Genomic DNA, 71,698 nt, shown 5'->3' on the forward strand with positions numbered 1-71,698 from the left:
CAGTTCCACCCGCATAAGTCACTCCATCAGGCCGGTACAAAAGACACGCAAGAATTCATTCCAGGGGCGCGTGTCAGCGTGACTCCCGCGTCTCCAGATCCGGAGCTCGCCTAGGAACGCCCCCTCCCCTCCCCTTCGCTTGTTGTGTTGTCATCACGTGGCCCGAGCGGACCCTGACGTCAGCGCTGGGGAGGGACTGCGCAGGCGCAGAAAAGGGGGCGGGGGACTCGGCTTGTTGTGTTGCTGCCCAAGAATCAGAGACGGTCCTGCTGCGGCCGCAGGTCTTCCAGACGCCCGACAATGTCGTCTCATTTAGTAGAGCAGCCGCCGCCCCCTCACAACAACAACAACAACTGCGAGGAGGGTGAACAGCCTTTGGCCCCGACAGCCGGCCTCAACAGTGAGTGCCGGGCCGGCGGGCTCGGTGAAGAGGATGGGGGAGGAGGAGCTGCTCTGGCCGCCGCCGCCAGCTCCGCGCGGGGGGCGGGAGGAGAAGGCGGCCCATTGGGCCCGGCTGAGGATGTGCGGGTGACTGACAGCTCCCGTCACCTGTCAGGACGAGCTGCTCCTGTCTTCCTCCTGTCCTGTCTTCCCTCCTGCCTGGGGTCTTGGGTGGGGAGCTGCTTGGGTTCGCAGTTGGGAAGGGCCGATGGGTGGGAGGAGAAGGGGGGCGAGCCGATCCCACCTGTGGTGGGCCCCCGAACGGAGCCAATCGGGGCGCGGGGGGCGGGCATTGGGGAGCGGTATGGGAGGGGATGGGCGGAGCGGGCGGCGGAGGGGACGTGGGCAGGGATGGGGACGTGCAGCGGGGACGCCGGGGGATGGACGCGGGCCGAGGGGAGGGGGCGGCCGGGGGGGACGCGTGGGAGATCAGGTGTGTGGCGGGGCCCAGGCCTGGCCCCGCGGACCTCACCCCTCTGGGTCGGCCTTCCCCTTGGATTTGGAATGTGACCCCCGTCGTTCCCTTCCTTTGTTACCACGAGCTGGTCAGGAAAATCATTTGGTAATTTAGTGGTTACTTGTATCGCGTGTTGGGAGGGGGAGGGTGTGAGGAGAATATGCTACCTTTTTTTTTTTGGTTTGAGATTTTTTTTGTTTTGTTTTTTAGAGTTGGCCCAAGTTTTTTGCTTTGTTTTTGAAACGATGGAGTTGTGTGCCCTGTAAACCTTTTGTGATCAGCCTCTTAAACCACCCAAGGTTGCATAAAATCATGGAGTCTGGGGCAATCAGTGTTCAGAAACGGTCTTAAAACCACACTGATACAGTTGGGCGCTTGCAGGTCCGTGTGCAATATTGAGTTCTGACCAACTACAGTTGCTTATCAAAACATTCTGGTGCTCAGACATCTTGTCCTAAGATTATTCCTAGCTGTCTTCAAAGCTCAGAGTCTTGGAAAGGTTTTTTCCTAGCCTTTCCGCAATTGATCTCATGAAAGAGGTAATTGGGACAGTTAGCATATGGCCTGATGAAATTATTTAAAAATCATTTGGATGCTTAAATGACACTTCAAGGCATTGCAATCTCTTTCATAAGAGGGAGGTATTCCAACATGGCCTAAAAATTACTTTAGGGAAAAGAATTCCTGTCCCCACAAGAATGGGACAGAATTTTCTTATTTTAAGATGTTTTTCATTGCTTATTGCTGCAGTTCCATCTTTTGATGGATGAATTTCTAAAAGGTGGACTTTTTAAAACTTTTAAAAGTGTCTTCTGGACTGTAAGATTTATATATTATTTCCCCCGTAAGGATTAATTTATGTGTCTTTAAATGTTACTTGCTTCATGTGTTGCTGTGCGTTTTAAACACTACTTGTTTTTAGAAGCATGGGATTTCAGAATGGGAAGACTTTAGAGGTAGCTGTCTACTGGTGAAGGAGCAGGGCGAGAGTAAAGTGTGTTGTCCAAGTTCACAGCAGGCCAGGACTTAGAGCTGAGATTCTGCTTTCAAGTGAACTAGGGCTCCTTTCAGGACACATCAGTAGCCCAGAATACCCTGGTTATGTGTGTTTACTATTCTTTCAGTGTGTTATTCTACCTTATGAGCAAAGGTGACCTGCCGAGCCAGCTCTTTTTGAGGCACTATTTCTTCATTGTACTCACTGTTTTCCTGCAGTACTTAACGAGTTAGCCAGTTGGTTAGTGTGCATACATGATTTCACAGAAAAAAAAAAATTTAGCTTTCCTTTGACCATCTAGCAAAAACAACAAAAGAGTTGAGCTGTATGTGATGGTTTAATCTCTGTCTGAAAGACCCTATGCGGATTTGATGTTTTTGGCCAGTCAGTTACTGTTGGGTTCATACATATTAGCTCATAACAGAAGTAGAACACTCAGTCTGTGTTTGGTATCCAAATGTTGCTTTGGGAAATCTGCTAGATAGAAAGTATTTTATTGGGGGGTAGGGTGAGCTTTGAAAAGTTACTGAAAAGCTTTTAGGTAGTGCCATATTCAATTACTCCCCTCTTTTATTCTGTTTTTTCAGTTCATTATACAGTAGTGGTTCAAACAAAACAAGACGACTTACTGATTCCTTCAAATGATTTTTGGGCACTGGGCAAAACAGCTTATTCAGACATCTGATACCACCCAAATTGCTGATAAGCTGAAGTTCTTTGTTGGGTAAAGTTGCCCCTCTATCAGACACAAATATGAACTCGTTGTACAGATTATCTGTGGTTTGTGATTTTGTCTTCAGTTCAGGGGTCAAAACAGAGTCTTAACAGCAAATTATTGAAATATTTGGAATAATGAAACCTTTCTCTGATTATTGTTTTGTTTTTGTTTACCGTTGTAGGGGGGCAGTTTGCTTTCCTTACAAATTAGTGAACAAATAAATGAACTACTAGCAAAGTTAAAATGATGTTTTTCCAGTTTCCAGTCTCAGTTTTATTCTTAAGAAAACTGCCAAGTTACTTAAGAATGCTCGTATAGGACATTTATGCTATATAATAATTTTTGTTATTATTTAATGTAGGAACTATAACCTTTTTTTTTTCCTCTTAAACATCTTCAACCATAATGTACTTGTTTCCCCAGTGTGGCAAGAAGGCTTTTGAGGCTGTGCCATGTGAAACTTCACTGCTTCTTGATACTGTTTTTGAATATATTAATAACTGGTGTGTACATACTCCCTCGTGCCAAATGATCAGCTCTTTTTAGAAGAATGTGAGTGACTGTTCATGGTGTGCATTCCAGCATCAGGTGCTTGAAACAAAATAAAGGCTTGATGGAAAGCACATAAGACGTAATGAAGTGTATCTCTGCTGGTTAGGATGAGAGTTACACATGGGACCTTGGAAAGTTGGGGAAAAAATGACAAATACTCTTCTTCCTTCTCTTCCTTCCTGTGCCCCTCAGCACTCCCACTCCCCTTCCTGCAAGAGGATTGCACTAGTAATTATAAAGCTAAAAAGAGTACATATAGCATACAGTCATGTAAATAATCACCTTTACCAAACCAATCTTCATGATATACTAGATTAGAAAACATAGAAGCATGAATCTCTTAGCAGTTCTCAAAGATTTGAGAAAATACCTCATATATGGTGTATATGGACAGTCTGGCATAAGATAACACTTTTCAGTTCGTAAGTAAACTCTTAATATAACTGAGAGCCTGCAAGTTTTTAATTTAAAAGCTTGATTATTAGGAAGAGAATTCACTCAAATTTTTTTCTACTTTGTGTTGCTTGGACAGCACAATCCTCATATCTTGTCTTGTTTCCTTTCCAAGTAGGGAGGGACTTTGTAAAGATTGATAGAGTTAGAACATCGAGAAATTCTGAGGCTATACATCAGGAGTGAACCAGGTCATGAAAAGCATGTATAGTCCATCTGTTGAGAAAGACAAATTTGCTTTTTCCCATTTCACTCAAAAAATAAAGCTGATATGTATCCTTTTAATGTCTGTGTGCATAACTGTTTCTACAGTACCATTTATATCCACAGATGATATATCTAGAGAATTGTTAAGTTAAAGGAAATCTACCTTTTTAGGTGTGTTAATGCAGATTGTCAGATTATCCTCTATTGAAGACCTGATTGTAATAACATCATATCAAAAACAGTTTTGGTAATTGTTAACCATTGACATTGGATCATGGTTAAAGTATGGTATATCTTTATGATGAGATGCAAAATAGTTGTTTAAAAGAATGAGGTAAGGTAATACGCATTGACGTTGAAAGACATGTACAAATGGTTAGGTAAGAAACACTTTTCACAGGGGCGCCTGGGTGGCTTAGTCGGTTGAGCGTCCGACTTTCGCTTAGGTCATGATCTCACGGTTCGTGGGTTCAAGCCCCGCGTCGGGCTCTGTGCTGACTGCCAGCTCAGAGCCTGGAGCCTATTTCAGAGTCTGTGTCTCCCTCTCTCTCTGACCCTCCCCTGCTCACGCTGTCTCTGTCTCTCTCTCTCTCTCTCTCTCTCTCCCTCCTAGAAATAAATAAAAATATTTTTAAAAAAAACACTTTTCACAGAAAAATATGTATAGTACGATTCAATTTTTGTAAAGACAAAAGCAAAAAAAAACTATCAAAAAAGCTCTGGAAGTTTACTTATGAAGTTTTTAAAAGTGGTTTTCTGGGATGCCTGGGTGGCTCCGTTGGTTAAGTGTCTGACTTTGGCTCAGGTCATGATCTCATGGTTCGTGGGTTCGAGCCCCATGTCGGGCTCTGTGTTGACAGCTAGCTCAGAACCTGGAGCCTGCTTCAGATTCTGTGTCTCCTTCTCTCTCTGACCCTCCCCTGCTCACGCTGTCTCTCTCTCTCTCAGAAATAAATAAAAAATAAAAATAAAAACGATTGTTTTCTTTGGGAGCAGGAATAGGAGATTGGGAAGAAGAGTATTTTTACTTCATGATGTTTATTTTCAAGAAACACATTTTTGCAGTAAGAAACGTTTCTTTAAAGATACAGAGTATAATTATAATAATAGCTAACACATAGTCCTTACCATGTGCTAGTGACCTTCCTTATTTTTCTCCATACTTTATTCATTTCAATCTTCTCTCTGTGAGGTAGATATAATTATTATCCCCATTTTACAGATGAGAAAACTGGTAAGGGATTAAGTAACCTGTTTAGGGTATAACAGCTGTTAAATGTTAGAATGGGAGCCTGGCTTCAGTCTGTGCTCTTAACCACGACACTAAGACATGCCAAAAAATGTTGTCTGCCTTAAGTGGAAATGCCTTCAGTTATGCTGGCTGTGAAGCCAGTTACAGAGATCACTTTTACCAAGCTTTTCCAAATATGTCTTCTCAAGTTCCTAGATTATGATTGCTTATATATTTTTAATGGAGAAAGTAGAATCTAGATATTGGTTTGGAAGACTTTCAAAAAAGTGAGGGGTGGAAAACCTGATATTGTTACAGCGGTTTTCCCTTTGATCAGCTACTTGAAGTGAACAGTAATTATATTTTAGGGAAGACTGGCTCCCACAGGGATCCATCAGGAGCTCCTGGTTCCTTAGTTCTTCTACCAGGGCACTCAGGTCTTTTATTTGAGTTGTTTATTTTACACATTGGACATTGGGCTTCTGTACAAGTAGAACTGATTCTCTTGGTTTAAAGTAAGTTTGAAAATCTAGAAAACAGTAGGAGTAGGAAAAAAATTCTTATCATATACCTCTTTCCTTTTCTGTCTCTCTTTCCAGTTAAAGTTCTTTGCAGAGCTCTAAATTTAGGGATCCTTTTGGCATATTTCTTCTACACTCCAGAGGCACTCCAAGAATTTAGTTAAATTACCGTTCAGTCTCTCTTAGCTTTGCTGGTTGAATGTGTTCATCCATTTTGAATTCTACCTAGGGTGTCCGTTTTTGTTTCTGTACAGAATGAGGTCGTGGAGATGTGCTACAACTGTGTTGTTTGGCAGTAGAGTCCCAAAGATTTGGTTGTGGTTATTGGGCTGTGACCCGCACTGGGACTGCTGTGGAGGGAAAGGGAGGATAATACTTCATTTTTATTCAGCAAACACTATTCTAAGTACTGGACAAACACAAACTCGTTTATCTAGCAGAGGGCTGAATATCTCCCACTTACTAGGCACTTTATCTGTGTTCCTCTACTGAATCCTCAGAGCAGCTCTGAGAGGTAGAGTCTGTGTGCTTCTTCGTCTGTTTCACAAATGAGGCTATAGTGAAGCCCAGAAATACAGGCAGAGAGTAGGCGGTGGAGTCTGATTTCCAGCCAGGTCGCCTTTGAGCTGTTCCTTCATAGAAGTATGATGTGTTCTCTTTGGATCTAGAATAGTCCTGACTTCATTAAGAGTTCATTTTAGGGTTTGAGCCTGTTTGGGTGATTAATTCTGATTTACTGATGGAAGACCGTTCAGCCACAGACCTCCACAGTTCTGCGGGGAGTTTGGAGAGATTGCCCTACTCACCTGCTTGGTTATGTTTTCTAAAACAAAATACGGAAAGTATGAAGAAAATACACCACTGTCTCTTTTTGTTGTGAAGTTGGTCTGTTGGCTACTGTTACCAATTCTTATTGAAATTAAAGCACCTTAATGTATCAGCAAACTCATTGAGCAAGTCAGTATTTTCAAGGGCTGTCCAAATTACCAGGGCCATGTCCCCCTTCCCGTGGCTCCACCCCTTTTGACTGTTTGCCTGAGAGAACCCCAGTGTCTCCTGTGCAGATGCGCAGTAGTTTCTCCCCTAAAACCAAGGCTTAATGAAACCCTAGAAAGTAGGAGCTCGTGGGAGAGAAGAAAGGACAAGTCCACAAGGTACGGTTAGTGCGTAGAGGAAGGAGAGAGTAGAAAGGGGTGAGGTACAGAGGAAAGGAAGAAACTAATCTGTGGCATGGAGACAAAGCCTTTTCAGAATTTTTAGTTTTACCACATGATTTAATTGAGAGCTGGATGCATTCATTTTATGCTATACATGTGGACACAGCTTAAAACTCACGATTGGATATAAGTCCTCTAGGAGCTTCTCAGTTGTTTATACTAATTAGGACAGTTGTTAACTTGTTTAGATGACTTTCATGAAGTTTCTAGGCCATGTGTTTATTTTATCTGTGGGGAAGGCACAACTAAATAGCTGAAGTAGACTATAGGGGAAAATATGTACTGTATTAAACGCATATATAACAAAAATATTGAAGATAAGTAGGCCGTCTCATAATAAAGTAGCCGTTTATTTTTGAAAAGCAATCTCAGTTTTCAGAGAAGTACTTATTGTAGATAAACTAAGCTTTAACTAGAGAGAAAATTGGCCGAAAAACACATTTTCTAAGATACTAGTGGTTAGAGTTCCAGCTTCTTCTAAATTGGTTGATTGCACGAGCTACTTCGGGAACAGGGACTATACACATTCTTAGACTTCTCTTGCTCCTTATTTATTTTCTTCAGAGTACTTCTGCGTTTGCTTGAGGCAAGACAGAATTCTTATCGGAATTCACCACATTCGCATCTGTGTGCATATGACGGAGCTTGGTTCTGCTGTGGTTAACTTGAGCTATCTGACTCGTCCAACAGGTTCCTGGGTGGAGCTCCCCATGAACAGCAGCAATGGCAATGATAATGGCAATGGGAAAAATGGGGGGCTAGAACACGTACCTTCCTCATCCTCTATCCACAATGGAGACATGGAAAAGATTCTTCTGGATGCACAACATGAATCAGGGCAGAGTAGTTCAAGAGCCAGCTCTCACTGTGACAGGTAAGTGAGATCCATGATTTGGTAGAATTCGGGAAAGAGACCGGTCACAAGGGTAATTCTCGTTAGAAGAGAGAAATTTGCTTTCATCTTCATTTAACAGAATATGACTCCTGATTTATTGGAGCATGTGTGTTTAAATCAGATAGCTAATGGACAAATAGTTGAGTCCCTAGTGTTTTTCCCTAGATTAAATCAGTTTCCTTAGAGTGTATCATTATTTTATATTTATCAGTTTAAAAGTCAGTGGCATCAATGTTTACTTGTAGGATGAACCAAACTTTTTCCCCATTTTCCTTTGTGTCCATGTTTCACAGATCACATTCTGCCAGTCATCTCTTACAGGTCTGTCCCCCCCCTGCTTCTAGATTGTGAGGCTCCAAAAAGCAAGGGTCATGTTTCATCTCCTTGGTACCCTGACAGTCATGATGCTGGCGTGCAGTAGACACTCAGCAAATGAGTCATGGGAACTGCAGGTTGATTGAAGTAATGGCGGTATTTGCATGGTGGAAACAAGGGCCATGGTCTGTAAAGATAGTTAATTAGGGAGGCCATGCTGTTGCTTCAGAGGAACTTTTATCGTAGACCTCGTATTTCTGTATTTAACTTGGGAAAAGTAATTCCACTGATTAAGGACTGCTTATGGTGAAAGAGTAAGAGCACAGCAATACGTATGAGTGGAATGAAACCAAGTTGTGTGTTTATTTTTCATTATTTTTCAGTGTAAGCTTCGTTGTTTTCCCGGGAACGAGGTGTTAAATGACAGTGATATGCCTGATGCCTCCTAGACTTGTCGTGGCCATACTGTTAGCATTACGGGATACTGGGTAATCTGGTTAACTAAGAGTTAACTGATATTGGCCGTGGAGAAAATGCAAACACACAAGGAAAAAACTAAGGAAACACTTAGAAATGGGTACTAAAAATAAAAGTGATTATCTCTAAGGGATGGAATTATGGATATTTTTCTTCTAAACATTTTTGTACTTTGTACAGAATTTGTATATAGCATATTTTATTTATCAGAAAAAGTTGAAAAGGAGAAAGACGCTCAGTCACATTTGAAGTTCCCTGCCTGTCTTAGAATCCACGGAAGTCACCAAGGTCGCAGAGGACTGGGTTGCTGGTTCTGGCACACTGTGCACCCCCGCCCTCTGTCTCATCTCTGCCTTTGTCCCTGTGCTTCCAGGAGCCTTGTTAGGAGCAAAGCAGATGGCTCTTTGCTGAGCAGCTTGCCCCTGATTCCTGTAGCAGCAGCGTTCATCTGCCTTTCAGAATGAAGTTTCTGTTACGTTGCATTTATTTACAGGACTCATTATGCATTTCTGAAGTTTTCTGCTTGTTCAAGGCCTGTCTCTAAGGCTTTTCTGCGTTCAAGTACATGACCCTTGATGATTGGTATCAGTGTGTCCCTTAACCTGTTCACTTGCTGTGGTCATTGAGCAGAGAAAAAGTCCCTTGCTTGCTTTTCCGGTCAACGTATTTCATTTGTGGTTTAGTTATACTTGTGATTGGATATGATTTTACCTTCCCGCGATCATGTTCAAATTAAACATGTGAAGGAAGGCGTGGCACATACTTCTGAGCACTTTCCTCTCCCTCAGTTTGTGTGCCTCTACGCTCTGGGCTCCTGGCCATCTTTCAGAGAAGGCCTACGACTCGAGCTCAGTAATATTCTCCCCTGCTATATAACACATTTTAACATTCAGAAATGTCTTCAACATGTGTGTCATTTGAATTGCCATGCATCTCTATATTTGAAGTCATTGAGAAGTGTTTCTTACAGGTGGAGAAATGTTAGGATTGTTGGATATTAGTCTCCAAGTTATATATACAGTGACCCTTCAACAATGTGGCTCTGAACCACACAGTCATGTGACTTGTTTTCGATGAATATAGTCCAGTACTGTAAATGTATTTTTCTTCCTTATGATTGCCTTTAACATGTTTTTCCTCTAGCTTACTTTACTGTAAAAGTATACTAGATAATACATACAACATACAGGGTATGTGTCAATTGACTGTGTTAACCATAAGACTTCTGGTCAAAAGTAGGTTATTAGCCATTAAGTTTTGGGGGAGTCAGAAGTTATATACAGAATTTTAACTGTGTGGGGTGGGCTCAGCACCCTGCATTGTTCAAGGGTCAGCCATACTTGGAATTTAAAAACTATCCCACAGACACATTTTTGTCACCATAGTGGTTGCTAGAAGGTAACCCCTGTGTGTTTGTAGTGCAAGAGCTCTCAGCCTACACACCAGACATGCCCAGGGAGCTTTAAAAATACCAGTGCACGGACCACATCCCTAGAGATTCTCATTCTGTTGTGAGGGGTGGGGCGGAGACACGAGGGTATTTTATTTTATTATTATTTTTTTTTAATGTTTATTTATTTCTAGGAGACAGAGAGAGAGACAGCATGAGCAGGGGAGGGTCAGAGAGAGAGGGAGTCACAGACTGAAACAGGCTCCAGGCTCTGAGCTGGCAGTCAGCACAGAGCCCGACGCAGGGCTCGAACCCACGAACCGTGAGATCATGACCCAAGCGAAAGTCGGACGCTTAACCAACTAAGCCACCCAGGCACCCCGACACAAGGGTATTTTAAAAGTTCCCCAGCTAGGGGCACCTGGGTGGCTTAGTCGGTTAAGCGTCCGACTTTCGCTTGGGTCATGATCTCGCGGTTCGTGGGTTCGAGCCCCGCGTCGGGCTCTGTGCTGACTGCCAGCTCAGAGCCTGGAGCCTGTTTCAGTCTGTGACTCCCTCTCTCTCTGACCCTCCTCTGCTCACGCTGTCTCTCTCTCTCTCCTAGAAATAAATAAAACTAAAAAAAAAAAAAAAAAAAAAAGTTCCCCAGCTAATTCTAATATGAGCCAGGACTGAAGCTCTACTGCGTTCCACGTTGTTAGGAAAAGCAAACCGTGGACCAGTGAAATGTTGAGTATTTTCCTAAGTGGGATTGGTGCCAGCGATAAAGAAGAGTGGAGGAGAGCAATGCTCCAGCAGGGTTCTGGACTCTGTCACTCTGCTGCATTGGCCTGCTTATGGCTGCGGAAGGCTGGCCCTTAACCGGATCCCTGGCTGTGAACCCATCAGTGTTGGAGTGTAAGGACAGTAAACTGAGGAGAGCAAGAGTGCCTCCTCCTACCTGGTTCCTGTGCTGTGGCCTGAGATTTCTCGGCCAAGAGAAGGATATTCAAAATACACTGCAATGTCCCTGTGGCGTAGAACCAACTTTTCTCATTTGCTTTCCCTGTTTAGGACTCTTTTGTGTCGGTGATAATAGTCTGAGACTCCTAGGCTGAATCAGTCTGACAGATTTCAGGTGAACTTACTTATTTTTGAGTTCATCTCCCTATCATCTCTATATGCTAACATTCTGCATGCATTCTTGGTAGCTTTAACAGGTACTTTGAACAAGTCAAGCCTGAGCATTTTCATCCATACTTCAGTTTAGATTTGGAGGTGGGGGCAGGCTGTATACCGGAAAATCTAGTGGCCTGCTGTGGTCCCACAAGGAATCGTTGATAAAACTAAGAATAGAACTTAACATGGTGTAGTAGTCATCCCTTGTATCAAGATAGTTTGCAATCACGTGTTTTGTCTGAAAGTATATCTGTAAATTTTTGTTTTGGGGAATATATCTTGCACTTTTCATTAAAGCTCTTTATTCATATATAAGCTTATATAATTCACTCTGAGATATCTCAAAGCAAATATTTCTGAAACAAGTAGAATAGTGGTTCCGAAACTTGTTGGTCTCAGTACTCCTTTACTCCCTAAAAATTACTAGGATTCCTAAAGGTCTTTTGATTATCTGGGTTATATATTTTGACATTTAACTATATTAGAAATTAAAACAGAAAGCTTCAAAATATGCACTCATTTAACAATAATAAACCCTTTGCATTTCAATATAAGTAGCTTTTTTTAAAAAATATTTTTTATTTATTTCTAGGAGAGAGAGACAGCGTGAGCAGGGGAGGGTCAGAGAGAGAGGGAGACACAGACTCTGAAATAGGCTGCAGGCTCTGAGCTGGCAGTCAGCGCAGAGCCCGACGTGGGGCTCAAACCCACGAACCGCGAGATCGTGACCTAAGCGAAAGTTGGACGCTTAACCGACTTAAGCCACCCAGGGGCCCCAATAAGTAGATTTTTTTTTTTTAAGAATAGAATTTCTTTATTTTTTCTTTTTATTATATTTTTTTAAAAATAGTTTATTGTCAAATTAGTTTCCACAATAAGTAGCTTTTTAAAATGAAAAACAACTTTTTCATAACTGGAAAAATTAGTAAGAACTGGTGGCATTGTTTTACGTTTTTGCAAATCTCGTTACTATCTGGCTTTAATAGAAAACAGCTGGATTCTCATCTGCTTTTGCACTGGGTCTGTTGTGATAAAACACCTCAGGTAGTCTTTGGAAAATGTCACTACACGGAGTAACAATGACAGACATGACAGAATATCAATGAAAAAGGCAAATCAGAATAGTATCATAAACACAATTTTAAACTTGAAGACCCTTTGAAAGAGTGTTGGAGGAGGTGCTTGAGAAGATGTGACCACGGATTGACCCTGAAGCTGCACTTGGGCCACTGGGGTCTCCCCATCCCCTCTCCTGACCCTGGAACGTGCTTGCCTTCCCAGCTCTCAGAAGCTGCCCAAGGAAAACAGCTTTGAGACAGAAAGGTGGTGCTGGGACTATTTGAATGGTGTCCGTGATGAGACCCAGTTAAGGCCTCTGTATAAACTTTTAAGATTTGGCAGGTGGGGGCAATCTGCTCGACTTCCTGCCACCCCAAGACAAGTCTCAGCTGTAAGTTCCCTCGGCTCTTCGAAGCGGTCACCTGCCTGCCGCTTTCCCTCTCCTGACCCTCACCTGGGGGCCATTTCAGGCTATCCCAGGAACCTCCTCAGGGGGCTGGGAACCAACTAGACTCTGAAAACTGCTTTCACACTTTGAGACTTGCTGGTGATGAAAGAGCTTTGAGAAAAAGAATCCCAAACTAGGTTTCTGAATTTGAGGAGCATCGTACCTTTCTTGGAAAAAGAGTAAAAGTAAGAAAAATTATCATTGCAAAGAAATTCATCACTACTACAAAATTCCAGAACCTTTTGGAAACAAGGGTGCTTGACTTCAGAAAAGATAATACTTTTTGATTTGCTGCTTTCTCAAAGCCATTCTACTGTAACTTTCAGTTTCCTAATTTCCAGCTGAGGTTAATTTACTTGGCAAAATGAGAATTAAAATTAATGGCTAAATTCTCTCTCTTCCAGCCCTTCCCCACAAGAAGACGGGCAGATTATGTTCGATGTGGAGATGCACACAAGCAGGGACCACAGCTCTCAGGTAGGGGTGGGTGGGGGTGTAGGGGTGCGTGTGTGCGCTCGCTGTTCCGACTTACAGTAAATCATGAGGAAAAATGCGAACCTCTAAGTAAGTATGTTTTGCTAAAATATATTGAAGAATAAGAACACTTTAAAAAGGAGTTTGAAGCCGTTTTAAGTCATTCAGTTTCTGATTTGGGAATTTACTTAGGCTGATACAGCCCTTATACTCCTCTACAGCTGAGAATGTGGGGTCCTGTCACCCTAAAAGAATTGGAAAATTCTTATCTATAATGTATCAATCCCATATTCCGGGCTAGTTTCTTGAGTTTATAAATGGAGAACTGAGACAGGAGTTTGATTTAAGGTTACAAAATGAATGAAAAGGAAAGCTGTAGAACAGGTGTGAAAACTTTTTCTGCATCTGAAATCAAAGCAGTGACTTTTGAGGTGAATTTCAACAGCTAGAGATAAAATTCATATAAATTTTGCAGGGTTCATTAAATTAAGGAAGATAAGGATAGTTCACTAGGAGTTGACGTTGTTAGTAAAATCAATGGACATAGTATTGAAAGCTTACAAAGGTTTATATTATAAAACTTATGATCAGTCAGTAATTGTTCATGATTTAGAATGTTTATGGCCAACCCTTAACTTTCACTGAAAATGGTCAGTGCAAGTTCATGAGGACGGGACCCATTGTCTTGTTCTCCTGTGTTAAGTGTTTGTGGAGGATTTGTTGGACAAATGTTTAAATGTATTCTGAGAGGGGCGCCTGGGTGGCTTAGTCAGTTAAGCGTCCGACTTTCGCTTAGCTCATGATCTCGCGGTTCGTGGGTTCGAGCCCCCTCTGTGCTGACAGCCAGCTCAGAGCCTGGAGCCTGTTTCAGTCTGTGACTCCCTCTCTCTCTGACCCTCCCCTGCTCATGCTGTCTCTCTCTCTCTCCTAGAAATAAATAAAACATTTTTAAAAAATAATAAACATATTCTGAGAGAAACTGTTTTGTGGGGTTCTCACTTTACAATGTCCTAAACCCCTTTGCACTAGAAATATTTCACGTGGTATGTTGGATCCACCCAGTGTTTTCTGTTTCCGAAGGCTGCACAGTTTCTCCCTGCTTTGCCTATATTCTGTTTGTTCTGTCCTCTGAAACCTAGCAGATCTGTGGGTTGAATACAAATGTATATTATGATGAACTTTATATTGCAGAGAAGGTTATAGTAGCAAGGCTCTCCCGTAGGAAGCTCTTCTGACTGTAGTTGTTGAATTGCTGGCTTACATAGGTCTAGTTGGCCAAGTGCATGAGCTATAACTAGTGAAGAAGAAAATATATAGTTTCCATGGCAAAGTAGACTAAGGAATCCCAAGATAGAGAAGTGAAGTTAATTCTTTGTTGTAGTCTTTCCCAGGAAGCTATCCTCAATCCATATTGTCTTGTACAGACAGATTGAAACTCTAGAGTAGCGTTTTCCAGAATGTGTTTTGAGAAACAGTGCTTGATGGAAAGATCATCCTAAAGTTAAATGGAAATAATATAACCACTGGGCCCCGGGCCCCCACCCCAGTATTCACAGCATATAGTAGAACATTAAAGGCTCTGACAATTCCTGCAGGAAAAGAATCTGTTTATTTAAACCAAGTGTTTCCCAAGCTTATGTGATCTTAGACTTCCCTCCCCCTTCACACATACTTTCCCCGCTAAATAATCTACCTAACCACCTAATGATAGGTGCTCTCCTGGTTCATGGAGTGGCGGTGTACAATTCACCTTAACTGATCATTGAATTTAAGTGGAATTCTAGTGCTGACTGCATCCATCCTAGAATTCCAAAGGAATTTGTGAAATTTAGGAGAGAAAATGAAAAACTTGGCTTCTGTGTCGGATCATGGTAGTATTGCTAGTGTGTTTCCTGTTCAGAAACAGGTACCTAAAGGAACACTGAAGTAAGACTGAATAACACTGAATAAGAAGTCAGTAGGTATGATTTATTTAAGCTTTCAAAAAGCCTTTTTCATTTTTTTTTTTAAATTGAAGAAACAATCATTTAAAAATAATTTTAGGGTTTGGGAGGATGCATTTCATATTCATGAATGAGAAGCAAGTTTAGGGGTAGCGAACAGAAGCAGTTACCATGGGACTGTATGGTACTTGATTTTACTGAACATTTTTATATACGTCTATATGGGAATATGTGACATTTTCAGCCTTTTCTAGGAGGAGGAAGGAAAGACACTGATAGATATATTCTGGGTACTAAGTTTATTCCTAAAAAAAGTTTCTTCCCACTTTCAATGTTCTCAGTCCAGTGAAGGAGGTGATAGTGGCCCCTGAGAACAAATGGGAGAGTGAGACTTTCTTTTCATTAAGTTCCTCATCTAAGATCACAAAGCCAGTACACGATCGAGCCAGGATTGAAATCAGGGCTATCTGAGCCTGCAGCCCCTGTTCCTTCTGCCGTAGTAAGTCCTCGCATGGGATTGATTTCACGAGAGCTCACAAGGTCACGAGAATGAACTAAAACATGCCTGGTGACTTTTGCTACGAGGAAGCTTAAGGTGTAATGCATTTAAGAAAAGGATCATTCAGACTATACTGCCACGCCCACAGTACTCAAGAATTTTAGTCTGTAGCAGAAAATAGACCACAGATGGTCTCCTGAAGGAATGATGCCAACTGAAAATGTCCTCCCCTCTCCCTCTTGTGAAACTGGGGTTTATCTGTCCATGGACCCCACTGTATGCAGTTTCATAGTCACACAGAGAACTTGAGTAGCCCAGAGAAGGAAATGTAAGTGATTTGGAGGTAAGGGACATTCACATGAGAACAGGCTATAATGATCACAGTTTTTTTAGATGTGGGTATAGAGCGAGGATAATTCACTTTAAAAGTATGAATCGTTATTTAATTAAATTAAGTGCATTTTTGCCATATTGTGGAATTCCAAGGATTAGAAGGTAATTTAAAACCTGAAACTGGCAAGTTTAAGATTTAAAAAGGGCCGCACACAGTGGTAGGAAACGAGGATAGCGTAGGATAGCAGTCTAAACTGATTTGAGGAATTTGTATTTTGTTGTTATTTATTTTTTCCTAGTAGTCTAAAGATAACCTTGCTTCACTCAACTGAGAGAAAATGACATCACTTTTAAAAAATATTAGAGCTTAAAATCTTACCACATTTTCATTCTCTTGGAAAGTAGGAAGTATTAATTTATTTACAAATTTAGATGTAAATCTTCGAGCGGTTTTAAGGAGAGACGTGTGAGACCAGAATCGGAAACTGTAAGCAGAATGATGTGCACTGTATTGAATATAGTTAGATATTGTGTGTACGCAAACTGGGCTATAAGGAAATGGTAACAATTTATTGTTTTTGATTTAGGATGTTTTCAGATTTATTCCACAAAGAGCCAACTCATGATTCTGAGTAATCTCAATACCCAGTGGAAAAAGCTTAATCCTAAAGGTTACATTGTGTCATTCCGCGGAATTTGCCAAGCCCAGCAGAACTAAATAAGAATAGTAGTACCAGAGTAGCAGAAATCCACAGGGATTTTACTTTCGGTTTGATAGTCTCTACATGCAGGTAGTCCATTTTACTTGAAACTACCTTCCTGGGGCACCGGTTTCATAAGGAACTAGTCCGTATGAGAGAATCATGTTGATCTGTTAAGCTCTCCACTTTATCACTGTCTACAAAAAGAGTGAAAGCTTGGTCAAAGAATGCTCGTATTCAAGCAAAGTAACAAATCAGAACAGTTCTTAGCTTTGAGATCCTTTGGTTTGAGGTCCTAGCATCACCTTCCTTAAAGCTGAGTGACTACTGCTATTCATTTTTAGGAATATCTCTTTCTTGTGGCTTCTTGAAAGAAAAGCCATTGGGAATTTTGCTTGTTCTTGGCCTGAAACTGTAGGTTATCAATAGCAAGAGCAGAGAGTTCTTTCTCATTTATCTGATGCAAAAACTGTGAAATTCTAAGTCCATAGTAACTAAATGAGGCCAAAAAAGTTTTGGTGTAAATAGTTTTGAATAAGCCTTGGGAAATGTTTTAGATAGTGATTTGTCTAAAAAATATGATCTTCCAGGAAATGAAACCTAATGCTTATGAGTGTAGGCTGTAGAAGACCATTTGCCCGGGTTGAAATATCGGCCCTGCCTCTTTCTACTTATGGCACCTTAGGCAGTTACTGAATTTATGTCTTCATTACCTCATCTGTAAAATGGAATGTCAGTAATTCCTGTTTTTGTAGAATTGTTGCAAGGTAAAGATTAATGCATGTGAAGTGCTTGAAATGATGCTTGCATTTTGATGAATGATTAATAAATATTATTATTTACTTCCTCATCACATCTCCCACTTACTTATTCCCTCATCACTTTAATTGGTTAGTATATACATTTGGATATGTTCTCTTTTATTTTTAATGAAAAATTTTAAACGCATACAAAAGTAGAGAGAATGTTGCAGTGGGCCTCTGAATAAGCATTGCCCAGATTCAGCAGTTATTAATGCTGTCATCACTTCAGCTACCGTGATAGCCCCAAGAGCTCTTTTTTGAGATTTACGTCCTGTGCTTCGATAAAACTGTAGTGAAGCCCACTTGGGCTCTTTTTAAGACAGTGAATGCTGTGACCTCAGATCATTTTGTCAGCCTGTTAAGAAAGCTGTCACATTTCTTCCATGAAAATTACTCAGGCACAACCTTAGGATGTTCATTTATTTGCTGTCTAGATTTGTCTTTGTGGCAGGAAGAATGGGTCTTCCTTTTTTTTCTTTCTTAAAGTTGTACTTCTTCTTTACAGTCAGAAGAAGAGGTTGCAGAAGGAGAGAAAGAAGTTGATGTTTTGAAGAAAAGTGTAGACTGGGTGTCCGACTGGTCCAGTAGACCCGAAAACATTCCACCTAAGTGAGTTCTTGCCCGTGTCTCCTCAGTGGGCATGGTGGAGGTAGTTCACACTCAGTGTGCGGTGGACCTGCTCACTTAGCAAGTGTATTTCTGACCCCTTCCTCTGCCTTTCTTCCCCCAGGGAGTTCCACTTCAGACACCCCAAACGCTCCGTTTCTTTAAGCATGAGGAAAAGTGGGGCCATGAAGAAAGGGGGTATTTTCTCCGCAGAATTTCTTAAAGTGTTCATTCCATCTCTCTTCCTCTCTCATGTTTTGGCTTTGGGGCTAGGGTAAGTACTGGTGAACTCCTAATGTGTTTTCAGATCATTTTATCTACCATTGTATGTCCAGATGTAAGAAATATGGTTGAAACAGTTTGTATTGTTTCCCTTTTAATGTTTGAGTGCAAATAGGGTGAGCTGAAAAGATCAGTTGAAGCTGATCCATTGTTGGTACACTGGTAAGCACTTTTAATAGTGGAGTTTTGTTTTTCTTATTTGAAAATAAGTTGTTCGTGTTAATCTTGTCAGTGATCATTTTTAAGTGGACTCTTCTGTGTTTGATTTTTCCTTTTGGGTTTTGTTGTTTATAAATTATTCAAGATTAGCTAAGCTTTAAAGTAAACTAACCTAGGGGCACCTGGGTGGCTTAGTCGGTTAAGCGTCCGACTTTCGCTTAGGTCATGATCTCGCGGTTCGTGGGTTCGAGCCCCACGTCGGGCTCTGTGCTGACTGCCAGCTCAGAGCCTGGAGCCTATTTCAGAGTCTGTGTCCCTCTCTCTCTGACCCTGCCCTGCTCACGCTGTCTCTCTCTCTCTCCTAGAAATAAATTAAAATGAAATAAAATAAAATAAAATAACCTTTAGTGTATAAATTTGGGGCTGATGTGAACATTTTTTTTTCCCAAATGGGAAAGTACACCGTTTTATTGAATAGTCCTTGAGTGAAACTGGTAGGTTGGTGAGGGGCCCTGTGTTTTTCTCTCTGTAGCATTTTCATTGACTCTTGTAAAGTTGACCCCACATTTACCTGTAACTGATTAATTTTTCAGTCTTTTAAATTCTTTTTTTTTTTTTTTTTGATTGAACAATTGAGAAATCTATTTTTAGGAGTTAAATACTAGCTGTTAATTTTTTTTTTCCTAAGATCTTTTATTCTCTTTAAGCATGTACCAAGGAGTCATTTTCTCTATATAATATGCAAAAGAGATATGATCCCTTAACTTCCCTTTAAGGAGCTCAGCATAAGGGAGAGATATTTACAGTCGTAAACATGGAAACATAGACACAACTTTCCCAGAGACTCCTTTTAGTCTTTCTGAGCATCTGATATGTTTTTGTGATGGCAAAGACCTTGATGGCAGACCGCAGAGTGGAAGGGGTTTGTGCGGAAGGGAGCGTGTGAGGGCAGACAGAGGTAGGACTTTAAACTCCCTTTCAGTGTTGACTGCACAGTAGTTCATTTGCTCAGGGAGCTGGGTTTTGTACCTTGTGTTGTCTCTTTTCTTTCATGAGTCTTCAGATTATCTCTCTTGATGGAAAAAGTGTAACTGTTGTTATGCATTAATGTAGAAAAAAGGATTTGAGAAAGTTTTGTTACACGGGGGTGGGGGGGAGGGGGGTGGGACTAACTTCCTGTTTTCCATAACTTCCCTTCTGCTTATGTTATTTAATGGTAAAATGCTTGCTTGGCATGGAAAAGCAGTATCAGGCCTGATCCTGAAGAGTTAAACAGTTAGTAAGAGCCCACTGTAAGGCACTGGCAGCTTCGTGATTTGGCTCATTGCTGTATGTTGTATCTCAAATGTCAGTAGAACTCCTGTCCACTATGAGGGAACATCTCAAAGGAAGTTAGTGCTTTGTTCTTTGGGGAATCTGTTCTCTCTGGATTTACTTTTGTCTGATCACTGCCCCTGTGCTGTCCAGTCCTGCCTAATGACTAAACATAATTATATAAAACCAGTTTGGCTGGCTGTTGACTAGTTTTAAGTAAGTCAGCAGGGATTTGAGGGTGTTAGGGAGCTGTGCCTTATACCTTTTCGCCTTCTGCAAGAACGGAAACATTGAGTTTTTAAGTGCAGCCTGCGGAATGCTGGTATACACCTGATATTTGATGCCCTCTGTTTCCTTTCAGCATCTATATTGGAAAGCGACTGAGCACACCTTCCGCCAGCACCTACTGAAAGAAAGAAAAGCCACTGGACAAGCGTGTGACCTGTGAAGTGGTGTATTGTCACAATAGTTTATTTGAACTTGAGACCATTGTAAGCATGACCCAACCTACCACCCTATTTTTACATATCCAAGTTCCAGTAACTCTCAAATCCAGTATTTTATTCAAACTCTATTGAGGCATTTTACTAACCTCATTCCCTTTTTGGCCTGTAAGACACTTTAGAATTTCCTAACAGAGTTTACTGTTATTTAGAAATTTGCAAGGGCTTCTTTTCCGCAAATGCCACCAGCAGATTATAATTTTGTCAACAATGCTATTGTCTCCTTTTAGTGCCATCAGACTTAGACCTGCATCATTTGTGGTATAAATTTTACTCTTGCAAGATAAAGATAACTACTATCTTTCTCTTCAAATGAGATCAGGTTAGCAAATGATATGACAGCTTTATTGTTTTGTTTTGTTTTCAAGACAAAGGCAAGCTTCCCTAAGCTTGAATTTAGTTATTAAAAAAGAAAACAAACAGACAAACAAAAAAATCCAAGACACAAGGAAAAAAATATCCTGGGCAATAAAAAATTATTTTAAACAAGCTTTGGAGCCACTTTTTGTCTAAACAGCCTCCTTAATGGCGTCTTAATTTGTAGGAGGCCGGCTGCATAAACGATGGGTGTGAAGTAGAATCAGAACTGAAGTGCATCAGCATATTTTAACACTAGGATGTTGTAATGCTGTCTTTTCTATGGTGTAGAACCTTTATTCCTCATAAGGAATGTCTCAGGCCTAGAAATATACAAAATTGCTTTGGGGTTTGTGTGTTTGGTATCTTTACGTTTATTAGCTTTAGCTGCATGTGAAGTTTTCATGACTCTTCAGTTTTGTTGTTGTTGTTGTTGTTTTCTCCTAAGAAGAGGCTTTGGAATGAGTTCCAATTTGTGGTATAAATACGGGCTTCTTGTTTTCGGAAGCACCACTTACACTCTGAAGCCTTTAAATGCTGAAGGTAATTGTTTCAGAGTGATTCCAAGCACTCGTGCAACTTTGAAAACCAGACGTGGGTTGTGGGAACAGTTGACAAAGTTCTGAAAAGATGGCACTTGTTTTCTTCGGGTCTTTCCCTTTCCCCTGCATAGCCTTCCCACGGTGATTCCTGCGATGAGGCGGGTACCGGGTGGTTTCTCTGTAGCGTCTTCAGTTGCGCTGAACTCCTGAAATTCCACAGCGCTCGGCAACAGTGATCAGCTTTGGTGTGTTTGTTTGGTTTTGTTTGTTTCCCAAATGTGAAGCTTTAGGACCAAATTGTTAGAGAGCATCAGGATTCCCAGTTGTTTCAGGTAGATGTCTTGGATTTGTGGAACACCTAGCGTGACGCTGAAGGATACTGTTATATGTTTTATACATAAATTGCTCTTTATGATGTAGACATTACTCTTGACTATTTAGAGAACCATTGGTAATTTAAAAACTGGCAATCTGTTCATTAAATGAAGTGCATCAGATTGCCTTGGATAAGAACACTGACAATAGATTTGCCAGTCTGCAGAAACAATCTAACTGTCTTCTCTCTCACATCAGATTTTGTAAAAATGGAAGTGTTCCATTTTTTTTACAGATTAAACAAAACAGTAATAATTTCTGTCATTTTTTCAAGAATATAGCAGGTTATCTTTAATGAAGATAATATATCCAAAATAGTTTTCTGCATTTTCTCTGAGGTATTCTGTTTTCTTTCTAGCAGTTGATGTCTAAATAATTTTGGATATCTTTTCATCATACTTTGTTTCTAGCTTATTCTTAAGCCTGGTAACACTTGATTTGCCTTCTGTAAACTATTTATTTCAAGTGTTCGTATTTGAATTTGTTGGGAAAGTGAATCTGATGGCCCGCTGATTTTGAAAAGCCTGCCTAGACTTGGAAAGGCTGATCAAGTTGCAAGAAATAAAGAGTTGGACTGCTGTAATACACAACTTGTACTACAATCAGTATCATGGGAGGGAAAAGTAAAAGTATACAAAAATAAGAGCAACTTTTTTATAGGCAACACATCGTCCCCATTTGAAACCCAGTAGCAATTCTATCAGTAGTGTGGTTGAACTTGGGTATGTTTATGATTTTTCTTCAACATTGGAAATACATTTAGTTCTGCCTTTTTTCTTAAGATATCTGTGAAATTTTGGACTATTACTTAAAACACGAATACATGATCACAGTAGAACTTATTGTAAGATGCAGTATTTATGGATAGCCCTAAGCTATGGAATACGTGTTGATGCTCCTACCCAGATTTGTGTCAAACAGAAGCAGATTGTGTGATTCAAAAGGAGACTTCAACAAGTAACAGTTGACATTTTAAGAATAATGTTTAAAAAGCTTTACACCTCTTTACAATTTGGGGACAAAAAGGCAGGCTTTATTTTTTTTGACTGATGAAAACTGGCTAAAACTATTTGTAGATGGAATCATGAGCAAAACTGCACAAACTTGCACATTAAAAAGTGCAACAGGTTACTTTGCAGCAAAAAGTATTTACTCTTCTAAAGAAAAAAAATGGAAGACTAAGCCAGTGGGATGAATTTTTAAGTGAACCGGTTGTTGAAATTATTGGAATTAACTGAGCCAAAGTGATTATGCATTCTTCATCTATTTAGTTAGCACTTTGTATCATTATATACAGTTTACAATACATGTATAACTTGTAGCTATAAACATTTTGTGCCATTAAAGCTCTCACAAAACTTCTTCTGTCGGCATATCGTTTTATGTCACGTGTGTTGTGTGGGAGTTTAGAGAGGAGGCCTTCTGTGCGCACATAAGTTTTCCACCAGCGAGTTCCTTGGATACCAGGGTGCCCAGCAGTGTGCCAAGTGCACAGGGATGAATGCTCTTCCTGCCTTCCTGAGTCCCCTCCTCTCAGGGACACCGTCACCACGCGATGACATTCTTTCTCAGAGATGTGTGTAAGAAGTAGGAGGGGGCCAAAGCAATTCAGAACTCTTGTTCCACCAGATAGCATCAGGGTATTATTCACAGAAGAGGTGATTGAAAAATTGAAGGTATTGAAAGATGAGTAAGTGGTCAACAGGTGCAGAAGGGAATCAAGAGCATGCCCATAAAGGAATGGCAGAAACTGATGTGTGAAAATCTGTTCTAGAGGTGCCTGGATGGCTCAGTCGATTAAGCGCCCAACTCTTGGCTTTGGCTCAAGTCATGATCTCAACAGTTTCATGAGAGGAAGCCGCATGTCGGGCTCTGCATTGACAGTGCAGGGCCTGCTTGGAATTCTCTCTCTCTCCCTCTTTTTCTGCCCCTCCCTTGCTTCCCATCTCTTGTGCACAATAAATAAAAACCAAAATTAAAAAAAAAAAAAAGAATTGATTTTAGGAATAACAGGAAGTTCATTGTGGCTAGAAAACGGGATGGGAAGAGAGGGAATTCAAAATATAGTTTAGCGTTGAACCAAACAGATTTATATGCTCTTCTGAGAGTTGAACTTGTGTGTAGTTGGTGGGCTACCTTTGAAGGGTTAAATGCAGGGACATGACTGAGGACTGAAGTTTTGGATGGTCATGAAAGAGTGAGGAGAGAAGTACCAGAGGCCAGAAGATCAGCTGATTCTCTAGGTAAGGAGTAGGGCCTGCCCTGGTTAACCCCAGGGATGAGAAAGGGGGCCCAGGATGCATAGGAAGATCTAAGAGAAACTTGAAGTCCATGGTATGAAGATTTAGAGACGAAGGCATGTGTGTCTCCCCTGCCCCTACCCTTTTTTGGTTTCGTGTTTTGCTCTGAATATCGATGCCATTAACTGGGAAAGGGAGGACAGGAGGAGGAATGGAGTGGAGGGGGAGAGAGAGGACTTCAGTTTTGAACACATTGAATCTGGTTGGAGCCTAACCTAGCACAAGAACTCAGGAGAAAGGTCTGGAATGGAAATGAAATACCCTGAGATGCACTTATGTGTGTGTAGCATACTACTTGAAGACTTGACCATGAGGAAAGGAGAAAGCAGTGAAGCCTAACAGCTGAAATTGGCCAGAAGAGAAGCTCAAAAAGGTGACTGATGTAAATAGTATGGTAAGAGAAGGCCCCCAAAAGGGAGGAGGTAGCCAGTCCTGTCAGAGTCGGTGGTTAAGGAAGTGAATTGAAGAGAAATCTTTTGATTTTGGCAGTTGAATCACTACCATTCCGTCCAAGACCATTTTCTGTAGGAGCAAAAGAGGAGTCCCAGATAGGATTGTATGGGGCCAGTGAAGGACTAGCAAGTAAGAAAGTGCTGGCTTCTCTCAGTTAAGTCTGGAGATGTAGAAAAGGAGGGGAAGATTTCTAAGAGGAGACAGGATGATAGGATTGTCTCTTTAGGTCAGATATAGAGATGGGGGTAGGTTTATAGGCTAAGGAAAGAGCACAAAGGGAAATATTAAAAGACACAGGGGTGCAGATAAATACTGGAGTAAGACTGGAAGGAATTAAGCAGGATACGTTAAGGACTCAGAAGGGAAATAAACTTGGAAAGGGGGAGAAGGACTTTTGGAACCATTAACAGTTTACAAACCTGGATATGCATGATAGGAAGGGGAGAGGCAGGTGAGAAAGGGTCAGGAGAGGTCTGGTAGGAGCAAAAGAGTGACAAGTTGAGGAAATTCACATCTGACAGACTCTGTTCTCTCCATGAAGACAAGCATGGTGTAGATGCTGAGCGGGGATGGGGCTGCTCTCCATCAATGTCTCCTGACCTGAAAGGAGACCAGAGCTAAAGCTGGGGTCCTTGAACCCATATAGTTGCTCCTGCCGTTACTCTCCGGTATAACCAAAACATCAGTTGGGTCCACCCAGGTTAGGCTCCCCCTCTTCAGCTTGGTCGATGCTTTTGAGCTTCAACCATGTTAGATTGGACTAAATGATCTCTTGGGACCTTTTAATTCTGTCATTGCTATTAGTAAATTACAGTTCAGTCCAAAAAGCAGGATTGAGAATGGCTGAATTAGGTATAGACCTGGAATCTTAGATATGATACTTTATATTTGGTAGTGGACCAAGAATGTGTGTGTTTATTCCAAATGTCTCCTTTAGGCCCCTTGGTAAATGGAGCAAGATAACCACAATTCAGGGAAAAAGCAATAAATTCTAGGTTTAGGTGATGAAGATTCCAAATCACAAATGTTTAATCTTCAATAAAGTAGTGAGCCCCATTCGTGACATTTTTACTTCAATGTGTTTTAGCCCTGGGATGATTTATTGTACCTCTGCTCCACAAGGGGTCGAAGTTCAAAGTATTAACCAACTTTTGTAGACTAATTATAAAATTTAGGGGATCTTTATTTAGAGCAGGGAGAACAGTTTGTAAAAATTGCCATGACCGCTGTTTCATTTATTAGATCTTCAGAATGGTAGAAATACAAATATAAAGGTCATGAAATTAGCCAGTTTATGAATTCAAATCAAGGGAGAACAGTTTTCACAAAGGTTTTATTTCTGCAGCTGAGAAGACAAGCTCATCAAAAGCTAATAGATAATAACAAGTTTTATAAATAACTGGAAAGAGCATTTCGGTGTGTTTCAGGGAGTTTTGAATAAGTGCTAGTGGGTGGTTAAGCTGCTGATCAATTCTTAGACTTTGAAATGCAAATTTGAAGTTTGCCCAAGTGGAATGGGGTTGGAAACTTTGGGTGAGGGAAGGACTACAAATCATATTTAAATTATTTGGTTACCACTTAGTAAAAGATACGCCTCCTCTGCAGTTGGTATCATTTTTTGATATGCTCAAGAAAGGAAAACTGAAAGGTTTATTTCCTCAGCCTCCATGTATTTTTCTCAAACTCTCTTTAAACAACCTCCCGCCTTCTACTTCCCACTCCCAGCATGAGGACTGAAAAATTATGGGTATATTTGATCAAAGGAAACAAACGACGGTTTTTTAAACCGTCAAAAGCGATTCTTATGCACATGAAGTGTGGTCATCGCTGACCCACAGGATGTGGGCGTGGTGCCCACCTTATAATGGAGGCAGGCGTGTGCTGGGCTCCAGACCCTTCTGTCCAACTACCCTTTACACATGACCACTTCCCGCTTAGCGTATCCCGAACTAGTCTTCCGCATCTCTCCTCCCTGCTTCCTCCCATGCTCCCCTCTTCTTGTGTCATCCATCTGTGAATAGCACAAGTATCCCTTCAGGTACCCAAAGCAGAAACTTGCCAGGCCCCCCCACCCCCCACTACCATGCATGCAGTAAGCAGGACTGTTCATTCCATCTTCAAAATCTCTTGGCTGTATCTGCTGCCTCCTACCTTCCGCTGCCTTCATCCCGGCCCCCGCCACCTTCGGTGGGTCACCGTGAGAGTTTCCAAGCTGGGCTCTATGGCTCTGTACACTCGGCAGCCACAGTAACTCTTCTAAAATTCGAATCTGATCTGATCACTGTCCCTTGAAACCATTAAATGCTTCCCCATTGTCCTGAGGATAAAGTTCCTAAAGCTGCCGCCAGGCCCTTCCTCATCAGGCCCTGCTCTCCTCCATCCTCCCCTCCCTGCCCTCCTCATGCCCTCCCCCACTTAGGAACTTATCTTCATGCTCATCTAACACATGGCCTTTGTAAATGCATTTGTCCCCTGCCAGGGCCTTCCCCCACCCCTCATCCTCCACATCTCAGCGCTTGGCTCACAGTTCACTTCCTCTGGGAAACCTTGACAACATCACACACCCGCCCACACCCAGCTGGCTTAGGTGCCTCTCCCATAATCTCCCAGAACATCTGGCATGTACCCCCTTTTGCCCTGAATTATGATTCTTTTCCACGTGTCTATCATCCTCACAGTCTGAGGTCCTCTCTGCAAGCGCTGGATCCTGTGTGTCTCCCACCGTCCCAGAACTGACACGGTGCTTGTCGTGTGAAGCATGCTCACAGCATTGAACATTATGGAATTTTATTGTCAACACCCAAACACACGCGCGCGAGCGCGCCAAACTAGGGCTAGTTTTTTAAATTTACCTGAAGTTGAATAGCAAGATAGTGTATTTTGAAAAACCCCAGGAATCAGGAAGGATTGAACTCTTAAATTGTATAGAATGGCACCAGAGTTTTGAGGTTTCGTTTTTGAGACAGAATAAGAAAATGCTTAAACACTGAAGGAGTGGGGCCACCTGGGTGGCTCAGCAGGTTGAGCATCTGACTCCTGATTTTGGCTCAGGCCACGATCTCACGATTGTGGGTTGTGGGATTGAGCCCTGCATTGAGCTGAGTGTGGAGTCTGCTTGGGATTCTTTCTCTCTCTCTCTCCCTCTACTCCTCTCTAGCCCCCCCCCCAAAAAAATAAACGATTAAAAAAAAAAAAGAAACACTTAAGGAAAAGAATAGAGCTCCTGGAAACCTGAAATTTCCCGAAGTGACACAAATCATACTGATTGATTCCTCAAGATTCTGGTTAAATCCAGAATCTTCCTTCACCCTAGCTCCATATCCTGTGTGTTTTGAATTAGAATTGTCACATACAAAAGCAGCTCTGTGTGGCCATTTGTTTTACTAATGGGATTGGGGCACTGCAGGGCTTGCATGACGTTAAACATGGAATTGACCGACTCATTTTTGCCATGTAACTTTGTTTATGGGGTGGGATTGGATTAGATGGCTTGAAAGGACATGGCTGGACATTGGAGGTGTTTGGACTAAAATTCAGCCTACAGAGAAAGGTGGGGCAGGTTTCCTACAAGTTATCTCCACTGCCTGTGAGAAATACTCCCGTGTTGAGGATTTTTTAAATTTTTGTTTATTGTTTTGCCGAGCATTGTGGTGGCTGATGGTCAGTAGAATCCTGCAGGTAATTTTATTGCTAAAGGAACCAGGGGTCAGAGGTGTTAAGTGATTAGCCTGTATCCCACCATTAATAAATGACAGAGACAGGATCCCGATTCCAAGCAAAAGCACTTCCCAGGGTCCCAGTCTCTTTTTAGATCAAGCATCTGGGGTGTCTTAGTTTTCTCAAAATAATTCTGAAGTATGAATTTATATCCTGAAAAATCGCAGCTTCTAACCAAAACATTATAGAGTTCTGCAGAAATTAATATACTTGGAAATGCTTGTCAACGGTTCTACCAGTAGACATGGGAAAGCACAGAAGGGGATCGAGTATTGGGCAGTGCCGTCAGCATGGCATGCTTTGTCGATTTGTGGTGACACCAGTGACCCTTGTGTAGAGGTGGATTCTGAGCTTCAAACCATCCATCTGGGCATCACTATATTCAGCAGCATGGACAAATCTGAAAAAGGAAAGTCATACACATCTTAACCATTTCTGAAAGCTCATTTTCATAACGTCTGTGCTTTTATAAATGCTCTCATGTTCCTGCCAAAGAAGCCGTGTTTTGGGGGATGGTGTTCTAGGTGAGAAGAACATGACAACCCATCAGTGTCACCGGTTTCTTAAACGCTGCCACACGTGCCATGTGATTTACTAAACCAGATCGCTGTTTGCGGTGAGGAACAAGGAGCAAGGGAGAGAGAAGGAGGAGGAGGAAGCAAATATCACGGGAGTGCTAAGTGCCTGGCGTGGACTTCAGAGATCTTAACATCCTTTCATTTAAACCTCACAACAATCCAGTTGAGGTAGTTGCTCTCGGTGTTACAGAAGAGAAAATCTAGGTTCAGCGAGTGAACCAGGTCTCTGCTCTGCATTCTTTCTTAGAGAATAGTTCCTGAATCCCTGTGGGTTTTGGTCTACAGCTAGGTGCCACTTACCTCCCAAGTGAACTGTCCCTCCATCATGCACGCTCCCTGGCTGCTGGGCCAACTCTGTTCCTTGGTGGATGTCACCTTTTACCCATGGGCGAAGAACTCATATGGTAATGCAGTGGGGGCAGTCGTTAAGTAATTGTTGATAATCAACCAATACAGTGTTTTCCAAGCTGGTTTAATATTTGTGATTTTTGCCATTTAAATGTAAGGAGGATGGGGGTTTTAAAAATTAATCTGTTTCAGGGTCCCTGGCTGGCTCAGTCGGTTAAGCATCCAACTCTGGTTTCAGCTCAGGTCATGATCTCATGGTTCATGAGGTCAAGCCCCATGGAAGGCTCTGTGCCTGCTTGTGGGTGTCTCTCTCTCTCTGCCCCTGCCTTGCTTGCGTGCTCTCTCACTCTCTCTGTCTCTAAATAAATAAATTTAAATATATATATAAAAACCTCTAAGGACAGGACTTAAAAAAATTATTCTGGGGGCATTTGGGTGGCTCAGTTGGTTAAAATCTGACTTCGTCTCAGGTGATGATCTCGTGGCTCGTGAATTCAAGCCCCACATCTTGCTCTATGCTAACAGCTCAGAGCCTGGAGCCTGCTTCAGCTTCTATGTCTCTCTCTCTCCCCCTCCCCCACTGGTGCTCTGTCTCTCTCTCAAAAATAAATAAACATTAAAAAAAACTATTCTGTTTAAGAATAAGGGATCCTCAGTCCCCAGAGGCACATATGACCCTTCTGTTCCATGCATTCTTTAAAACCAGCAAACATTCATTGAGTACGTGAGACATGCCAGGGACTTTTCTGGAACACTAGATTTATAGCTGTTGTATTAGTCAGCTCTGACTAGTAGATTCGGGTGTAGTCTCACTCTGCTGCACATGGTGTTGATTACAAGTGACAGAAGCATTGAGAAGACTGGAGAGCCACCCCCACTGATGGCAACCGCTGGACACAAGGGGCAGTTTGTTTAAGTTCTATTCCCATGATGTCATTTGGTAGCCACTGCTGCTGCCTTCATGGAATCTGCTGCTGCCCCAGGATCCACCACACCACTGCTTCCATCTGAAGGAGAGAAGTGAGTGTCCTCTTTCTTCCCACGTCATCAGTTCCTGAGCCAAAATCCCCTAAGAATATGCCAACTGGGGGATTGTTTCTGTCCTACCCACAGGAAGGGCTGGGAAAGTGAGCGAGTGGAGCTGTGGGTGGTCTTTTGCGCTCCTGCCTTCTTCCATTGAGATTCACAAAGTGATTGATTGTTCCTACATACAGGTTCAGGTGCAGGGTCCCCACAAGGAAAGACAAAATGTCATCTATGACTAAAAAGAACAGACCTCACAGACGTGGAACTTTCCGTCTAGCAGGAAGAGTAAATAGATAAATAATTGCACAAATTATTAACGGTAAGTGTTAAGAAGTGAAGAACACTTATGGGGCGCCTGAGTGGCTTAGTCAGTTAGCGTCCGACTTTTGCTTAGGTCATGATCTCGCAGTTCGTGGGTTCGAGCCCCGCGTCGGGCTCTGTGCTGACTTCCAGCTTGGAGCCTGGAGCCTATTTCAGAGTCTGTATCTTCCTCTCTCTCTGACCCTTCCCTGCTCACGCTGTGTCTCTCTCCTAGAAATAAAAATATTAAAAAAAAAAAAAGGGAACACTTTGAAAACCTGTCACCTGGGAACTTGGACAAAGGGGACTTGGACAAATGGGACTTGAAGCAGAGGAGGTAGCCTTAGAACATGCCCTGGATGCTGAGCTGCAGCCACTGGGGGAAAAGGCAGAAAGGAACATTCTGGGCAGAGGAAGCAGCATATGTCATGTAGGTAAAAGCACACATGTGAGTAACTGGTGGAAGGTCAGTGATGAGACGGGACAGGCAGAGAAGCGGACAGCAAACAGAGTAGGCGGGGCCTCGGAGGCCAACCTTGTGACGATGGTTGTCATTCCAAGAGTTTGGGGGAAGTCCTTGAAGGATTTCAAGTCCAACAGGCATAGGTTTGCATTATTAAAAGACAACTCTTTCAAGCTTAGGGAATGAATTTGAGAAGAACAAGAATGGACATGGGATGACTGGCTAGGATAAAGAGATTATAATGGCTTAAAACTAAATTTGTTGTTGTGGAGTGTGGAGGAATAAGTTTAGGAATTCCCTGAGCTTGCACCAATGGGTTAACAAGACTTAGAGCAGAAAGCGGCCACAGGACAAAAGCACCCTCAGGGTGGAACAAATCGTAGAGCAGGATAGAGCAGGAAGCTGCTTGCACAGGAGGAAAGCCTCCGCCTTGCCTGGGAGAATAGGTAAACAGGTAAACAGGACCAAAGACTGCCACAGCAGGGTGAAGTTGCCCAGAACTAGTTAGCAAAAAAAAAAAAAAAAAAAAAAAAAAAAAAAAAAAAAAAAAAAAAAAAAAAAAAAAAAAAAAAAAAAAAAAAAAAAGTGCCTTGTTGACCCAGAGGTAGCATGCTCTGTCTTATCCCCTAAGCAAGTTAACATAAACAGACACGGCTCCTGGTGCCTACTCCTAACACTGCATATCTTCGAAACCACCTTTCTCTCACACACAAGTTAATGATCACTGCTTCATTGTCTTTTTCTGCACATCCATCACGTTTATAAGCCTTCTGATCCTAGTAAATACATAGCAAGGACTCTTACTCAGGACTCTGGTCTCCTGGACATTAGCCTCTGTCGTATTCAATTCTGTGTCCACTTTCTCACTGGACCAGGGAGAACTCCAGACTCAAAGTCTGTGACAGTGGAGATGGAGCAAAAAAACCACATTTGAGAAATATCTAGGAAGTAAAATCAACAGGATGATTGGTGGAAAAGGTCATTTCTAAGCTGCGACTGGATGATGGCTCCGTGTCCTCAAGGGCAACCAGCCCAGTGGTCCCAAGGGATCGAGGGTTCATCAGAGAGCCTAATATGAGAGTGTCGTCTATCACTGGAACCCTGAGGAAGGAACTGGTCTGCAGATGCAGATTTTGGTCTTAATCAGCACAGTGGTAGTAAATGAAGGCATAACATGGGTGATACAGTCTAGAGGAGAGAGTGAAAGAGAAGAAAGAAGTCTAAGAGGAGCTCCAGGGGCCTGCAGCACCAACAGATTTGGATAGAGGAGAGGCTAAAATGAGGTTAAAGAGGCAGATTAAGAAACTGGAAGGAAAACTAGGCCATGGGAATGGGGGAGAAGAGCGTTTTGATAGAGCTGCCAGGCCAAGTCCTTCAGGATCAGTTTAAAGGAGGGGCTGCACAGCAGTTGCTGGCTCCATCATTGATGTTAGCCACAGACTGGAAGATTGCTGGGGACAGGGGCTGGACCAGAGTGCTTTCCCAAGTGAGAAGAGGAAGAAAGAGCCCTTTCTGGAAAATGTGCCACAAAGGAGAAGAAAGTGATAGGCTTGGGGGAAGATTTTTTTTCTAAGATGGAACAAATTTGAACATATTGAAATATTTATGGAAAGGATCTGGTAGAAAGAGAAGTTGGATATAAGGACGAGGATGAAAGGGGGCAGGGTTTTGTTCTGCTTTCTTTTTGACATATTTTTGTGACACAGAAGACAAAGACCCCTCAAGATTTCTCGCTCATACCTCAGTCTCTGAGTCCCTGATGGCTCCAAAACTAAGGCCAATGAATAGTGCCTGCTGGGGCGCAGGTGTTCTGAGCACAGTGCATGGAGTGTGTATGGCATTGGGTGACTTTGGAGAAAAATGATGAAGGGGAGGTGTGGAGATGGGGGACCTGATACAGGCAAAGGTGAGGAAGAGGGGAGGGCAGATGCCCCAAACAGCGTTGTGGACAGGATGCTATTAATGTCAACTTACATACATATGCATGTCTATTTTTAAAAAACAGAGAAAATTTGCCACCAATGGGCTTTGATTTATTAAATACTTTTTCTGCATCTGCTCAGAAAATATTTTTTCTTGCAGTTTTTTTATGTTGACTCATTTTGGAGAAAGAGAGAGAGAAGGAAGGGCAGAAAGGGATGGAGGGAGAGAATCCTTAACAGTCTCCACACTGTCAGCACAGGGCCCAATTTAGGGCTCGAACCTACAAATCATGAGATCATGATCTGAGCTGAACCTACTGAGCCACCCAGGGGCCCCATTATTCTTTCTTTCATAGGTTAATGTGGTGACTTATATTAAGTGGTTTAAAGCAAATTCATTCCTGCTTTGCTTAAATAAACAAAATTTGGCCATGATTTTGTACATAGACCAAGCTGGATTCAGCTGTGCTTGAGTGGGGCTCAGGTGTCTGCCTCTCCACAAACTCAATAGCCTTTCCTCCTCCAGCTTCCACTATCCCAGGAGTCTTCCCACCAAAGGCTGGCCTCTACCACCTCATGGACAGTCCGCTTGAATCACTGAGGGGGGCCCCTGCCTGTGAAACACAAAGGTCCTGCAGTGGCTTCCAGAGCAACTTGCTTGCCTGCTAAATTCTCTCATCCTGAAACATGTGCACACGCGGATGCACACATACATACACATACACAGTAGCAAAGAGAATTGGAGTTTTAAGAGTCGTAAGTACAAGTATTCATCTCATATCCCTCATGAGCCCCTTCCAAAATTATGGTAAAGAACTTAGGTAGAAATTGATCCTTATAAAGAGAATGGGAGGATCAGCAGACAGATTTCAGCACAGTTATGGAAGCAGAATGCCAAGGGAACTGGGAATCCGCAGTCTCCTTACACTAACAGTGGGGACTCGGTACTCCCACGGACTCCTGATTACTCACTCCTGACTCTAGCTCTGCTTCAAGCTGTTTCAGTTCACTTGCTGAGACCCATACGTCCCAGGAAGTCTCCTTGTGGTCTCCCTGTGTCTGCAAGGAGTTCACAGAGCTCATCTCGGTGTGAGGGGTGTGCGTTAATCATGCAGTGGGTCAAGCAGACAGGTGAGGGCACAGAAAGACGCTTCTCATATCCGGTGGGGCCTGGCAGGAGATGCACAGGACAAATTAACAGGCCTTCATGTCCTAGACAAGCTGATAATGCTACCGAATAAAGTCCATTTTAGCTTTGTGATTTAGCATATAATTAATCAGGATGTTTTTATGGGAATATGTGGTTTTATTTATTTGCAAACACAAATTTATTTTTGTTTTTTAATTTTTTAATGTTTACTTATTAATTTTGAGAGAGAGAGCAAGAGAGAGCATGGGTGCATGCAAACAGGGTAGGGGCAGAGAGAGAGGGAGACAGAGATTCCCAAGCAGACTCGGTGCTGTCATTGAGGAGCCCAATGCAGGGCTCAAACCCATCAACCATGAGATCCTGACCTAGCCTGAAATCAAGAGTCAGATGCTTAACTATCTAAGCCACCTAGGCATCCCTTTAATTAATTTTTTAAAAGTAAACTCTGCCCCCAACATGGGGCTCAAACACACAACCCTGAGATTAAGAGTAACATGCTGTACTGACTTGGCCAGACAGGTGCCTCCACAAACACAAATGTACCTTTTCTCGTGAAAGCCAAATTTTGAATGTCTCAAAGTGATGTGGTTTGATTAGTCCCTCAGAAACCAAAGGACTGTTGTGTTTTAATTGTAGTAAAACATATAACATAAAATTTACCATCTTAAACCACCATTTCATATTTCAATCATATATTTTTTAGAGCAGGTTCGGGTTCACAGCACTCCCATATAACCCCTGCCTACATGTACATTACCTCCCCCACTATCAGTGGGTATGCATTCAGAGGGCAGCTGATGAACCTGCACTGACACATCGTTATCACCCAATGCCCATAGTTTACACTTGGGTTGCTCTTGTTGTACCTTCTATGCGTTTGGACAAATGTATGCTGATGTGTAACCATCATTACAGTATCCCAGAGAGCAGCTTCATTGCCTTAAAATCCTCCGTGCTCCTTCTACTCACCCCTGCCTCTCCCAACCTCTGGCACCCACTGTTCTTTTTACCATCTCCATAGTTTTGCTTTTCCAGAATGTGATTTAGTTGGACTTATACAGCATGTAGCCTTTTTGGATAGGTTTCTTTCACTGAGTAATATGCTTTTAAGTTTCCTTCATGTCTTTTCATGGCTTCATAATTCATTGTTAAAGTCGCTGAATAATATTCCATTGCCTGAATGTACTACAGTTCATCTCTTCATCTACTGAAGGACACCTTGGTTGCTTCCAAGTTTTGGCATTTATGAACAAAATTGCATAGACATCTGGGTGCAGGTTTTTGTGTGAGTTTAAGTTTCCAACTCCTTTGGGTAACTACCGAGCAGTGTGACTGCTGGATCATATGGTAAGAATATGTTTCATTTGGTATGAAACTGCCAAACTGTCCTCCAAGGTGGCTGCACCATTTTGTATTCCCACCATCAGTGAATGAGGGTTTCTGTGGTTCAACATTCTTAACAGCATTTGGGATTGGCAGTGTTCTGGAGGTCAGCCATTTTAATAATTGTGTAGAAGTACTTACTGTTCTTTAAATTTGTATTTCTCTGAGGACATAGATGTAGATCACCTTTTCATATACTTCTTTGCCATCTGTATATCGTCCTTGGTGAGGTGTCTGTTAAGGCCTTTGACCCATTTTTTAAATTGAGTTGTTTTCTTATTGTTGAGTTTTAAGAGTTCTTTGTGTGTTTTAGATGACAGTCCTTTATCATATGTGTCTTTTGCAAATATTTTTTTTTCAAGTCTGTGGCTTGTCTTTTCATTCTGTTGACATTATCTTTCATAGAGCAGAAAATTTTAATTTTGATGAAATCCAGATTATTAATCCGTTCTTTCAAGGATTGTGTCTTTGGTGTCATATCTAAAAAGTCATCACCAAACCCAAGGTCATCTAGATATTCTCGTATGTTATCTTCTATGAGTTTCATAGTATTGTTTTTCAGGTCCGTGATCCATTTTGAGTCATCTTACCTTTCCTAAGTGTGCGGCTCAGTAGCCTTAACTATAGGCACATTGTTGTGCAACAGATCTCTGGAACTCTTTCATCTCACAAAACTGAAACTCTACACCCATTCAACAAGATCTCTCCATCTCCCCCACCCCCAGCCCATACAATGGCTATTGTATTTTCTCTATGTATTGTCTCTATGAATTTGACTATTCTAGAGACTTCATAATAGTGGAATCATATACTAATTGTCTTTTGTGACTGGCTTATTTCCCTGAATGTAATGTCCTCAAGGTCCATCCATGTTGTAGCGTAAGAAAGAGTTTCCCTTTTTTAAAAAGACTGAATAGTACCCCATTTTGTGTGTGTATATACACCACATCTTCTTTATCCATGCAACACATTTTTCTTTATCCATTCAAATGTTTATGGACACTTAGCTTGTTACCATCTCTTGGCTATATATGGTAAAGAGTGCTGAAATGAACATAGGTGTACACATTTGTTTGAGAACTTGCTGTCAAGTCTTTTGGGTACATACCCAGAAGTGGGATTGCTGGATCATATAGTAATTCTGTTTTGAATTTTTTTTTAGGAACTTCCATATTACTTTCCATTGCAGCTGTACCAATCTACATTCCCACCAATAGTGCACAAATATGCATTTCTACACACCCTTGCCAGTACTTGTTAATTTCTTTTTCCCCCTTTTTTTTGCCTTTTTTGGTTTGTTTTTACAGTACCCATTGTAATGGGTCTGAGACCAAGATTTATATATTTTTAAAATTTTTTTATAGTTTATTTTTGAGACAGAGACAGAGCACGAGTGGGGGAGGGGTAGAGAGAGAGGGAGACACAGAATCTGAAACAGGCTCCAGGCTCTGAGCTGTCAGCACAGAGCCCGACGCGGGGCTCGAACCCATAAACCACGAGATCATGACCTGAGCTGAAGTTGGACACTTAACCGACTGAGCCACCCAGGCGCCTCTAGGATTTATATTTTTAATTTTGACCTGGAAATGATATATACCAAGTAAGCTATACCTCACATCATAGTTAAAAGTCGTGTCTGTGTGCATGTATGAGAGAGAGAGAGAGACCGCTGCATAGGTGTACACTGTATATTTCTGCTACATAGCAGTGAGATGAGAATCGGAATCATTTGGGAGAGAAGAAGGAGTCACTGTGATGTGGTGGTGAAAGCCCAGGGACCGGAGACAGGAGTTCTTCGCTGCTTTGCCTCTGACACTTTGGGTTGGCGAGTGATCATGTAAACTCAGCATGTCTCTTTCTAGTGAGGATGGAGAGGAACCTGTGTGTAGAAGAGCGGCCTGACACACTCAGACCCTACACAACACAGCCAGCTAGGATAAACAGATGGAAATAACCGAGGAAGCATGGAATCGAGTTCTTCCAGAATTGATGTTGGTGTATGAAATACAGATGAAATTCACTTTACACAGCAGACATGTTGAAGAGATACTGTGCCTATGGGAAGCTTTTTTAATAAGGCAAATGAAAATGTAAATGTTTTCAGGGAATTCTACATGAAGGAACCCATGGTGAAGTTCAATGTAATTTGGTAATATAAATAATGAATGTGATTTCTAAGTGCATGTATTGGGAGAGTTAGATCCTTCCCCTCAGTGTGTGTGTGTGTGTGTGTGCGCACTCGCGTGTGCACGCATGCCTTTCTCTTTTACCCCCATTTTTATCTTCCCCACCCCCTTTCAATAAGGATTTGATATGCCATATTAAAGACAAATATACAATTAAAAGATAAATTGAAAGAAGGAAAATAAAAAATAGAAAAAATTTTAAAGCAGAGCAAATATGAGTTCTCCAAACTCATGCTTTGGGAAGATACACTTTTTGTCTAAAGGAAGCATAAAGAAAATTGGATCTGAGCATCCTAGTATCCAGTCAAAAGGGAGAAATGTAATCTAATACAGCATTCACATGGTCCAAAAACTTAAACCAATTTATAGTTCTGATTGGTGATGCCTGAAAGATTTTTTCTCCTGGGAGGTACTTAAAAAAGGACGCAGTGTCCTAGAAATACCTGCATCCTCAACAGTTAACTCTAGAATAAATACATTACTGAATTTTTAAAATTCATTGGGGTAGTGAACCATAGCCTGGCTTGTGTAGAAAATGGAGTTCTTTGCCTAAGATATTGCTGATTCTATCTTGTCCTTGTGAGTTCTTGTTTTGTTTTTGTTTTGTTTTGTTTTTTTAGTAATCTTCAGAATTGACTCATAAAGAACAAAAAGAAGGGAGTTTTATTGAACACTTGGAGCCCTAGGCTTACCTTCAAAAATCCTAAAGAAAATACGTGATCACTTAAATTTGATTACTGAAAAAAATTCATACTTATGTACAAAAAATATACACAGTGAAGAAAAGGGAAGCCTCTTGCACTGTTGGTAGGAAATAAATGGGTGCAAACACTGTGGAAGACGGTGTGGAGATTCCTCAAATAGTTAAACATAGAACATATGATCCAGTAATTCCATTCCCGAGTATCTATCCAAAGAAAATGAAAACACTAGGGGCGCCTGGGTGGCTTAGTTGGTCAAGCGTCCGACTTTCGCTTAGGTCATGATCTCGCGATTCGTGGGTTCGAGCCCCGCGTCGGGCTCTGTGCTGACTGCCAGTTCAGAGCCTGGAGCCTGTTTCAGAGTCTGTGACTCCCTCTCTCTCTGACCCTCCCCTGCTCGCTCTCGTGCTCTCTCTCTCTCTCTCCTAGAAATAAAAAATTAAAAAATAAAAAAAAAGAAAATGAAAACACTAATTCGAAAAGATAGATGCACCCCCCATTAATTGATGCATTATTTACAATGGCCAAGATAGGGAAGCAGCCTAAGTGTCCACAGATGGATGAAATGGGTAAAGGAAGGGTAGTATATGTGTAATGGAGTATCATTCAACCATTAAGAAGAATGAAATGTTGCCATTTGTGACAACGTGGATGGACCATGAAGGCATTATGCTAAGGGAAGTAAGTCAGACAGACAAGGACAAACACCATATAACTCATTTATGGTACAAAAACAACCAACCAACCTCATAGATATAGAGAACAGATTGGTGGTTGTCAGAGTTGTATCGTGGGGCATGGGTGGGTTAAATGGGTGTAGAGTTGAAAGGTACAAACTTCCAATTAAAAATAAATCATGGGGATATAATGTACATCATGGTGACTATAGTTATAACACTGTATTGTATATTTGAAAGTTGCCAAGAGAGTAGATCTTAAGCATTCTCATCACAAGGGAAAAGAATTCTGTAACTATGTGTGGTGATGGCTGTTAACTAGATTTACTGTGTGATCATTTTGCAATATATACACATATCAAATCATTATGTTGTATACCTGAACCTAATAAAATGTGATCAGTCCATTACACTGCCACAACAAACAACAACAACAAAAAACCACACACAAACACAAGAGAAACAATGAACTGAGAAAAGGTTTTTCAACAATACGACAAAGAAAAAATTGCCTCTTCTTTATGGTATACCCTCCCCCACCTGGCAGTTCCAATTTGGATGTAAGTGGTTACCGTTTGGGGAAGGGAAGATGCTGGGATCTTAACCCTTTAGAAAAGATACTGTATTATAATTTTGGGACCCTGTGAAATCTTTCTCTCAGAATCAACCTTACGTAGGGACAGTGCTCACCTTCCATATTGTTGGCGTCGGCATGAAGCCTATAACATCTCCCATGTGCTGGCAGCCACATGAGACTGGTCTTGATTTGTGCTGTTTAGGATCCTAGTGGTTGTGGCTGGGTAGACAGGTCCCAGGTAGCTTTAGCACCTGATTTGGGGAGTTTCATCCCAACTATAGGTTTTGGCTCTCAGTTTTGACTTTATGTAGATAATATCTATATATGTGTTGCTTCCTGGGACTTCTCCACGAGGATATCTCATAGTACTTCAAACTCCATGTGTTTAAGATTGAAATTGACATCTTTCCCTCCAATGCCTCCTCCTTGATCTCCCTTGGAATGTATTATGACCAACCAACTCCTCTAGCCCAAAACTAGATGGAACTCCTACTTTCTGCCGCTTCTCCCAAGGTTGAATATTTCAAGTCTATCGATGCCAACTCCAGTATTTTTCCAGTGTCCATCTATTTCCTTCTACTACTTTCTTTCTACCTACTTTCTACCTCCACTGGCTTGGTCACTATAATCTTTGGTCGGGTTATGGAGCAGCCTCCTGATGGCCTCCCTGCCTCCACTCATCAGAAGGTTTTGCACACAGCAGCCAGAGTGATCTTTCTAAAATGCAAATCTGGAGCGCCTGGGTGGCTCAGTGGTTAAGCATCTGACTTTGGCTCAGGTCATGATCTCATGGTTTGTGACTTCGAGTCCCACACTGGGTGAGCTTGAGCCCCACTTCGGGTGAGGTCTAGCAGAACTTCAGGTAAAACATGAGCCCTGTGTCAGATGAGCCCCCCTTCTCTCCTCTCTTCTCTCTCTCTCTCTCTCCCCCCTGCCCCTCTTTCCCTCACTCACTAGCAATCTCTCTCAAATAAATAAATAAATAAATAAATAAATAAATAAATAAATAAAATGGAAATCTGTTCATATCACCTTCTGCTCAAATCCATTCAGTGGCTTATAACTGCCGTTGGTAAAAAGAGCTACTCTTTTTCTTGTTGAGTGGAGGAAGAAACAAATATATGAACAGATATTTAAATAAATTGTATATATAAAGACCATTTAGATAATGATAAGTCACAATCAAAGTCAAACAGAGTGATGCACTAGATATGATTGTAGATGTTGATGCAGTTGGGATTTGGGGAGGAAGACGACATTCATGTTGACCTTGGTCTAAGAGGGACATCATGATGGGGCCCCTTCCCTCCTTACTCTCCCATCTCTTTGAAGGCACTGTGCTTTCTGGCTTCCAGGCCTTCACATAAACTGTTATCTCAGCCTTACTTGCTCCTATCTCCTCCTTCACTTGATGTAAGGCCTACCCTCCAGGTCACTTCTTTAAGGATGTGTGCTCACCCGCTGGAATGCTGTATTTGAAAAGTGATGCTAAGCCACCTTGCCCATGGTGTGTGCCGAGTACATGCTCACCAGAAAGGTAACAAAGGGCCAGTTTCCACACATCTGTCCTCCTATGAGTGGCTATTTGAGTGGCTATTGTCCATTCTTTATAGTTTGGGCCATTTTGATAAGCACAATGATAGTATCTCAGTGTTGACTAAATTCGTGTTTCTTTGATTCCAGTGACACCAAACATATTTTGATGTGTTTACTGTCCATTTGAGTTTTTCTTTTGTGATTTCCCAGTTTATTTCCCTCATTTATTTTCCAGTGATATGCTCATAGCTTTCTCATTTGTCCAACAGCATGCTTGCTGTATGCCTACTACATAGTAAGCATTTGCTCTGGGCTGAAGTATGTCCTCCCAAAATTCATATTGAAATGAACACGGTTGGGGTTGAAGCCCTAACCCCAGCACATCAGAAAGTGACTGTATTTGGAGACAGACCCTTTAATGAGGTGAAGAAGAGGGGCGCCTGGGTGGCTCAGTTGGTTAAGCGGCCGACTTCAGCTCAAGTCATGACCTCCTGGTTCTTGGGTTCGAGCTTTGCATCGGGCTCTGTGCCAACAGCTCAGAGCCTGGAGCCTGCTTTGAATTCTGTGATTCCCCCTCTCTCTGCCCCTCCTGTGCTCACACTCTGTCTCTCAAAAATAAATAAACGTTAAAAAACTTTTTAAAAAAAGAGGTGATGAAGATAAAATGAGGTCAATGGGGTGCTATCCAGTATGATTGATATCTTTATAAGAGAGAAGATCAGGACACAGACACACAGAGGGAAGACGATGTGAAGACACAGGAGAAGAAAGCCATCTACAAACAAGGAGAGAGGAAGAAGAAACCAACCTTGCTGACACCTTGATCATGGACTTCCAGCCCCCAGACTGTGAGAAAATAAAGTTTCTCTTCTTTAAGTCACCCAGTCTGTGCTTTTTTAATTTTTTTTCATGACAACCCTATCAAACTAATACAGTAGTGTTCTGGGCGCTGGGGTGATATGTAAATAAATTTATTTTATGTTATATCTTATTATATTTTGGTCTTACTGTAAATAAGGTGGTGACATTCCAACCAAGAGCACAGAAGACCAATGTCTTGAAAATAGGCAGAGACAGTAAATTCTCCCTTCTTCCTATACTCAGGCCTCCTACATTATATATTTATAATAACAAGTCCAGAGTTAGGCACCCGAGATGACACATTCGCTCAGCAATGTCAGGGATGAAGTTTCTAGAATTCTCTTGTCCCTTCAGTCATAGTCACAGGTTGGCTGCAGGAGCACAGGCATTGTGTCCACATGCATGGAGAAAGATGCAAATAACAGTGACAGCTATGTTTCCCCCTATTCTCCAGAAAGCAGAAACCTCCCCATGGATTTCCCCTTATACCTCGTTGGCCAGAACTGTGTCACATGACTATCCGTAGCAGCAGTGGAGTCTGGGAAAGAGAGGATTTGCCTTTTCCAGCTTCCAGATAGCAAGCTAGGTCTCAGAACAGGGTCGAAACTGGCTCCTGAGTGAGCCAACGAACAGATCATTTTAGACAAAGCTGCATTTGCCACAACAGGGAGCTGTGAACGTATGTGGAATATTTAGAACCTAATAATTTGCTATCACCAAAGTATAGGGCACATTGCAAGGAGTGATGGCAGACAATGCAGAGAGAAGTTGAGATGAGATCCCTTGAGTTCTTGAATGACACGCTGGAGAGCTTGGAAGTTTTCTGTAGAGCCTCGGTAACCAATGACGAAATCTGTAGGTTTGGGAGGGAAAGTGGCAGTATGGTGGAGGAACCAGGAAAGAAAAAGATGACAGACTATAGCAATCCAGACAAGAAATGATGGAGGTCTACACTAAAATATCTTTTAGCTTAGTTGCGGAAGGAAGAGAGATAGCCAATCGGCCAGGGATCTGATGAAAACAGCTGCCAAAACTTCGTTAGGTAACACATGGCATACTATTGATTCCACTTTATAAAAGTCTCTTGTGTGTGTTTCTTGGATGGAAGAGGTAGGAGGTGATATTACACTCAATACCATCGTTAGGGGTGTGTTAGGTTCCTAGGGCCACCTTAACAAAGTATCACTAACCGGATGGCTTCAAACAACAGAAATGTACTCCGTTATGGTTCTGGAAGCTGGAAGTCCAAAACCCAGGTGTCAGTACACTTGGTTCCTTCTGGAGGTTCTGAGAGAGAATCCAAGGGGGAATTTCCTTGCCTCTCAGCCAGCTGCTGGTGGCTCCGATAATCCTTGGTACCACTTCGTTTATAGAAGCATCATGCCTGTCTTCACATGGTGTTCTTCCCCACGTGTGTCTATGTGCTCAAATTTCCTTTGTGTTTGAAGGCCTGCCCTAATCCATATGACCTCATCTGAGTTTGATCGCATCTATAAAGACCCTAATTCCAAATAAGGTCACATCTACACATACCAGAGATTAGGGCTTGAATGAATCTTTTGAGGGAGACACAATTCAACCCACCACAGGTGTATGAGCGCTGCTCTGGTGGAAAGTGTCAGACAAGCCTGGCTTGAGGGGAAGAGAGGGAATTTGTCTACGGGCAAAATCTGAACCACAAGGGAATAGATCTTCTGTCCTTAATGTAGTTTCATTCTCAGGAAGGATCCCTCCCCAGGATGGCTGAGATCACCCTCCATTCACTCTCATTGCATTCAGATTTACAAAGGTAATCTCATGGGGCGCCTGGGTGGCTTAGTCGGTTGAGCGTCCGACTTTCGCTTAGGTCATGATCTCGCGGTTCGTGGGTTTGAGCCCCGCATCGGGCTCTGTGCTGACTGCCAGCTCAGAGCCTGGAGCCTGTTTCAGTCTGTGACTCCCTCTCTCTCTGACCCTCCCCTGCTCACGCTGTCTCTCTCTCTCTCTCCTAGAAATAAATAAAAAATATTAAAAAAAAAAATTTAAAAAAAAAAAAACAAAGGTAATCTCAGAACAAGGTCTCCCGCAAGTCTATGGTAACTCCACCATAGGAATCACAGGCCACATGCCCATTCTTTATGCATGGAGGCAACTTGCCCAAATTGAGGAGGATTATCATGGAATGTGGGGGATCATTCCCCAAAGTGCTGCCAGGTACTGTTCTCTACCTATAGCCAAATGAGGGCATGAGGGCAAGGAGAGAAAGCCCCAGGCAGAAACACCAGCTTCTTCCTGGCAATCTTGATCTTGCAGGCAACTTACGCAATGGACGGGCACTGCATCTGTTGACCTACAGTTCATGTGGTTTTGATGGACACATATATGGCAAGCCCTTGATTCTGCTCAGGAACATCACATTTCCCCTCGTGTCCCCATCTGCCTACAGGGGATAAGAGCCAGCAAATAAGTTGCCCAAGTGCACAAGCCGGACCCATCACCTAGAATTTCTTTACCGTTCTGTGCTTCTGGGGCCAAGATGCTGAGGATGGCTGGCCACTACTCCCTGCTCCTCACACTGTGACCTTTGGGAGTCCCTGTATGTGTCAGGTTCTTCCTTCACAGGCCCCTCGAGGTGCAGAGAACCCCTGTCTGCCTGGTGCTCCAAACAGGCCAACTTCTGCCAGCACAGACAAGCAAGAAGCTAAAAGCATCCTGAGGTCCACACCTGCATCGAGACTCCGTAAATATCCCACTACTGCCACCCTCCGCACTCTCGACATCCAAGCTGGAAAACTGCCACTTCCCTCCAGCCGGCTTCCCTTCTCTGTTGTTCAGCCTCAGATCTGACCAGAGGCTGGCACAGCTGGGGAAAACCCCAGGCAGAGCTAGTCCAGGTCCCTCCCTGTATAGACGGTGAGACCTTCATGTTCACCCTCCTCCACCTGTGGAAGACAGTGGAGGAGGAGGGAGCACATGTTTTACCTTGACCAAGCCCTGGGCCTCCTGGACTGGTTGGACCTGCTGTTCGGCTGGATGCCTTTCTTCCCTTTGTCACAGGTGAACAGGTACCCCTCCCATTCCCCCTCCGCCACCCCAGGCCCTGGGCTTGGCACTCAGATTTCTACCTATGTATTCCTCTTGAGCACCTCCCATAGGGTGAAATGAGATGTTAATATTCTCATTAACAATTTCATTAGCAACGATGCATCATAACAGCCATCCCCATGTGCACACCTTGTATGGCGACACGAACATACTGAAGTTCAGAGAGAGGCTGAGTAATCCGTCCAAGTTCGCAGATCTAGTGAGCGGTCAGAAGTGAACTCCGAGGGGCGGCCTTGGGCTGTGACAGGAAGCAGGGGAAGCCAGGGTTTTTGATTCCTCTTCTCTCTTCTGACACCACACACATTCCTCCCCCAATTCCTGGCCATCTGCTGTATCCAGTTTCCTTAATTAGAAAAAACTTTACTTTTTGTTGGTTCGCAAGTCTTTTTTTTTATTTTCTAAATTATCAACTTTTTTTTTCTCTGTAGTCTCTTCCTTTTGAATTCCTTAAGCTTATGTTTCATAGGTAAGTGTTCTCAGTTTTATTTTCTAACGATCTATATTTCAGCCTTTGACTTTCTCTTTGACCCAAGAGTTAGAGAGGGTTCTAACCTTTCCAGGTGGTTAGCCTTTTGTCATTAGGTACTAGTGTTCTGTGTGTTTGCTTTTGTTTGGGATGATGGGTGGAGGTGTGGGTGGGCAGGCTATGTGTGTTTGGGAATGTTTAGAAGAAACGTGTTTACTTGACCTGAATAGACTGACACTGGCTGTTTGAGGGTATTATGATCAACTGCATAGGAAACAGAGGTAGGTCGGGATCCTGTCCACACTACTTGCTTTACCTTCTGGTGCTTTTGGTTTTCTTTGTTGGTTTTTTTTTAAAATTGACATATAATTGACATGTAACATTGTATAACTTTTAGGTATAAACATAATGAGTTGATACATGTATATATTGCACAATGGTCACCACAGTAGTTTAGTTAATGTCCATCATGTACACATTTTTTTTCTTATGATGAGGATTTTTAAGATCTACTCTCTTCACAATGCTTACATGTATAATTACCAGAATATTAATGACTAGTTTTTACTGCATTGCAGCTAGATATTGTGGCCTGTTCCATTTCTACTTTTGAACTGTATGGAGATTTCAGAAAGAATATATATATTCTCTGTAAAAGTGAATTGAGAGCTCTTAAAACTATAAAACTCTTGAGAAGAAAACAGGGGAAAAGCTTCCTGATGTGGGATTTGCCAATGATTTCCTGAGGATGACACCAAAAGCATGGGCAATGAAAGAAAAAAGAAACTGGGCTTGTTGAAAATTAAAAACGTCTGTGCTTCCTGTTGGTGGGAATGTAAACTGGTACAGCCTCTCTGGAAAACAGTGTGGAGGTTCCTCAGGAAACTCACAATAGAATTCCCCTATGACCCAGCAATAGCACTGCTAGAAATTTACCCCAGGGATACAGAAATGCTGATGCATAGGAGCACATGTACCCCAATGTTCATAGCAGCACTCTCCACAATAGCTAAAACATGGAAAGAGCCTAAGTGTCCATCAACAGATGAATGGATCAAGAAGATGTGGTTTATCTATACCATGGAATACTACATGGCAATGAGAAACAATGAAATCTGGCCATGTGTAGCAACATGGATGGACCTTGAGGGTGTTATGCTGAGCGAAATAAGTCAGGCAGAGAAGGACAAATACCATATGTTTGCACGTATAGGAGGATTAGGAGGAACTTGACGGAGGACCAAGGGGGAGAAGAAGGGCGGAAATGGTGGGGGAAAGGGAGAGAGGCAAACCATGAGAGACTCTTGAATGCTGACAAAAACTGAGGACTGATGGATGTGGGGGGGAGGGGGGGATGGGCATGAAGGAGGGCACTTTGGGGATGAGCACTGAGTGTTATGTAGAAACTAATTTGACAATAAACTATTTGTAAAAAATAAAAATAAAAAAAAAAAAAAAAACGTCTGTGCTTCAAAGAATACTAGCAATGGAATGAAAAGGCAACCTACAGAATGGGAGAAAATATTTGTAAGGCATATATATGATTCAGGATTAATATCTGGAACATGTAACAAACTGTTATAACTCAACAACAAAACCCAAACAATCCAACTCAAAAATGGGCAAAGGGCTTGAATAGACATTTCTCCACAGAAGATACTCAAATGACCAGTGGGCACATGAAAAGATGCTCAGTACCACTAACCAGGGAAAGGAAAATCAAAACCACAATGAGATACCACATCACATCCAATAGGATGGCCATTATAAAAAAATATACAGAAAATAACAAGTGTAGATAAGGATGTACACAAATTGGAGTCCTTGTGCATTGCTGGTGGGGGTACAAAATGGTACAGCAGCTATGGAAAACAGTATGGTATGGTGGTTCGTGAAAAAATTAAATATGCAATAGTCCATATCATCCAGCCATCCCACCTGTGGGTGTATATCCAAAACCTAAAGCAGGATTTGAAAACTGTACACCATGTTCATAGCAGCGTTATTCACAGTAGCCCAAAGGAAAAAACAACCCAAGTGTCCATTAACAGAAGAACAGATAAAACCAAATGTGGTATAGACATGAAATGGAGTATTATTTAGCCTTAAAAAGGAAGGAAATTCTGACATAAGCACAATATGGATGAGCTCTGGGAATGTTGTGGAAGTGAGATAAGCCAGTTAGAAAAGGAAAGGTGCTGTATGGTTCCGCATACATGAGTAGTCAAATTCAGAGGCAGAAATTAGGATGAGGGCTGCCTGGGCCTAGGAGGAGGGGGAATGGGGAATTAGTGTTTAATGGACACAGAGTTTCAGTTTTGGAGGATGAAAAGTTCTGGAGATGGCTGGTGCTGATGGTTAATGTCACTGAACCCTTCATTTAAAAACGGCTAAAATGCTAAAGTTTATGTTATGTATATTTTGCCACAATCAAAAAGTAAATACAGGGCTCTTAAAGCAAGTTGATTTCTTTTCTTAAGTGTATTTATTTATTTCGAAAGAGCGAGAGAGAACTTGTGCGAACAAGCAGGGGAGGGGTAGAAAGAGAGGGAGAAAGAGGAAATCCCAAGTAGGCTTCACATCATTAGTACAGAGCCTGACATGGGCTCCAGTTAATTTCTTCTTCTTCTTTTTTTTTTTTTATAATGTTTTATTTATTTTTGAGAGAGAGATAGAGACAGCACGAGCAGGGGAGGGTCAGAGAGAGAGGGAGACACAGACTCCGAAACAGACTCCAGGCTCTGAGCTGGCAGTCAGCACAGAGCCCGATGAGGAGCTCAAACCCACAAACCATGAGATCATGACCTGAACTGAAGTCGGACACTTAACCGACTGAGCCACCTAGACGCCCCTCCAGTTAATTTCTTTATACAAGTTTTTTACATCACCTTTTGCCTATGAGATGTGACCAAGAGAGAGGGAGTTAAAGTTCTTAAAATTAACGTGATATTTACAATTTTTCTTGTTCCTTGAAGTTTTCACTTTAAATAAGTTGACATCATACTATTCAAGACCTCAGGCTTTGTGTCTGTTATTCCTTCCTTTTTTTAAAAAAAAATGCTTTTATTTACTTGTGAGAGGGAGAGAGCTCGAGTGTGAGAGGGTGGGGCAGAGAGAGAGGGAACAGAGCATCCCAAGCAGGATCTTCGCTGACAGCAGAGGGCCCTGTGCAGGAGCCCAAACCCACTAACCATGAGGTCATGACCTGAGCCAAAGTGGAGGCTTAACCAACTGAGCCACCCAGGCGCCCATCTTCCTTTTTTTAAATAAATGCAAGATAAACCTTTTGTCCATTTACGCTTTTCACCTTGAGTTGTACTTTGCAGGACAGATTTATCCCCCTTTCTTTATTGGCTTGTATTTCATTCATCCTTTCTTTGGGAACCACTGGCCCTATTGTGTACCAGCTACCGCTTCGAGCTGAGGACACAGTGAGGAAGAACAAAAGAGACCAAATCAGTACCTTTCTCAACTTACCTTTTAGTGCAGGGAGAAAAGGAGTAAAGATCAATATGAAAATACAGTCTAGTGCTGTTGATTTTCTCTACTTAAAGTGTCCTCCACATGCCCAGGCCAAGGGGCAGCAGGAACCTAAGATGGGGACCTCTTAGAAACTTTAGGACTCGTCCTGAGCCCACTGAATGTGCATTTGTGTCATAGCAAGATGCCCAGGTGATTCACAGTCACATTCAGGTTTGAGAAGCACTGCATAGACCCTGCCGAGGGCTAGGGTTTTAGAAAAATTAGGCAGGTCAGGGAGGCCTCGCTGGGAATGAGCCCCTTGGGGCAGAGGACGTGAGCTCTGCAGACACCTGCAGGATGAAGCTGCAGGGAACGCGACGGCCCTCGGGCGCAGCGAGCTGTAGCATCTGTAGCATCTGGTCGCAGTGGACTCACCCTCGAGGTCTTTATTCTAGGCCCAGTGTTTTGGGCGTGTCCGTGGGCTGCTAATCAGCCTGGCCCCCGGATGCACGAAGCACCCAGCTCTGTGCTTTCTCCGGGACACTCGCGAGTGAAGCGTGATCTGCCTAGGATTTCTGCCTTTCTACCCAAAGCTCTCAGGCGTTTCTATCTTTGGATTTCCTTTGGGAATGTACATTCTCCCCTTCCAGCAACCGGGCCTGTAGCAGAAGAAATCGCACAGTAACCCTTTGAATTTACTCCATTCTCTTGGCTTCCTCAACCTCAACGCCCTTCCTTAAACTCCGCCTCTCACCCTAGCATCTTCCCGTTTCCCATGGCCCTACTCTCGCAACTCTTAAAAGAATAGACTAGGCAAGTGGATCTCGAGCCGAGATCCGGGCTGATGGAGACACGTGTCCTCGGTTTTCCAGCGGGAGGACGGTGGAGTGCGGCCCGGATCTGCGTCTGACCCGACCAGGCTCCGCCGCCCAGTCTGGGACCTTGGGCGAATTCCTTTACCTCTCCAAGCATTAATTTCCTTCCCTGTGAAAGGAGACAGTAACACCATCTTCCCCGGGTTGTTCGGAGGCCCAAGTGAGATCATTCATTGGAAAGCATTTGTAAGTCATAAAGTGCTCAGACACACGTGACCGACTGCGGCCCCACGGTTACAGCTCCAGGACTCACGTCGCGCCCCCACCCCACCCCACCCCACCCCACCCTCTGGTTCCTGCTGCACCGGACTTGCCCTCGCGCACGGTTACTGCACACACACAGTCCACGATTCCGCGTCTGGGGCCACAGGTTTCCCGGGGGAGGACAGGCCGGATGCGGAGGAGAGAACTGATTGGCTGCGGAGGAGGTGGGCCGAGCGGTGACGCGGGGCGCCGGGAGAGTGCGCGGCGGGTTGCGCTGGGGACCAGGGCCTGGGCGGGCGGGGAAGGGCGCGGCGGCACAGTGGGCGGGGTGCGAGAAGGAGGGCCGGGCGGGAGGGGGAGGGGCAGGGGAAAAAAGAGGAGGGGGCGAAGGGGGGGAGAGGAATGGAAAGGGTAGGGTAGGGTGGGGGACGAGGCGGGGCAGGGGAGGGAGGAGGGACCGGGCTAGGGTGGGGAGGGGGTGGGGATGGGGGCGGAGGCCTGATCTCAGCCGGCTTGGCTGAGTCCTCTTCCCTTGGAAGACAGAGGCCCTGGATAATCATTACTGGCCCATCAGGGGGCGGGGCGGGGGGCGCGGGAGGGGTCCGTCCAGGCGGGTCTAGGGCCCTCCGGGCCGCGCGTACCGGCGCCCCATGAGCCTTGGCTCTTGCACAGTCGCCGCGCCCGGGAGGTTTCCGGTCACACCACGTTTCTGGGCTTTTCCCTGCTTCCCAGGCTGTTCTCCAGCCGCCGCCCTTCCCTCCCCTAAGCTGCTGGAACCCGCGCCCGAGGGGGCGGGACATCGGGGTCGTGTCCCTGGTGCTTGCTGGAGGGGGTGGGAGGCACTCATCGACCCACCCACCTACTCTGTGCTCGGTGCTGTGCGGGTGAGTGGGATGGAGTGGATTACAGGCACCTGGAGGACCCAGAGAGACGGGTGGCTGTAGGGAGTCTTGAGGGCGTCTGCGCGTGGGATGTGTGAGTCCCAGGGCGGAGGAGGCGTGGGCTGGAGGATGCGGGGAGGAACGATCTAGCCTCTGGCGGTGGAGATGTGGGCGCGCTAGGCCGAGGGAGTGGTGTGATGGGGGCAGGGACACGGGCTTGCTGGGGTCAAGGACTGGAGGAGTGGGAAGGTACCCGGAGGTTGCAGGCTAGTCCGCCCTCCAGAGTCCGCCAGGTGCAGGGCGACGTTACCATGCTCGGCAGTGTGACCTGCCCAGCGTAGCCTCTCTGAGCCGTGGCGTCCTGGGGAGTAGGTGGGATTTGTAATGTATGAGAATGGAACTGTTTCGGCTTCCCAGCGTCTCACTGCTTAACTTCCCTTCTGGAAGGAGAAGGAAGTTGATTTGTGGGGCTTCTCTGAATACTGGGAACACAGATAAGTGCCAAAGAGAGTCCAGCAGAATGGCTAAGAATCGGAGGAATAGGTGCCCGACCTAGGTGGCCATCTGTTTCTGGAATGCACACCCTCCTACGAACTCATATACTAAGGCTAGGGTCTCAACTTGTTTATTCTTTTTAGAGATTATTTTTGAAGTTTATTTATTATTGAAAGACGAGAGAGAGAGAGCATGAGCATGGGAGGGGCAGAGAGAGAGAGGGAGACACAGAATCTGAAGCAGCTCCAGGCACTGAGCTGTCAGCACAGACCCCAACGCAGGGCTGGAACTCACAAACCGGGAGATCATGACCAGAGTCGAAGTCAGAAGCTCAACCGACTGAGCCACCCAGGCACCCCATCTTTATAGAGATTCTGAAACATCACAACAGAGGGAACTTACTGATAGTGACTGTGTCAGCATGGACACACATACACAGACACACATTTGATGGCATTATCTCTCTCATAGCTACACAGAACCACCCAGGGTGTCCCAAGCCCAAACTCCTTGATTTTCAACTCTATGTTGGGTCTGGGGTTCTTGCTTTATGGTGGAAACCTAACAGGGTCTGGGAGGTGGGGCCCCTGAAATGCCGCAGGCGAGCCTCAGGCAAAACTTCCGGTACCAACTAGGCCCCATGTCTGTGATAGAGCAAGAGCAGAGATACGTGCCCCAAGTCACACAACCTGTGGTTTGGGCTTTATGGGATTTTGACCCTGATGAGTCACTGAAGTGTTGAAAATACCCTGGTAAATCATTTCCATGACTCAGTTTTTCTACCTATAAATTAGGAGTAAGGATACTGGCCATATAGCTTCCCTTAGGGTAGGTGAAGTCTTAAATAGCTCCTCCCACGTGGCAATTGGTGGGTGGAACTCCCATTTTTAATGGACATAGTGGGTGCGCCTTCCAGTGAGATCAGTGGCCTGGCATGGCTGAGGCAACACGGAGGAGCCAGGAGAAGCCTGGCAGGGAGGGTGGCACCCCCTCACCCCCATCACCAAAGGGAAGGGAGAGGTGTGGCCAGTTTGGTAGAGAGAGACATTATCACACTGGGGTTTCCAGGGCCCTCTTCCCAGGGGCAGAGCAAGACTGTGTGAGTGCCTGGATGCTGGCCAGGACAGGTGAGGCTTCCCTTTGTAATAAACGTGGATCTTGATTTAGGAAGCAGTTTGACTGATGGCATAGTCAGGGCCAAGCCATGTTACATGCACTCAGGTGCACACCTTCTTCCTTTCTGAGTGCAACAGTCAGCCAGACCCTCCTGAACCTGGCCCTTGCCTCCTTTCCTTCTCCAGGCAGGCCCTACTTTGGTGAAAACCTCTTTTTTTTTGTTTGGTTTTCTTAGTGTTTAATTATTTATTTTTGAGGGACAGGGATGGGCAGAAGGAGAAAGACAATCCCAAGCAGACTCCACACAGTCAGCACAGAACCCGACATAGGGCTTGAACTCACAAAATGTGAGACCACGACTTGAGCCAAAATCAAGAGTCAAATGGTCAATGACAGAGCCACCTAGGCGCCCCGAAAGGTTCATTCTGGGGGCTCTTCCATAGGGCTTTACAAAATGCCATGCCGGGCAGGCTTTGCCAATGTCAGCTCTTAGCTGCCGCTAAAGCATCCCAGTGAGCCCTAGACGCCCCTCTTCCTTCTGGCCTGGCTGTCATCTTCCTGCCCTTTGTCCTCAGCAAGCTCACTGATTTGTTTCCACCCATAGTTAGAATCCCCTGCCATCCACACCTAGAATGTTCTCCTCCCTCTGTCAATCCTCCCCACCCTCCGGGTCTAGTGCGTGCCTCACCGTTTTCAGCGCCTCCCTGACAGCTCAAGCCTCCTTCTGTGAACGGCGGCGACGTTCAGAGCCCCTTCACACACTTCTGAGTGCTCAGGAGTTGCCTGCCATTGTTCTATGTTTATGAATTTTAAGTTTTCATCCGGATGGTAGGTTTCCTGGTACAGAGCTGCGGCACCGGAGCCAGCCGAATGGGTCTCGGGCTCTCACTGAATGCTTGCAGGTGTCACTGGTACATTGCATTTCTGTCCTTCTCCTGTCCCACCTTTTCCAGTGTAACAACCTCCTATCCCCCAAAACCTAGTGACTTCAAACCCACCTCTTGTGTGTGTGTCTGTGAGTGAACGTTCAGCCTGGGGCGGGGGGGGGGGGGGGGGAGGGGGCTCAGGTGGGCAGCTTGGCCGCCTGGGGTCGCTTGTGAGGTGGCGGCCAGATAGGAGGGTCCGAGACGCCCTCACTCACGTGGCCACAGGTGGTACTGGCTCTCAGCTGGAGCCCCCCAGTTCTCCACGGAGCCTCTCGTCCTTTCCGTGGGCCAGCCGTGCTCTTAGCCCCACGGTTCCAAGAGGCCTTTCTTGCTGAGGCCCAGGAGGCCCTCGGTGTCACTTCTGCTTTCTGCTGACTACATAAGTCACAGGGCCTCTGGAGGGTCATGGACTCGTCTCTTGATAAGAGGAGTGGCAAAGGTCACACTGCAAAAAGGCGTGTGGGATGGGAGGGGTTGTAGCTGTTTTACCTGCTCATCCAGAGATATATGTCTTTATTTATTTTTTATTGTTTAAAAAATGTTTGTTTTGAGAGAGAGGGAGAGAGAATCCCAACAGGCTCCGGGCTGTAAGCTCAGAGCCCGACACGGGGCTTGAACCCACGAACTGTGAGATCATGACCTGAGCTGAAATCAAGAGCTGGCGACTGTGCCACCCAGGTGCCCCCAAGAGAGGCGTGTCTTTTAGGAATGTCACTGTGTCATGGCCCGAGAGGACCCATTTCCCTTTACAGGACACCCCCTTTGCACTCCCGCCCTCCCCGCACACCAGACCAGCCTCCCCTCCAGCGCCTCGGCCTGGAAACCACATGGACCTGATGCACAGCCTAAGCCAGAGGCTTGTGCTTCTGCCTGGATTCTGTGGGGAGTGCGCAAGGGTGGAGAGAGGGAGGCTTCCTATGAGAAGAGGGGAAGAAGAGAGAGGGGCCACTGACGCCCATCTGGGGACGTTTGGTGCCAACCCATCCAGAGGAAAAGCTAGCACCAGTGGGATGCCACCCTGTGGTCTGTGTGTCAGACGAGGACCACTTTCTTTCTGGCGGTCAAGTTTACCTTCTGGCTTTCCATCCACTAGGGCACAGGTGCAGCAGATATTGCCGATGTTAAAATTTTCACTCTAACAGAAAATCCAGAAGGGCTATGTGTTTAAACGGTGCCTTGAGACTTTTCAGGTAGAAAAGACCCAGGGTTTCTCATTCCCATACTTCCCTGAGAATCAGGAAGAGAGACTGGTAGGTGCTGCTGTGGGATTCCAAGCCCCGTCTGCAGTGGAAAGGGTGCTTCTGAGCGAGGGCAGCCCCTCGGCATCACCGCAGGGTCCCTTTTAGTCATTCGCTGCCTGTGTGGCCTTCTGGGCCTGGGCCCCTGCGTCCTTAGCCCTCATGTGGGAAGGGGCCGGATCCCTGTAGTGGGCCAGACTCAGCTCAGCAGTCCCTGGACTAAGACCTGGAGCAGCCCAGGGCGCTGTTACACCACAGAGTGCTGGGAGCCGGTTGAAAACATTTATGCAAAACATTTGTCCGTCTCTGCCAAAAGGAACCAGCGCTCCTAAGCCAGATGGCTGGGGCAAGGAGAAGACCAGAGGAGCCTACGATATTCTGTTATTGTAAGGAAGTCCTCAAAGACCACTGGGGACATTTCAGAAGACATAGAAGCCAGCTTCATGGGGCTCCCACCCCCAGCAAATCTCTCCAGGCCAGAATGAGCTGTCCTACAAAAGAGCGAATTATTTAACAACTCCGAGTAGACATGGGGAGCTTGGTTTCTAGACCCAGGTTCGAATCCCACCTCTAACTAGTTAGGTGACCTTGGATATGTTAATTCATTTTCTAAAAACTAATGTCAGAGGTGCCTAAGTGGCTCAGGGTTGGTAAGCATCTGACTTTGGCTCAGGGCACGATCTCATAGCTCATGACTTCGAGGCCCGCATCAGGCTCTATGCTGACAGCTCTAACCCTTGAGCTTGCTTCAGAAATTCTGTGTCTGCCCCTCTCATGCTCTCTCTCTCAAAAGTAAATTTGAAAAAAAAAATGTCAAAAACCTACAGAAAAGTTTCAAGTAAAAAAAAAAAAAATCCCTTTCTCCCCCACTTGCTGAGCCTTAGAGAGTAAGTTGCTGGCCTGATGCTGTATCATGCCCCGGTGCCTTAGCATGTATTTCCCACAAATAAAGCCCTCCTTCTTGTGTAGGACACAGCCATCAAAATCAAGACATGAACATTAGTACCACCATAACTGGAGAGTTATCATTTGTTCCAATAATGTTCTTTACAGGACAGGATCCAACCGAGGATCACACATTGCAGTTGGCTCAACGTGAACTTGCTCTTCAGCCTTGACCTGTGTGAACTTGCTCGACACTTCTGTGGATTACACGTCAGTTGTTTTGTGGAATGTCCTCAATTTGGGTTTGTCTAAGGTTTCCTCTTGACTGGATTCAGGCTCTGAGCCTTGGCAGGCACATCACGGAAGTGGCCGCGTTGTGTTCACTTAGACCTACCAGGCTGCTCCTGGTTTCACTTGGAACCATTATGAGAATGATTGCTTTTGCCATTTGATGGAGGAGGTGGTGTCTGCCAAGCTCTCTTGCTGTAAAGTCATCTTTTCCATTGCAATCACCACCTGTTTTGTGGAGAGGTCCTTTGAAACCTGTTCTTCATGCACCTTTGGTTCACTTGTCTATGTACATGTGTGGGGCATGATGGGCTCCTGTGTTGTTCAATAGGTTGTCATCCATCTCTGTAGTGTTTTATTTTGACACTCAAATTGTCCTCCACTGGGCCAGCAGGAGCCTCTTGGAGCTGGCTACTGTGTCCTTTTGAAACATCCCCATCAATCTTTGAGCTCTTTCCTGCACGAATAGGATGCGAATATCCCAGGCACGTCATAGCCTCTCTCAGGTAGCGCTGGTTCTTTTTTAGCAGAGAATGAAGTCAAAAACCAAGATTTGGGTGGTAAGTATGCTTGTTACAGTTGGGGCATTGTGGCCCCTAGGCCCTCGCAGTGGACAGAGCTAGGGGTACACATGAAGACACGTTCCTATGTTTACATCTATACATATAAATCTATTTCTGTTTCAGTTCATAGGGTTGGAAACAGTGAGCTCACACCAATACCTCAGTGGTGATCTAGCACCACAGGATTCATTCTAGTCCCTCCCCCCCCCCCCCCCCCCCCACTTATTTGACTCTCTTCACCAACAGAGAGACATCTGGCTCGCATTATCTGTAATATGAGTACTTAACCTCCCCTTCATGTAACCAATCTCCCACCGCCTCTGGATCCCTCCCCCGTATGCAAGCCGTCCTTACCTGGCTTGGGCCCTGGCACCCCATAGCCCCTTCTGCACCCTGCTGGGGACCTCATACCCCATGCTGTCCCCCCACAACTTCCTGTATGGACTCCATCCATGATCTGCTCGGGTCCTGACGTCCCGCTCTGGGGGACCCTGTTCAAGGCCTCATACCCCACATTGAGTCACCTCCTGAACCAAGAAGCCCTTGTACCTTTGTGCAGACAGACTCCCTGTCTTCTTAGGGTGAAGTGGGGGCTCCGGCACCCCAGTCTAGACCTGTTGCCAACCCCAGTGTGGGCACATACCTTTCTAGGTCCCAGCCCGTGATATTAGGACTGAGTTATTCAGGAAGGAAAGGGAAGAGACAGGGCCACGTGTTAAGTCTTAGATTGCTCATGGGTGAAATGAGCGTAATAATGGTTTCCATCTAATGAGGGTGGAAGAGAGAGAGAACCACGTGAGATAACACGTGACGTGCTTCCTCGGCACAATGCCTGGCAGAGGTGGGCACTCACTGTCAACCGCGATCATCGTTACTGCACATTAACGTTCCTGTTTTTACTGCATCACTGGGCAGGCACCCACTAGAGACCTACAGGAGAGAAGGCAGGAGGAGTGGGGGCGAACAGCATGTGTGCAAAGAGGTGACGCGTGCCTCTTTTCTTTCTTTTTTTTTTTTTTAAAGTAGGCTTTGTGCCCGGTGCAGAGCCCAACACGGGGCTTGAACTCATGACCCCGAGATCAAAACCTGAGTTGAGATCAAGAATCGACACTTACCTGAGTAAGCCCCCCAGGTGCCCTGCCCTCTCCACCTCCCTTTGCCTCTTTCTTAAGAGAATGAAGACACTCATTCTATCAACTAAGTTAAAATACAGGAGTGGGGGGGGCAACTGGGAGGAAACATTTTAATATGTTAAGTGATTATCTTTTTTGATGGGATTACGTGACTTAACGTTGGTGTGTGCGTTTGCCAAAATGTATTCAGTACATAGTATTCAAATTTAGAAAACAAATTTTAGAAAGACCCTAGTTAACTTCAGCATAATTTATGGGAAAGTGCTCTCAGCCCAAGTGGTTAGTTGTAGCTTTTTGTTTTGTTTTGTTTTGTTTTGTTTTGTTTTGTTTTTCTTCTGCCTGATAAGTTCTGGAGAGTCAGATCCTGGAGCTTCCGTTTCCCAGCTAGATGACCACAGGTAAGTCAGTTAACTTGTCTTTGCCTTTGTTTTTTGTTTTGTAGAGCAAGGAATCTTACAGTGCCTTATTCGGGGGTATTTATCAATTAAATGAGATACTGCTCACAGAGCACCTGCCATGGAGTAAGCCCACAAACATGTTAGCTATTGATGTTGTTATTATTTCATGGGAAGGAATGCGGTGAGTGGTTCCCCAGACGTCTCAGAGGAAAGAATTCCTTTTCTAAGTAACCTCAGCTCTGCCTCCCCTTGAATTAGTGGCTTGTGATTAACCCAGAGACTTCAGGCAGCTGGGCCTCCCGTGGGGCAACAAGTGGTGGCAAGGGTGACAAACCAAGTCTGGGGAAGTGCTTGCTTCACTTCTTGGAAGGGATCCAGAGATCAGTTTCCTAACAGACTCAGCAGCCTGGCAGTAAGACACCGTGACTGCCACCTACAGGACGATGTAGCTCCATCTCGGTGTCCATTGTGATGGGAATCACTCATTCATTCACTCATTTGTTCATTCACTTGGCTCTTAGTTCCATATAATAATTTCTTTCAAGTAGGCTTTAAAAATTTTTTTAATGTTTATTTACTTTTGAGAGAGACAGAGACAGAGCACGGGTGAGGGAGGGACAGAGAGAGAGGGAGACACAGAATCCGAAGCAGGCTCCAGGCTCTGAGCTGTCAGCACAGAGCCTGACATGGGACTAGAACTCACAAACTGTGAGATCATGACCTGAGTCGAAGTCGGACGCTTAACCAACTGAGCCACCCCAGCACCCCTATGTTTTTTAAAAAGTAGGCTTCACACTCAGCACAGAGCCCAAGATGAGGCTTGAATTCACAACCCTGAGATCAAAACCTGAGCTAGACCCAGGGTCAGATGCTTAACTGACTAAGCCACCCAGATGCCCCATCGCATATATTAATTAAATGCTTGAGGGGCGCCTGGGTGGCTTAGTCGGTTAAGCGTCCGACTTTCCGACTTTCGCTTAGGTCATGATCTCGCGGTTTGTGGGTTCGAGCCCCGCGTCGGGCTCTGTGCTGACTGCCAGCTCGGAGCCTGGAGCCTGTTTCAGTCTGTGACTCCCTCTCTCTCTGACCCTCCCCTGCTCATGCTGTCTCTCTCTCCTAGAAATAAATAAAACATTTAAAAATAAAAAATAAAAAATAAAAATAAATAAATGCTTGCTACATGTCCGGCTCTGTTGTAGGCAATGGGATACAACCATTAAAATGCGGCTGATTAAAAAATATATTACAAAATTAAAAATGCACTTAATAAGGGACTCAAATATCTGTACATGCATGTTTGTAACCACATTGTTCACAACAGCCCCAAAGGTGGAAGCAACCCAGGTGGCCGCTGATGGATGAATGGATGACCAGGATGTATGTACAAAAGAATATGATTCAGCCTTAAAAGGGAAGAACATTCTGGCCTATGCGACAACATGGACAAACCTGGAAGACATTGTCCTAAGTGATAAAGGCCAGTCACAAAAGGACAAGTATTGTGTGATTCATCTGAGGTACCCTAGAGTAGCCACTTTCAGAGACAGAGGTAGTAAGGTGGTTGCCAGAGGGTGAGGGAAGGGGGAAGCAGTGGAGCGGTTAGGAGAGTTAGGAGCAGTTAGGAGAGTTTTCTGGTTTCAGTTTCAATCTGGACACAGTTTCAATCTGGAATGATGAAAAAAGCTCTGAAGTTGGACGGGGGATGGGGGGGTGGGGATGGTTGCATGACAAAGATGGTGTACTTAGCGCCACTGAACTGTACAGTAAAAATAGTGAAAAGGCAAGCCTTATGTTGTATATATTTTACCACAGTTTTTTGAAGTGTGGCAAAATAATTATAACACCAATAGATAGTGGAATAAAGCATAGAAATCAAGTTCACGACAAAATTTACCTAATGGGCTTAGCTTTTACAAGTTGTTTTCTTTCTTTTAAAACTCTTTGAACATGGGGCACCTGGATGGCTCAGTCGGTTGAGCATCCAGCTCTTGATTTTGACTCAGGTCATGGCCTCCCAGTTAGTGGGATCGAGCCTTACATCAGGCTCTGTGCTGACAGTGAGGGGCTTGCTTGATATTTCTTTCTCTCTCTCTCTTTCTCTCTCTTTCTCTCTCTCCCTCCCTCCCTCCTTCTCTCCCCTCCTGCCACTGCCCACTTCTCTGTTTCTCTACATCAAAATAAGTAAATAATTTTTAAAAATAAAAATTATAAAGCTTTTTGGACAAACACTTCACTGAACAAGATGTATGGGTAACAAATACTCATGTGAAAGGATGCTCAACATCATTAGTCATTAGAAAAATTTAACATAAAACCATAATAAGACACCATTACATACCTAAATGGCTAAAATTAAAGAGGTTGACCAAACCCAGTGTTGAGGATGTAGAGCAAATGGAACTCTCATACACTCCTGGTGAGAATGTAAAATGGCACAAACCACTTTCGAAACCAGTTTGGCAGTTTGTTTAAAAAGTTAGACATATACTGCTACATAATGCAGCCAGATTCACCCGAGAGAAATGAAAGCATACGTTCATACAAACAGGAAAAAATATAAATGTCCGTCAACAATAAAAGGATAAGGACTTCTAGGTGGCTCACTCAGTTAAGCATCTGACTTCAGCTCAGATCATGATCTCACAGTCCCTGAGTTCGAGCCCTGCATCGGGCTCTGTGGTGAGAGCTCAGAGCCTAGAACTGCTTCGAATTCTATGTCTCCCTCTCTTTCTGCCCCTTCCTCTCTCTCTCTCTCTCTCTCAAAAATAAACATTAAAAAAATTAAAACAATAAATGGATAAACAAACTGATATGCATACAATAGAATACTACTCAACAATAAAAGAAAAAGGATGAACTATTGCTACTGCATGGATAAACCTCAAAATAATTATGCTGGGCAAGAAAAAAAAAGCCAGGCAAAAAAAAAGAGTATATATACTGTATGATTACATTTATATAAAATTCTAGAAAATGTTAACTAATCTATGGTGACAGAGAGCCAATCGGTGGTTGCCTGCAAATAAGAGAGGTCAGGGAGAGCAGGAAGAAGACATGCCAGAGGGCACAGGGAAATTTTCGGGGTGATAGACAAATCCTTTATCTTCATTGTGGTGATTCTTTTTTTTTTTATTATTATTATTCATTTTGAGAGAGACACAGAGAGCAAGCAGGGGAGGAGCAGAGAGAGAGAATCCCAAGCAGGCTCTGCACTGTCAGCACAGAGCCTGATGCAGGGCTCCAACTCATGAAACGCAAGACCATGATCTGAGCCGAAGCCAAGAGCCAGGTCGCTTAACCAACTGAGCCACCCAGGCACCCCGATAGCAGTGATTCTTTTCTGGGTGTGTACATATGACAACACTTACCAAGTTGTACACTTACATATGTGCAGCTTATTACCTATCAGTTGCACATTAGTAAAGCTGTTAAAGCCAAAATCGAAATAAAGTCAATGCACTGAAAAAAGTAAGGGGCAGGAAAACCATAGGATTCCCCAGGGGCACAAGGTGGGGCTGTGCATGCAGGTAGTGGCGGTCAGGTGAGGCTTCACAAAAGCTACCTGAGGACAGATAAGTGTTGTCAGGCAAAAGGAGGGATGGGGAAGGTCTTTCCTATGGAGGACGAAATGTGTGGGAAGGTTCATAGGCCCAAAAGAGCCCAGGGCACGAACTCTGTGTGCCTGGAACTTAGGGCATGAGGCAGTAGAGAGAGGACCAGAGAGAGCAGCCAGGGCCAACTATGGATATGGGTTTTCTCCTGGAGTCAGTGGAGAACAACTACAAGCAAGCAGGGAGGTAGTGCGTGTACAGCCTAGAAAGTTTGTCTGCTGCAACCTGAGAAGTGAGCTGGAGGGGAGTGGAGGGCAAGCAGGAGTCTGGGAGTCCGGTGAGGACATTTAACCTGTAGCGAGTGGCCCAAGACAGGAGCAGTTGCGATATGCTACTTCCTGGCATCTTTTCAGGACCCTGGAGAGTTAGGACCTTTGATCCAAACTTTGCAGAAGAGGAAACAGAGACTTGCAGCCATTAAGTAACTTGCTTACATCACACCACTCATGAGCAGGACATCTGGGGTTTCTACCCTGATGGGTTCTGAATCTCAAGTTCATTATGTTCACAGGCCTTCTCTCTAATAAAAAAAAAAAAAAAAAAAGGCCTCTGGGATAACCAACCCCCTCCCCACTGCCTGATTTCCTTACCCTCACTGTGGTTTCTTCCATAGGAGCATGGAACACAGGATATAACATCTGGGAAGTCTGGAAAGGAAGGCTTCCTGGAGGAAGAGACATCTTTGAAACCTGAAGAATTCTGTGGAGGATGAAGAGCTAGTAAATCAACAAGGTTGGGGCATGGGGCAGGAGAAGAAGGAGAAGATGTTTCTGGAGTGGAAAGAAGAGCATGTGTGGCTGGCTGGGAACAGACTCGCATGTGGAATGCTTGATGAACCGAGCCTCGGAGGGGCCGGTGATGCTGTGAGATGCAGAGAGGCACAATATTTGACATGGATTTTTAGGTCTCTGTGAAGCAGCTTAGAGAATGGGGAGGGTGGGAGAGAGGCCGGTAGCATGAACCCTGTTGATCTGGTGGTGAAGTCCTGCCCGCCAGGCAGCTGCCTCACAATGGTTACCATGGAAACACTAGATGCAGATCAAGAAGCATCTAGGCGGCATCTCTTGTTAAAGATGATGACAAGGACAAGATGGGGAAGTGATTTGCTGACTTTCCTACTGGCAGCAAGGTAAAATACAGAACATGAAACTGACTGTTTTAGCCATAGTGTGTGGTTCCGTGACAGTATGTACATTCATAATGTTGTGCAGACACCACCACCCCGCATCTCTGGAAATTCCTCCTCATTCTGAACTGAAACTCTGTACCCATTACAGAAACCCCTTTCTCTCCCCAGACCCTGGAAACTACTATTCTACTTTCTGCCCCTATGAATTTGACTACTCTTGATACATGGGATCCTGCATACATAACAGAATCATGCAATAGTTGCCTTTTTGTGACTGGCTTATTTCACTTAGCACATTTAATGTCTTCAAGGCCATGTGACAACAGTTCTTTCCTTTTACAAGCCAAATAATATTCCACTGCATGCACATACCACATTTTCTTTATCCATCCATCTGTTGTTGGACATTAGGCTGTTTCCACCTTTTGTTATTGTAAATAATGCTGCTATACACACAGGTATATTGGAGGCCTCCTTTGTTGACGTGGATTGTTGGTATTTAGTGAAGAAGACAGACTTTGGCTGATGTGTTTCAGGTAAAAGGGAAGGAAAACGGGGCGAGAGAAGTGTTTTCCCTGGAAGTCGACTATACATACTCTTTGTGCCTAAATACTTTATGGACTTATTTTAGGCAATGCTCCCCTTTGCTGTTATTCAGAATATGGTCCATTAAGACTGCAAGTGTGTCCAACTCCAGTTAGAAGAACAGGGGTAGGAGAGCACCTTTCAGCAAGGCACAGATTTGCCTTGGGACACTTCTCCTCGGGAGTTCTCTGGGCTTCTAGAAACCCGCCAAAAGGCCAGCTGGTTTCTTCCACCATCTACAAGAATACAGGCTCCATGATGGCAGGATTATGTCTGTTCCTCCTGTTTTATTAACTAGAGAATCTCCAGCACCTCAAACACCTCCTGGCACTCAAAACCTTGTCAAATGAATGACTGTGTCTTCCACTGATCAGACCCGCTGTGTGCTCCTAGGCAAGTCGTATCTCAGGAAAAGAAGAGACAACTGGACTAGAGGCAGACTCAGGAGCTTACCCAGGCTCTGATGCTGACGGAGATGTGGCCTTGGCTTGTCCTTTGTACCTCCTGGCTTCTCATCGCTCAGCTGGTGGAAATGACACCTGCTTCGGCGGACCTCACCAGGTGTCAAGAGTAGTGAGGGTCTCAGGGCACCTGGGTGGCTTAGTCGGTTAAGCATCCGACTTTCACTTAGGTCATGATCTCGCGGTTCGTGGGTTCGAGCCCCGCGTCGGGCTCTGTGCTGACTCCCAGCTCGAAGCCTGGAGCCTATTTCAGAGTCTGTGTCTCCCTCTCTCTCTGCCCCTCCCCCGCTTGTATTCTCTCTCCTCTCTGTCTCAAAAATAAATAAACATTAAAAATAGATATCATGTTAAGTGAAGTAAGCCAATCTCCCCCCCTCAAATAAAAACAAATACTGTATGATTCCACTTAAACCAGGTACCTAGAACAGTCAGATTTACAGAGACAGAAGGTAGAATGGGAGTTACCTGGTGCTCAGGGGAGGGAGAAAAGAGAGTTTGCTATTTGCTGGGTACAGAGTTTCACATTTGCAAGATGAAACGGTTCAGGAGCTCTGCTTCCCAACAACATGAATAAGCTTAACACTCCTGACCGGTCCACTTAAAAACGGTCCAGTTGGTAAATTTTATATTATGTGCTTTTCACTGCAGCATTTAAAATGACTGCTGGGTTAATGGGCTAAATCTATCTGCTGCACCCTGGCTTTTCTGGGCCCTCCCACGTCTGTTCTCTTGCTTCCCTAGCCTGGGCATGCCCTAAACATCCTGACCTCTCTGTCTCTCCCAGCCCCACTCCCTCTCGCTAGAACATTGAGTTTCACTCCTCCCGGCTCTGGTGAAATCCTACACTTGGCCAACCCAGTTCAAGCACTCCACTGTGCTATTTCTGTGGGTCCTCCCCACGGTGACCACTGTACATACAGCTCTCGCTTGGAGGTGTTTGCACTCCTCCCTTTGCTCCCTGCACTTGGCCGGATTCCCTAGTGTGGAGACGATGGACTTGCTCCGGCTCCCAGCACCATCCAGTCCAGCCAGAAGTAGGGGGCTGCTGGTGGCGGGGGGGGGGGGCACCCCTGGCTTCCCCGTGAGGCCGCTTCTGAACTCTCTTTCCCTGTGTGTCTGGGTCTGGTATGCTGACCTCATCCCCTTTCTGGTCTGTGAGCTTGCGAAGGGCAGAGCCTGGATTCCTTTCTTTGCGGGTTCCCCAGGCAGTGCCCTGCTGGGAGGGGCCGTACAAATGTTGGATGGTTATAAAAACGGGCAAGAATCCATCGCCGCGGCTCTGTTGCCTCTCTCAGTGATGGGAGGTAAAAAAAAGAAGCAACAGGGCTTCTCTTTCTCCTGCCCTCTATGAATTGTAAGCTCCCGGTCATTGCTGCTTCAGCATTTCTTTGTGCTGGAGCAAGTGAGGCTGCCAAGACTGCAGAGGAAGGGAGTGAAGGAGGATTGTACTTGTTGCCTTCCAGTGTGACCAGCCAAAGGCCTTTTCATTAGACCAGACATGTTGGCTGGGGGCTTGCCGGGCTTCCTGTCACTGATGGGGTCTGTTTAACATCTCACCTGGAACTGGCTGAGCTGGAGATCTCGTCTGCGGCGGCGGTTTTGCACATGAACATTTTGTGTGTGTGCCCATCTGCAGGCCTGGCAGCTTCCATCGGAGCAGGGGTGGGGGACTGGTTCTGCCTGTCACCTAAGAGAAACCAGATCTCCTGTCCACAGAGGAGCAGGCTGAGTTAGGTCTGCATTTTTCTGGAATAGTGCAGATGATCATCATTTTATTCATTGGAATGGAGAGTAAGTGCTCAAAGTAGCGAAACATGATGTAAGTTTTATATCTTTGTAAAGTTTTTTAAAAGGGAAATTCACTAATCTTAAAAATCCTTTGGGCAGCCCCTTCCTCTTATTTGTGTGCTACATGAGCTACAGGGAAGCTGACAACCAAGATGGTCCAGCTGGGAACACAATTTTCTGTTTCTGAGCAACATCAGGCATTGCCTTTAGGCAGAGGCTACATGTGTGGGCAATATTTTGGCACACAGTAGGTCCTCTTTGGCGCACAGTAGGTTTCCACACAACCATTTCTTAGCTTCCAATCTGCAGTCACTTTGACCCTGTTGCTGGCTCCTGATCCTCAATTCCCACTTTGACCTGAGACTTCTGGATTAATCACACCTTTTTATTTTCTGATGTTTTGGTATCTGGAATTTTGTGGATGCTGGAAGGACTGCTCCTCCCAGGGCTGGTCAGTTTCTAGAGCTAGCAGACACCTGCCTGCAGGAACACTTTTCATGTGCAATCCAACCTATCCAATGAGTCCACACCCCAACCATTGCCTTAATCAGGCTCTCACATTCCGTGTCACTAGCTACCTGACCTAATCACCCCAGGGCCAGGTACCAGACAACTAGGGACAGTTCCTAGACCCAGAGCCCACCCAAATTATTCAGCCTAGCAATCCTAAATCTGCTTCCGTGCTTTGCTTTTCCAGCAAAAACCATAGTAATTGCTGGGAGCCGCACCGGCCTCTCTGGATGGCAGTCACAGCAAGGATATGGCAGTGTTTGCACAGCTTTTGCCATGAGAAATGAAAACTGGTATCTCTTTCTGCTACTACTGGCTCATGTTGGAAATAAGCCTGCTGGTATTGACCAGGCCTCACAATATTCCATATCAGACCCATATTCTGAACACAGATACCTCATAAGGAAAAGCATATTCCTGCCTTTACAAAAGAGATTTTAGATAAAAACTCTGTGAATGATTGTCAAAAGGCTCTTCCTATAGGCCTTGCAGATCCAAGACTTAGATAATAAAGGGGGTTAAGAACACAAGAGTTACAGTTGAGCCTGGCCCCATGTCAAAAGATCCTAATTTAAAGTTAAGGTACAGATAAGGGCAGAACATAAGTTACTAATTGGTGATGCATAGCAGTCCCTTCCCTAAGGTGTACTTTCCACAAACACCCTCCTTTACACTGGTGGCTGGGATGAGGATAGATAAGAGTAGCCAACACATAACTCAAAAGCAAAAGGCTTCCCATCATAAAAATTCCTTTCTCTGACCTCATGTTGTTGTTGATCCTTTAAATAAAACCACCAAAACCGACAGGACAGAGATGACTGCCTGGTGATCAGAAAGAATCTCGGGGCGTTCTCTCTCTCTCTCTTTCTCTCTCTCTCTCTCTCTCTCTCTCGCCGACACCGTCCATTCTTCAGGGACCCCTGGACCTGCCAGAGCCGGCCTCCAGCAAGTAATGGCTCTTGTTCATGTTTCCTCCTCACTTCCTCTGTCTCCTGAGCCGCCCTGGTGCTTCGTCATGTGTCCCTGCATGGGGACACAAGTCTCCTAGTTTTAGGTGTGTGTGAGTATGAAAAAATTTCTTCCTTCATGAAGGTCCCTACACCTGAAAAAAACAATCCCAGATACAATTTACAACAGCTTACAACCTCTCTTTGGCTCAATATTGGTAATTCTTGGTGACACCCTAAATAGGACTTGGCTCCTTGTTCCTGGCCTTGACTTTTTAGCCAAAGAGTAAGCTTGTCATCTGGCTTTTCACGCTATCTGCTTTCCTTTCTCTCTATCCAATGTCAAACTAGACACAACATGCAGAGCTGAACTTATACTTGGAAGAAAATTTTACCTTCACGGTATAATTGGAGTTGCCCTAGAAAGGCTCCAAGCTCCCAAATAACCTCATTCTGATGGCTAAAAAGTTCCCATCACCAAATCATCCCTTTTCCTTGAGTATCATCCTCTGTTCTCTCTCTCTCTCTCTCCATCTCTCTCTCTCTGTCTCTTTGTTTTGAAATATGCTTTCTCAATTGCTTTTCCCTTATAATAAAAGAATAGAGATTGGATAAAAATGATATATGAACCTATTTCTTCTTTTATCCCAAATCCAATGAAATCACAAAAAAAGATGTCTTTAAGAAGGAGGACCTCCAAGTCCAAACACACTAGCTCCCTTCTACTTGTATCAAGAGAATTTAGAAGAATGATGCATTTCTCATTAGCACTAGATTTTGATAGGAAAAAAATGAGTTTTAAGTTAAAGAATATTGTTAAAAAATAGAACTGTCATGTAAATTACCGAACCTTAGAAGAAAAATACAATCTAATAAAAGCCAGAAAAGAAATACAATAAAGAATGAGAAAGTATGGCAAGTCTAAAACATAACCAGGAATAAATCTAAGTACATCAGTAATCACAATAAATTAAAGTGGGTTTAAAAATTCTAATAGTGTCTCAGATTGGGTTAAAAAAAAACCCACAAATCCAGGAATACACAATTTAAAGGAGAACTTCTTAAAATAATATATCTTGGGGGCGCCTGGGTGGCTTAGTCGGTTAAGCGTCCGACTTTCACTTAGGTCATGATCTCGCGGTTCATGGGTTCGAGCCCCGCATTGGGCTCTGTGCTGACTGCCAGCTCAGAGCCTGGAGTCTGTTTCAGTCTGTGACACCCTCTCTCTCTGACCCTCCCCTGCTCACGCTGTCTCTCTCTCCTAGAAATAAATAAAAATATTTGAAAAAGAATAAATAAAATAAAATAATATATCTTTAGGACAGTTGAACACAAAACATGAAGAAAGATGTTTTAAGCTAATGTTAATGAAAGGAATGTGTCAGACAAAAATAGAATTCAAAGTGAAAATTATTATGAGAGTTTTATTTTGTATTTATAAAAGTTATAATTCATCATGGAGTTATAATAGTTATAAATCATTATGCACCCAATAATCAAACTTTAAAACATAGTAAGCATAAACTGACAGAAGTATACAGAGAAAGGAATGAATTAATAATCCTGGTGGGAGATTGAAAACACTCTTCTTTCATATATTGATAAATAGAGTAAGCAAAAATTAAGTGAGGATACAGAGGGTCTGAATAAATGAACACATTTTACAAATAACTATATGTAGAATTTTATATGCAATGAAGAGAGACTACATTATTTTTACACACTTAAGGTACATGAATAAAAATTAGCTACCAGGTCACAAAGAAAATCTCAATTCCAAAAATGCGGATGGCCACAGCAATAAAAATGATTGCTAAAGAAAACAAAACATAAACATATTCATATGCTAATTTAAGAAAAAATCAAAACCTGTTGGTAATGATTATTTCTGGGGAAGAGTTGGAGGTGGGTCTGGAAATTTTTACAGATAGCCTCATGAAGGAAGTATTTGCTTGAGTTTCTTATTAAGTGTGTATTTTAAATTTTTTAAAATATTTATTTATTTTGAGAGAGAAACAGAGACAGAGTGTGAGCAGGGGAGGGGCAGACAGAAAGGGAGACACAGAATCTGAAGCAGACTCCAGGCTCTGAGCTGTCAGCACAGAGCATAATGCGGTACTTCAACTCACAAACCACAAAACCACAAGATCAGGACCTGAGCCAAAATCAGATGCTTAACCGACTGAGCCATCCAGGTGCCCCTGTAAAGTATTTTGAAGAGTCTAAAGTAATAAGTATATAAAATAGCAAAGAGGGGCTCTGGTTGGCTCAGTCAAGGGAGTATGCAACTCTTGATCTTAGGGACATGAGTTCAAGCCCCACTTTGGGTGTAGAGAGTACTTAAATAAATAAAACTTTAAAAAAGGTAACAAATGAATAAGATATATATGGAGCAAAACATCACTATTTTTGAAAGCCTGTGGATGTATACAAAGCAGTAGCCATAGGGTATGTATAGCTTCAAATGCACATATTGGAGACTAATAAACATAGAACATAAGGGAACTAAATGTTCAACTAACAAAGGGTTTTTTAAGCCTCCTCAAAACTAAAGGAAAGGCTAACCCAAATAAAAGTTTCAAAGGTTGAAGCCGTAAGACTGTTATTTGCAGTTACTATAATTATCTACTATAAACATCCTAGAGAATCAGCTGAAACACCCAGTAATCCAATAAAGAATAAAATAGTGTGGTGTTTTTGCTCCTTATTTGGATAAAATTTAGAATTTCCACTGCTGGGTGTCTGACTCTTGATTTTGGCTCAGGTCAGGATCTCACAGTTCATGAGTTAAAGCCCTGCATCGGGCTATGCACTGATGGCATGGAGCCTGCTTGGGATTCTCTCTCTCTCTCTCTCTCTCTCTCTCTCTCTCTCCTGCCCCTCCCTCCTCACACACTATCTGTCTTTCAAAATAAATAAATTAACTTAAAAAAAAGAATTTCTTGGGGCGCCTGGGTGGCTTAGTCGGTTAAGCGTCCGACTTTCACTTAGGTCATGATCTCGCGGTTCGTGGGTTCGAGCCCCGCGTCGGGCTCTGTGCTGACTGCCAGCTCGGAGCCTGGATTCTGTTTCAGTCTGTGACTCCCTCTCTCTCTGACCCTCCCCTGCTCACGCTGTCTCTCTCTCTCTCTCCTAGAAATAAATAAAAATATTAAAAAAAAAAAAGAATTTCTTCTGTTTGTAGGGATGTGGGAAATAAGCGCTCACACACAATATTGATGGGCATGTAAATTGTCCCATTTTTGAGGGCAAGTCAACAGAATCTATCAACATTTTAAAAGCACTTATCCATTGACAATTGCCCTTGTAACTATTCTAGAATGGACCTGTGACGTCTTCCCCCAAAAAACTTGTACAAGAAGTTCACTGCGGCATTGTTTAAAATGGGGAGGTTTAAGAGCAGTCTCGATGTTTATCAACAGAAACAAATCATCATGTATGGGATATCATGCAGAATTAGAAAGAGTGATTTAAGTGCACTTACAGAAAATCTCCCCAAGACATATTGTTAATTGAAAACATACACAAATAGAGGAAGACGAGGAGAGAAAAACCATACACAAGTAAAAAAAAAATTGCTGTTTTGTCAAATGTGGGGAATAAGCTTAGGAATTTCCTGAGACTGCACTGATGGGTTAACAAAGCAAAAAGAATTACAAAGCCATAGGATGTACACACTCAAGTTTGGGTAAACAAGATTAGGCAAGTAAGTATAGAGAGGGCGGGGCCAAAGCCCCTAGGATAGAGTGGGTGGGGGTGCAAAGGCCCCAATACGAAGGTATAGTTTAGGTATTGAGGGTGAAATGCCCCCCTCCCCAATTTAGTACTATAGCAGAAAACTGCTTTCCCAGGAGGAAAGGACCAAATTACCTAAACAGGTAAATAGGGCTATAGACTGCAGGAATGAAGCTGCCCTGAGTGGAGTTGATTAGCAAAAGAAAGGTGCCTTGTTAACCCTGAGGTTACCTGCCCTATCTTTCTTATTCCCTAGGCTAGCTAAGATAAACATACAAGGCGCCTCCTGTCTGCCTATCTGCCAGGAGCCAGGATTTTTGGTTTATATTGACCCAAAGCCCTAACACCATATATCTTTAAAACCCCCTTTTCTCATTCCCATGAGTTAATGCTCACAGATTGATTGTCTCTTTGTGCATGCACACCATGTTTGTAAGCCTTCTGATCTTAGTAAATATGGAGCAAGATTTCTTATTCGGGCTCTTGTTTTTCCCTGGACATTAGCCATCTCTCGTATTTTAATCCTGTGTCCCCTTTCTTGCTGGACAAGAAGGAACTTTAGACTTAGAGTCTATGACAGTCAGATACAGCAGTTTGCAGTTAGCAGACCACAAAACAATTGCCATACTGCCTTCTTGATGCCCACTTACCTAGTGGTTGAAAGAGTGGAATGCTTGCCTTTCAGTCTTCTGCTGTGTCCAGAGGTGGCCACGTGACATATTTGGCAAATGAAACGTATACGGAATTCTTTTGGTAGGTTTCTGGAAAAGCTTTGCTTTACTGATCAAAAGGTCAGATACAGAAGTCCTTTCCTCTTCTTCTAGCCTGAATACAGACATGTAGCAGGTGGACAGCTGGAGGTGTAGAGTCCTCTTGCAACTATGAGGTCACAAATGTGAGCGAAAGTTCCAGAGAATCAAGACAGTGACGCCGTTTAATGTCACTGAGCCACTGAGCTACCTCTAGGACCTACTTGTGTCCAGAATTCTTGGATTGTGAGTCAAGTAAAATCCCCATTTATTTAACATACTTCTGTAAAAGTTTCTAGATGAATATGTTTCTGATAGAACCACGTATTGGCTTACGTACCTGCAGAGAAGATGGAGGATTCCAGAATCCAGAAGGATTCTCATCAATTTGTTTATGGCTACCCCTCTGGAATGGAGTGGGATTGACTTTTCCCCCTAAATAGTTATGCTGTCTTTCAAACATTTTCAATAAGAAAGTATTTGTGTATGAATCGTGTAACAATTTTTAAAGATATATAGCAATAAAACCTCACTATGTTGAAGTTTTAAGATTACAGACAAATA

At 43.8% G+C, this 71,698-nt stretch overlaps 1 protein-coding gene and 1 long non-coding RNA gene across 3 annotated transcripts; both read left to right on the top strand.

Annotated features, from left to right (window-relative positions):
• The first annotated feature begins 204 nt into the window (after window positions 1-204).
• BNIP3L (BCL2 interacting protein 3 like) lies at window positions 205-22,789 on the top strand. Of its 2 annotated transcripts, none has more exons than XM_039250426.1 (6): window positions 205-400; window positions 7,485-7,668; window positions 12,941-13,013; window positions 17,795-17,898; window positions 18,020-18,169; window positions 20,012-22,789. In XM_039250426.1, the coding sequence occupies exons 1-6, from the start codon at window positions 301-303 to the stop codon at window positions 20,058-20,060; spliced, it is 660 nt and encodes a 219-aa protein (XP_039106357.1). In that variant the 5' UTR covers window positions 205-300; the 3' UTR covers window positions 20,061-22,789. The 2 variants fall into 2 exon arrangements, with proteins under 2 accessions (XP_039106357.1, XP_039106358.1); XM_039250427.1 differs by lacking the exon at window positions 205-400 and adding an exon at window positions 985-1,003.
• Window positions 22,790-29,642: 6,853 nt separating this feature from the next.
• On the top strand, window positions 29,643-41,491 carry LOC120244100. The gene is made up of 4 exons (XR_005531463.1): window positions 29,643-29,843; window positions 30,038-30,168; window positions 30,385-30,579; window positions 41,455-41,491. It is a non-coding gene; the product is annotated as an uncharacterized LOC120244100 (long non-coding RNA).
• Window positions 41,492-71,698: the final 30,207 nt, after the last annotated feature.

This window comes from Hyaena hyaena, unplaced genomic scaffold, assembly GCF_003009895.1.
Source record: "Hyaena hyaena isolate Hyena2069 unplaced genomic scaffold, ASM300989v1 scaffold_370, whole genome shotgun sequence".
Lineage (NCBI taxonomy): Eukaryota > Metazoa > Chordata > Mammalia > Carnivora > Hyaenidae > Hyaena > Hyaena hyaena.

Coding starts and splice junctions, on each gene's coding strand:
- BNIP3L (XM_039250426.1), top strand. CDS start 301: ATGTCGTCTCATTTAGTAGAGCAGCCGCCGCCCCCTCACAACAACAAC. Junction 13,014..17,794: donor GCAGGGACCACAGCTCTCAG/GTAGGGGTGGGT, acceptor TCTTCTTTACAG/TCAGAAGAAGAGGTTGCAGA. Junction 18,170..20,011: donor GTTTTGGCTTTGGGGCTAGG/GTAAGTACTGGT, acceptor GTTTCCTTTCAG/CATCTATATTGGAAAGCGAC.